Here is a 72,089-nt window from a genome sequence, read left to right on the forward strand (position 1 = left end):
ACTCGCTGATCTGCTGTTGTACATCAACTTGTTCTACTTCATCTTCAGACCCACTGTCCTGGTTACCTCCCATCCCTTGTCCATACTCAACTGCAATGTCTTCACCTTGGGTTGACATTTTCCACCCCTATTTTCCGCAATGCAGTCTTTCAAGTTCAGTCTTTATTACACAGGCAAAGGATAAGTTTGTTGCAGGAATTCAACCGACGTTCCGGGGTGATGTCTGCTCCAGCCTGGAGTCCCTCTCCGTCTGGTAAGCTTGGTTGACGTCCTCTCCAGCCGCAAGCCCCGGTCCCTCCTCGTCTGGTCTGTCTCCGCAGGTCCAACACACCAGCACCCTCAGGAAATGTCCTTGGTCCTTTGCACCGTCAGACACGGCTATCTCTGTCCCCCGGGGTCTGCCGCTAGGCCACTCTTCACCACTGCCGTATATTTACTGTATTGTGCACACGTTGCCCTCCAAATTTAGAGTTGGCAGAAAAGAAAAATAAACCCCACTCCTGGTACCAAGATTTGAAGCCGGGATAAATTGAACACACAACTTCAAAATTTTGTGGGGACTTTATTTCCTTTTCTTCTTAGTAAAAATAACAAACAAAAATAACAAAAACACATGTAGTAAAATACGGCAGTGGCACCTCTATAAACGGAAAAACACAAAAACACATTCACCACACTGTCATTTCAGTTAACAAACAAAAATACATAACAGCAAACAACAGAAGCAACCAACAAATTGTTTCCTACCAAATTCACCCCCAGCAAACTGCCTGCACGTGTGCGGTTTTCAGTCCACAACCATCTGAACTCCGTTGAAACCAGTGGCCATCCCCAGCGAAAAGTAACGCATTATACTTCCTGTATTTTCCCAGCATTCCCTGACCACCCAGCAGGCATAGCGCTCCAGGAAATGGTGAACCCACGCCCCCTGCTGTCCAAAGTAAGCATCCCCAGCCGGATCGCAGCAACGGAGAACTTCATTCACATGGATTTTATTTCCCATAGATATTATTATTTTACCACCTGGTTACAAGTCAATCATGCAAAAGTTATATGGGACACTAACGTTAAGCCCAAAGGGATTTTTGGAGGTCATCTAAACGTTAGAAACTTACTCCCAAAACATGATGAAATTAAAACATTACTGATGGACTCAAATTTGCACTTTCTATGCCTCAGTGAAAGTTGGCTTCATAGTAAAATTCAAGCTAGTCTAATTGATGTGCCTGGGTTCAGATGTTTTAGGAAAGATAGAAATACTAGCAAGGGAGGAGGAGTAGTAATTTATATTAGGAACTCATTTAAGTGTACAGAAATTGAGCTGGAATATGATATACCGATTGAATATCTCTGCTTGAATGTTTGTCTATCCTCACGTATGCACTTTCGTATATTGGTTATCGATAACCCCCGTTCCTGTGACAATGCATTTTATGAAAATCTAGAGAAACTGCTTAAAACTATTTCTTACAAATCAGAAGTAATGATATTTGGTGATTTTAATATCGACTGGTCAGACAAGAGCAGGAGAAAGAAACTCAAAATGGTAATGTAAAAATTAGATTTTAGCCAGAGCGTTACAGGTGCCACCCGGATTACGAGATCCACTCAGTCACAGATTGATCTAATCTTTTCTAATAGGGAGGAAAGGATAATTAAGGTGTATAATCTCATAACAGGTTTGTCAGATACCAATATGACCTTGGCTGTGAGGAAACTAACAAAAAAATGCTTCTCTGATTGTAGTAATCTTAAATCAAATTTTCTGGCAATCTCAAAGTGTGATCTGGAAAACCTGAAGAGTAAACTAAGCAGGGTGCAATGGGACAATGTTTTGAATGACAACGATTCCAGTGCATGTTGTAATGAGCTTATGAATACGGTTGGTGCAATTGTTGGCAAGTTTATCAAAACACGCAAGTGTTCAAATAGAAAACTATCCTTACCGTGGGTAAATGTGCCAATTCGAAAACTTATGAAACAAAGAGACCTTGCACTTAGAACTGGTTTAAAAAGTCGCTTGAATACTGACATGGCTCTGTATAAGGGGCTAAGGAATCGTGTTACTAAAGAATTAAGAAATGCAAAAGCTGACTATTACATCTCAGTAATTACAGATGCGAGAGGAAACAGTTCATCAATCTGGAAGCAAATAAACAATCTGATTAAGCCACACAGAAGAGAGATAAGTGAATTAAAGGTCGAAAATCAATCAATCTCAGAAAGCGGACAAAGGAATTTAATAATTTCTTTATCAGATCTGTTGAGGAACTTGCCAAGAATTTCAAACAACCCAGTAGGCCTATCATGACCAGTCTGGAAAAGTTACAACAAACTAATCGAATAGAAGTTCTTCAAATAATAGAAGTAAGTTTACCAACAGTCACTCAAAAGATCTTTTTAATTTGGATACTGCTTTTCTAAAGAAGTATATATGTTGGTAGATCCTCTCACTCATCTGATTAATGTATCTATTGCAACTGGGAAGTTTCCTGATGGGTGGAAACAATCATGAGTTATACCAATTTTTAAATCTGGAGCAGCTGATCAGGCATGCAATTATAAGCCAATTAGCATTCTCCCTGTTTTCGCCAAAGTTTTGGAGAAAACTGTGGCCTCACAACTTGTGAAGTACCTGGAAATGCATAACTACTTGCACCCATTGCAGTTTGGTTTCCGTTCTAATTATTCTACCGAGAGTGCTAATTGCTTTTTTATAGAACTTAAACTCTCAATTGATAAAGGTAAGTTGGTGAGGGCAGGTTTCATGGACTTTAAAAAAGCATTCGACACCGTTAATCATGATATTCTTATCTCTAAACTCTCCAAATATAACTTTTCTGATAAAACTTTACAATGGTTTAAATCTTATCTTTGTAATCGTGAGCAATGTGTAGTTATTAATAATAAACAATCATCTTTACTAGGCTGCAAAACGGGAATCCCATGGGGTCCATTCTCGGACCACTTCTTTTCAGTTTATATATAAACGATCTTCCAGAATCATGTCCAGGAGCAGGTCTCCAGATGTATGCAGATGACAGTCATATATGTGTCTGGCCGGACGACCGCCTCAGTTTCCACACAACTGACAGAACATCTAGAATCGGTAGCAGTATGGCTCAAAAATTCTTGTCTAACACTGAACATTAAGAGAACTGTGCCAATATGCTTCTCGTCCAGGAGACGCTCCTCACCAGATGAAGTAAATAAATTAAATCTAAAAATCAATGGACAATCGATTGAACAGGCTTATGAGGTTAAATATCTTGGCTTGATGTTAGACTCCCATCTAAAATTGGAGAAACATATACAAATGGTGAGCAGAGTAGCAAAAGCAAATACATTTAGACTGATTAGGAACTGTTTACCATTTCATGCTGCAAATATCTATATGCACTCAATGATTTTCTCATACTTGAGTTATTGTGTAACTTCATGGTCTCAAGCAAGTCCTACTGTAATCAGACCTCTTAAGATGATATACAATCGTGCAATAAAAATTCTTGACAGGAAGCCAATTAGGTTTCACCATTGTCGTGTCATACAGAAATTAAACATTTTAAGTTTTGATAATTTTATGAAATTTGCTAATATAAAGCTTATTCATAAATGTATTCATAATCAGGCTCCTCATGTTCTCTGTGCTATGGTGAAATCTCTTTGGGCCTCTGGCACAACCACTATGGGTGCTGCTGTGGGGAATTCAGTACCACGATCAATTAGAGAGTCCCCATCCTATTATTCATTCAAGTGTAACGTTAAGAAAGGCTTATTGAGAACCAACAATGTTAACACTGATGCTGGTTTTATCCACCTTCAACATGACTGTACTCATACTGTACCTGTATCATCTACCATTGGATTTTGTCTGCTCATGTTGTTTAACTGTATTGTATATGCTTTTTATCACAATGATGTTTTTTACTATTGTATGTTTTATTTTATTATTCTAGGATGCCTAACAACATCAGGCAAAGGGACTGCCGATGAAAACTAGCCTTTTGGCTAACTCGGGTATATGAATGTTGATTCATGTACATTGTCCCTTTTCAAATAAAATAAATTGAATTGAAATTGAAATTGTAAAGTGCCTTATTGCAAAACCTCCCTTGGGCAAACTGCTTTCTCTGTACAGGGGGTTAAAATATGGAATTCATTACCCACACATCTCAAACACGATCATAATTGGTGTCGGAGCACCATAACAGATGAAAACATAATCGGTGACAGCGCACCTTGACACAGATGAAAACATAATCGGTGACACTTACTTGCTGTCTTAAGTCTTCTAACTTCTAACTCTTCTAACGCAGTAGTACGCATGTGTCCATAATCACCATAACCCAGAATTCCGCGGGGGCAGGGGCACATTTTGCACATTTTTGAACATCAAATCGCCCATTAATTCTTATTTAAACTTAATTTAGAAATGTAACATAGAGGAGTCAATAAACTATATGTAAAACTGTTTTATGTTATTGTATTGTTATTTATTTGGTGAATGAATGACATCAAGTATGTGACACCATGGAGCACATGACGTGGCTCATTGTGTACTATAAATATGTACCACTTACCATTAAAGTTTAGTGGCTTTGTGTATACTGTAGACTCTGTGCATGAGATCTTATGATACGATAGTGGCGAGATAAAGAAGTGCCTGTGCGGGCCCCAATGCAGCTGCATTACCTGCATGTATGGTAGTTTCGCTGCTGCTTGAAGTTCTTCATGACATGTGAGGTCAGAGCGACTGGCCTTAAGTCACTGAGAGAGCTTGGATGTCCTTTCTTGGGCACTGGGACAATGCAGGAGGTCTTCCACAGCTGGGGCACTTTCTTCAGCCTCAGAGACAGATTGAAGAGGTGCTGAAACACTCCTACAAGCTTCCTAGCACACACCTTGAGCACCCTGGGGTTGATGTTGTCTGGACCCTTTGCTTTGTTTATTCGCAGTTTAGAGAGCTGCCGTCTCACCTGACAGGATGTGATGATGGGCTGGGGGACGGGAGAGGAAGGAGATGAAGGAGATCCAATTTTTCTTATACATTTAATGCCATTCTGGTCCCCTACACTATGGGACCAGAATGGCAAGAAAGATAAAGTGAGTCAAAACATGTTATTCAAGTTCAACTTTATTTATTTATATAGTGTTTTATCACAAGCATGTCTCAAAGGACTTTGAGATGAATTGCTTATTGCTAATAAAAGTTAATCTGTAGCTGTTACAGAGATCGAAAGTACATAATTACCAGTAACCCTATTACAATGCTCTGTGCCAGGGTTCAACCAACATGAGTCTTTGAAGGCCGATACCAATGTGTTGGATTGAAGCTGCTGATGGCCACTATTTTGTGCTGATATTCAATATCTTTAAATTTGACCATTTTCATGCCAAAAAATTACTAGCATTCAGTGTTTCCACCTGAATTTTATCCTTGTCAGGCTGTTTCTTCTGAAACAGCCTTTAGACCATCAAGGGGTACTAAAACTCTCCACTGAAACCCAGACTATTGAAATTGTCTTGCGTAGGTTAGCAGCTGTTAAGGTGATCCACATCACCTAATGGAAGGGAAACTCTGGGATACATTAAGACTTTAAATTAATTTACAGAAAATATTCTTGAAAAATGAAATCATTAAATAAAATGTGCTAAGAAAACAAAATATCATTGCAGGTTTTGAAGAATGTTTTTATGTAACTGATACATTGGCAGCCCAATATACCAGTCTAACCCTACTTTGTACTATATTAGAAGAATTTTAGAGTAATGCCACTTTTCTGGGAGTATTTTTTAAAGTAGATATTTCTACTTTTACTTGGGTAGGCCTTTGTTTGATTTTGAGACATAAGAGTGATGAGCACAATGCGATCTGACATTTACAGTAAAATAGTCATTCTTGACTTCATCTCCTGTACTGTAGGCTAAGTGTTGTTATTGCATTGTTGTTCATATAAGAGGTAAAAAAGGACCCATCCCCAAACACTGGGCTGATAACGACCCATCAAATTATCTGCAAGGAATGCCAAAATGGGTACTTGGGTTAATTTTGGGAGTATGGTTATAACCCAACATGGAAAAACACGCACATTATTTTTTGCTTGTCATAGATTACTGATCTTTGCTTCAGAGTTTTAACATAGCTTTTTCATAATAGCGTCATAAAATTATTTTGTTTGAATTGTTAACTGTTTAATCCAAAAAGCAGTGTTGAGACCATTTGTATTTTTTATATACCACTTGTACTTTTATAGACTATATACAGTATATACTATATACTATATTATAGGCTATATAGGCTATACGTATATAATGACTTAATGGCAAGTGAAACTCAAATGCAAATTTCTGTCTAGGTGCAGCACATAGAAACAATCTATTTTCAGTAATTTGTTTGATAGGAACACGAAAGTGCAATGCATATTCTCTACTCCCACATCATGCAGCAGAGGTAGTAATAATAATACTACATGAAAATCTGAAAACTCTCCTCAACTCTAAACTGAAGGAGATCCAATTGTTCTTATACATTTAATGCCATTCTGGTCCCCTACACTATGACACTAGGACAGGAATGGCAAGAAAGATAAAGTGAGTCAAAACATGTTATTCAAGTTCAAGTTTATTTATTTATATAGCGCTTTATCACAAGCATGTCTCAAAGGACTTTGAGATTAATTGCTTATTGCTAATAAAAGTTAATCTGTAGCTGTTACAGAGATTGAAAGTACATAATTACCAGTAGCTCTATTACAATACTCTATACTAGGGTTCAACCGACATGGTAAAACAATTTTGAGAGAAAGGAGTAAAGGTAGCTTATCTTGCGTTAACTCAGTTAAATCAGCCCTACCCAATCTGAGGTCAGTTGATCTTGAGTGAAGCAGCCTCAGCAGGGAATACCTCATTTGGTATTAAAGAGACAACTCTTTAGCCCCAGTTGGCAGCCTCAATCCCCAATGGGATGCTCCACTCAGTGAGTAGGCTGGGAGGATGTTGTCCTGACGTTCAATGACAGTCTCTTCGGGTGGAGTGGCTACACAAAGTCTTGCTGATGTTGATTCTTGATGAAGTTGAATCTTAAAAGATTATTTTTATGTTGGTTCAGCTTACAAGAGCATGTCTTTTCTTTTGTAGTGTTGCAAAGTCCGGCTCTTTTACGAGATTCGGTTTGTTATGAGTCACTCAGTGAGAAGTTGTTCAATTGATTCTTTTGTTCATTTGATTCAGTTGGCCATTATGCGCAGGTGATAGAGGGAAGACTACTGGTGAACGATGAACAAGAGTCAAAAGAGCGGGTTGGCTCCACGTAATTCTTGTTTACTTATGTATAAACTTAGGAGAGTTGTGAACGATGTAAAGTCTACCCAATACCACTATAAAATTCACCTAAGTGGACAACAGAATGTCTTTCAATCAATGAGAACCGTGTAGACTCAACCAAGGTGAACCGTACACGCATTTTTTTCTCGTTCATCACTTGTCAACCTATATAACATTACAAAAGTGGGAAATGCTACAAGTAACTAAACAAAACAAATAGGCTAGGTCAAATAAAAAGCAAGTAAACACAACAAAAGTGAAATAGGAAATATTAGAGACTTCCAGGTCATGTGGATCCCATGCTGTATGTATGCCAGAGAGTTTTAATTTTTTGAATCTGCATGCGCTCCAGCTCTTCACTTATATGTTCCTGCTTTCTGCCCGACCAGACGCTCTCTGCTTTACTATCTATTTTTGGAAATATTTTCCTGTTTTTCCTGCTGCACTGCTCAAAACTATGAGAGTTTACTGCAGTGTGGTGTGTGGATAACACATGGCCCCCCTCGGATTAGAGTCTACAAGATGCACGGACTGCTTTCAACTGTTACAGAAGATTGCTGTACTTGAAACCAGGATTCTCGCATTGGAAAAAGCTGGATAACTTCATGACACACTAAAAATGTCTCCTATCGGTGAGCTGATACAACCTAGCACAGCTAAGCAGGCTCAAAATGAAGAATTGTGTATAAATGATACTATAACGTTTCCAAAACTTGGTAAAACTGAGCCAGTACAAGGAAAGCCCTCTGAGCCTAAAGAGAATACTAACAGCTGGCACAAGTTTGGCACAAAGCCCAAGAATAAAGGCAGAACCGTAGTCCAGCATGGAACACAGCTAAGGAAGCCAGCTCATTCAACACCGGGCACCTGCACCAGAAGATGGCCTACTAAAGATGCAAAAAATCAGAGACTGTCTGTTCTCCAGCCGTAAGGTTGATGGTGACTGCGCAGTCACCATCAACCTTACGATTGTTTGACAGACTTGGCCAACTAAAGATTATCAGTGGTCCCCTACCAACAGTGGAGAGAGGAATCAGCAAGTTCAGCTGACTCCTAGCACTGAACTCATGGCTTTCCACATTGTGCAGTTCAAAAGGACTGAACTTTATTGATAATTTCAAACAACCGTTTCAAACCTGATGGCCTACATCCAAACAGATTAGGGGTGAAACTACTAATGGGGAATCTTCAGTACTCCCTTCATCTCCCATCTGCCCCCTGCCCTAATGCGCTGCAGTCCCGATATCAGCAGCCCAAGGTCAACCACTCTGCATTGATCCTGTCCTCTCCTATTGGTGCCTGTGTCATATTCTAACCTCTCTCCTCTCTCCCACTCAGCTGCTCCTGGTTGTTCCCTCAGATGTTCCTGGTTGGCCTGACGACCACATTATAAAGAGGCCAGGCACATTCAGCTTGGTCTCCCTCCTCTAATCACAGCCATGTGGTGACTCTCCATGGTGTTGATTTGTGTTACTTTTCCTAAGTTGTCATCTTGTGTTCTTTTAATTTGGTTTAGGAAGATGGGCCGGTAGTTTAGTTTTCGTGGCTTTCTTTCTGGGTAGTTTAGTTTGACTTTTTTGGTAGCTTAGGGGTGAGCGCTCCAGGTCCTATGGCCCACTGTGTGGTTGGCCTGAGGAGCTCCCCGTCCTTTTGTTGAGTTTGGCTGGCCTGTCTGACCTTTTTGTTTCCTTGGATTTGATCTTTTTTGTACATTCATAATGTTTATATTGCTTGAAATAAATTTTGGGTTTCTTGCTAAAGCTTGTCTCAGCTTATGTTATTGACCTCCTGGTGAAACGAGCTATTCTTTAGAGGTTGTAACATAATTTGGGGGCTCATCCAAACGTTGAGGGCATGTTTTTTCCTGATGTTTGGGGTTTATTTTTTGTAGTTCGGCTTAGTGGTAGGCTCCTAGTGGCAGTAGTAGTCTAGTACTTAGGCATGGTTAGCCATGTGGACTGCTAAACTAAAAAGAAAAAAGAAATGGTCCGATATGAAGGTTGACGCCAAGAAGCGCATTGCTTTCAACCTTTCACATTAATTTGATTTGAGTAAAAAACGCATAACAGTCTTAAGAAAAGACTAGACAAGCTTTTTGTTCCCATTTTCTGACTCGGGGTATCAGACTGAGGGTGCGACCGGCGGCGAACAGCTGGCTGAAGAGGATGGCTGCGCGCTGGGCACCGGCGTCTCCAATGCACCCGTGCGTCATACCATAACGCATCATCATTTTATTACCTTGTGACATCCAGTCCAATTGCTTAACACCTTGAATTTGTCACATTTAAATGAGGCCATTGGTTGTGTGTGCATTTATGTTGGCTGAAAAACGGCAGAAGAGGACAAAACATAGAATATGGTGGAGGGAATGGTTGGAGACGTGGGCAGCAAGGACTGTCTGTTCTGCAGCCTCGCCTTGCCCCCTGCCTGGTTTCCTGTCACGCTTTCATTGGCTGTTGCTCATCGCCGTCCTCAGTACTTGTCATACACTGCTCAAACTACGAGACCAGTTCAGATTTTGTGCTGAGAATTTCAACCATGTTTGAAAATGTCGATGGCTCCAAGACTGGGTCAGAACGCGTCTCTGAATTGGTCATACTTAAAGAGCGTCAGTGACAGTCGCAAGCACCGATTTGGCTCTGACCTGGAGTTTTTGTCCCCAATCTCAAAAACTTGTCTGGGATGGGAAAATCAGGGCTACAATCATGTAGTCTGCAGGCGGCATTAGTTGCTTTTCCTTGAATATGGAATTCAAGGTTGATGAGTTTGTTGAGGCTCCTAGCCTAGAAAGGTTTCACCGCTGTACCAAGGATGGTCTAGTGTTGATTGCTGATCATTATGAAATATTGATTCCAAAGCAAGCAAAAAAACAGACGATCAAGGCGCAGTTGTGGGCGGCCTTGGTTGATAAAGGGATTTTACCGCATACTCCTGGCACGCCTACAACTCCTACAAAGTCTGATCAAAGCATCAAGGAAATTATTCAACTTAAAGGTCCCATATTGTGTAAAACAGGATTTCCCTTGCCTCTTTGATTTGAAGGAGTTGGGTGTGCTATATAATGTAATTTTATGGTGTCACAAAGCTTCGCTCATTATCATTTTTGTAAGAAATAATAGTTTAACAAAGTGTTTTTTTCAAAGCGGTTGAGTGGTTGTCATTGTTTATTACTGGAGAGTTTTCCCTGCCTCTCGCTGTCTGCAGCTGGTGTCTCGCGTTTCACTCTTGAAATGGTTAGCCAATCAGAACAGAGGGTCGTTAATATTAATGAGCCTTAAAGACACAGCAACAGAAACGACCTGTTCTTGGCAAGGCTGAGAGAGCTGCTGGAAAATGAGCATGTAAAAATGGATTGAGTGTTTTTGGTCCATGACACCACACAAACAGCTTTGATGGACCTCAAGACATAAAGTAAAACACTAGAAAGTGTAGAATATGGGACCTTTAAAGAGCTTGAGGTTGAGTTACAGCAAATAGCCTTAAAAGAGCAAGAGGGTTAGGGTTAGTTTAAGTTTCTAAATGATCACGAAATTAAAAGGCTTGAGGAGGAAACCAAGAGAGCGGAAATCCATTTACATGAACTGGAACTTTTTTTTGTTGTGAGCAAAGACATTTGTTTGATTCCTCCGTTTAGCGAGAGAGATGTTGACAAATATTTCACATTGTTTGAGCGTGTGACTACGTCATTGAAGTGGCCTAAGAACGTGTGGACATTGTTGTTACAATGTGCTCTAGTCGGCAAGGCTCGGGAGGTGTATTCCTCATTGTCGGTGGACAACAGTCTTAACTATGATTTTGTGAAAACTGCTGTGCTGAAGGCATATGAGTTGGTGCCTGAAGTGTACCGTCATAAGTTCTGACGTTTCAGGAAGCAGGAAAACCAAACATATGTCGAATTTGCTTGTGAAAAGGAGCTGGTATGTGTCTCAAAATGCGAAGCCAGTAGCTTTGGTAAATAAACAGAAGGCACCTGAAATTCCTGTTTTGAATGAATGTGATGATCTTGCGGATTTTGTTCCTTTCATCATGAAAGGTTTTGTGTCTATGGGGGGATGAGACTAAGAAGGTGCCTGTGACAATCTTGTGTGATACTGCAGCTTCTCAGTCATTTTTGGAGGATGTGTTGCCGTTTTCGGATAAGTCCTCTGTTGGTTCCAGCGTTCCAGTCCTGGGTTTCGGTATGGAGGATATAGGAGTGCCCTTGCATACTGTCACCCTTGAATCAGACCTTGTTTCGGGTCAGGTAGCTGTGGGCATACATCCTAGTTTCCCAATAAAAGGGGTGTCACTGATTTTGGGTAACGATTTGGCTGGGGGAAAAGTGTTGGTCACTCCTGAAGTGACGCCGGTTCTGATGATTATGCAGTATCCTGACGAACTCACTTGGCAGCATCCCAAAGTTTTTGCATCCTGTGCTGTCACTCGTGCTATGACTAAGAATCGAAAACAATCGGATGATGAAACTGACTTGAGTGAGAGTTTCCTTGCAGAACCCGATGGGACTGATTCTGATTCACAGTTTAGTGAAATTGAGTTGTTGAGGCTGGGCAATTGTCTACGTCTCGAGACCATTTGATTGCTGAACACAGAAATTATATAACTTTGTCGGCTTTGTTTGATGGCGCAGTCTCAGAGGGAGAAGTGGAGTCTTTGTCAAGGGGGTATTTTTTGAGGGATAACTTGCTTATGCGGAAATGGTCACCATTGAACGCATCTAGCTAAGATGTCTGGAACATTGTTAATCAAATTGTAGTTCCACGTCGGTACCAGAATGAAATTCTCAGCCTTGCTCATGACAACCCTCTTGCTGGGCATTTAGGGGTTAATAAAACATATGATCGTATTTTATGGCATTTCTTCTGGCCGGGGCTGAAGAGGGATGTAGTGCAGCATTGCAAGTTTTGTCACACATGTCAAGTAGCGGGCAAACCGAACCAGACTATTGCTCCTGCTCCTCTGTATCCAATGCCAGTAGTTGGTGAGCCTTTTGAGCATGTCATAGTTGACTCTGTGGGTCCACTTCCCCGAACTAAAGTTTTTGTTGACAGTAATGTGTGCCTCTACCCGGTTTCCAGAGGTGATTCCATTGCGCAAAATAACAGCTCCAGCTATAGTGAAGGCTCTGACAAGTTTCAAGTTTCAAGATTTATTGTCACATGACAATTACAGTGAGTATAAAAGCTCACTTCTCGAGCAAAAATACTCACGATTAACACTAAAATAAACAAGAAACTGCAGAGTTCAGAAGCTTGCGACACGGCAGCCATCACGTACGACGCCGGAAGCAGTTTTTCTCATTGTTCTACCTAAAGTCATACAAACAGATCAAGGTTCAAACTATGTCTCCCGTCTTTGCTCAAGTAATGAAGCAGCTAGACATAAAGCATTGCCATTCAAGCGCGTATCATCCCGAAAGTCAGGGTGCACTTGAGCGCTTCACCAGACATTAAAGTCTATATTACGTACTTAATGTCTGGAATTTGAAAAGGACTGGGATGACGGCGTTCATTTGATGCCGTTTGCTGTACGGGAGGTTGTGCAGGAGTCATTAGGGTTTAATCCTTCTGACCTGGTATTTGTTCATACAGTACGTGGTCCTTTAAAACTCCTGAAGGAAAAGTGGCTGCATGAAGATAAAAAAAAAAAAAGAATAAATGATTTGGCAATTTCCAGTTTTGATATAGTTTCTGCATTTCAATTTTTCATAATGCTGCACCATTCAAAATTGGGCAGGTTCTCAAAAGATGCAGCGTTTTAAGATTTTAATAACCCAATATCCTCTAAAAGGCTTTAGTTGATATATAGAGACTAAACCGTTTTAGCTGCAGTTTTATTTGGTTTCAAACATGAGAGTAAAACTAAATAACTAATAAATCTCATAAAACAAAAACAAAAAAGGTTTATACAAGTAATACATTTCATGTACCAGGTATGGTTCAGGTAAGGTCATGTGTTTTTTGATGTTGTGAAATTGTTCTCATGCAATTTAACTGGAACTGACAGCAATCACCTATCAGTAAAAAATGTAGTAAAATGATTACCAACATATAATACAACAGGTAGTTTCTGCCAAGCAGTCTGACCGGTCCAAGATGTTAATTTCCATGAAACATGCCTACCTGTGGCTTATTTTGCTGTACCTGTTGTAACCAGGCAGCTGGTTAGGGATTGTTCTTGTTTTCTCCTGTTTTCAATTCTTATAAATAGGCTATACACTATGTCTGTCAGTTGCATTGGCAACTTTTGTATAAAAGCCATAATACTGTTGAGGATATTTTTTAGTGGGATCTTGGGTACTTTGGTGATGCCAACAGTACTTGGCTGCATGTTTTGTACATAGCTACAACACCATCACATCCATAATTACAGTAAAGACCACCATTGCAATAATGAATCCTATTCAACTTAACAAAACAGTACAGCCCGGAGCACCTCCAAATAGACGGGTGTGAACTCCAAGTGGGAGGTGCTTAGCTCCAAATTTGAGGGCTGATGACAACAGCAACAAAGACCGACATTTCATGTGACTTGGAATGCTACAAGTTTATTTAGCATACTTTGCTAGCAAAGACAGTAACTTAGATGTTACGATGGAAGTAAGCATGGCTTAACACATTGAAGTATTTGCTTTATTCAACAAATTTTGGGACAGTCTGGATTTTACAACACCCTTTGTCCCGATAATTATACTTAGAGTGAGTTTTGATGGCTGTAAAATAAACATTTTAAACTTATACCATTGTGAATCGTCCATTTTTTGTCTATCATAAGCGGAAGCATGATTTGTAACATTAGGTAGATGGGCTATGCAGTTCTTTTTTTTTTTTACAACTCTTTTTATTGGGGTTTTCAAAGTTAGACCTACAGTCGAAAATAGGAAAAATAATTTTCAATGCAGATATAGAGAAAACATGAAAAATAAATAAATAAAGAAAAAACAGATATACTGTACATGAGAACACAAATAAAACAAAACAAATCAATTTTCACAGGTGAGTTATCGTACATATATGAGGAAAAAAGGAGTATTGAAAAATAGTTTGCAATTTGCACTTTAATTTGTTGCAAATTCAGTTCAAATATAGACAACACGAAAATGTATTAAGACAAGATTAATTAGAAAAAATAAAAAGGAAATAATGGAAGTAAAAGAGGAAAAGTAAATTTTAAAAAAAAGGTGGTGAAAAATTTAATTGGAATAGGTCAATTGTGCTTTTGTGACTCGTGTTTAAACTAGGCTAGTTTGTGGGAAGGGTAAGCGCATTGTTATTGAAATGGTCTATAAAGGGTTGCCAGATCTGGTAGAATTTGTCTTCACACCCTCTCAATGAGAATTTAATTTTTCCAAGTGCAGGTGCTGCATAACATCTTTCATAAAGGCAGAGTGGGTTGGAGCCTGTCTTTGCTTCCAGTTTAATAATATCAGCCTGCGTGCTAGAAGGGTTACAAATGTTATCATGTTATATTGAGAGCTGGTTAGCACGAGATCAGATCCTTTGACTCCAAAGACTGCCGTCAGTGGATCAGGATCAACAGGTCTTTCCATGATGTCTGATAGTGATTGAAAAATGTCTTGCCAATATTTTGTTATTCTTGGGCAGTGCCAGAACATATGGGCTAGTGAAGATGGTGACTGCCCGCATCGGTCGCATGCTGGATTTATATTCGGATACATTTTGCAAAGTTTTTTCTTTGATAAGTGCATTCGGTGTAATACTTTAAACTGCAAGAGCCCATGTCTAGCACAGACTGATGAGGAATGTACCAGTGCCTGGGCTTCTGTCCATAGTTCTTCTGTGATAGCTACTCCTAGATTGTTTACCCAGGCTGTTTTTAGATAATCTAAGGAGGTGGTACAATCTAAACATGAAAGTGTGTTATAAATAATGGAAATGCCTCCTTTAATCAAAGGATTCAACAAAAATATGGATTCAATTGGTGAACTATGTGGAATGTTGGGGAAGGATGTAGTGTTTTGTTTGACAAAGTTGCATAACTGTAAGTACCTGAAGAAATGTGTATGTGGCAGATCAAATTTAGTTTGTAACTGTTGAAATGATGAAAATATATGTATATATATATATATATATGCCATCAATAAAAAGATCTTTGAATGAATGGATGCCTTTTCTGTGCCACACTTGAAACATTGCATCAGAGAGAGATGGAGTAAATAAGTGATTTGCAACCAAAGGAGCCAGAAGAGAGCCAGAATGCCACCCAAAAATGTTTTCTTATTAAAGACCAAATTTTAAGTGAGTGTGAAACTAATGGATTGTTTGCAGAATACGAGCATGTGGTGGGCAATGACGAAAAGAGCAAAGCTGATAAAGAAGATGGGGAGCAACACTTTCTTTCAATGCAGAGCCAGGCAGGCATCTGATCGGAGCCAAAAGGAGAGTGCGCGTAGATTGCATGCCCAATAGTAGAGTTTGAAATAAGGTAGTCCCATTCCGCCCTCTGACTTGGGTCTCTGTAAAAAATCTTTCCTTATTCGGGGGGGCTTCTTATTCCAGATAAAATTAGAGATTATTTTATCTAGGTTCTTAAAGAAAGTGTTATTGATAAAAATTGGGATACATTGAAATAAGAATAAAAACTTAGGAAGGGTGTTCATTTCAATTATATTAATTTGGCCAGCGAGTGAAATGGGGAAATTTGACCACCTTACAAAATCTTGTTCTGTACGTTTAAAAAGTTCTAAAAAGTTCTGTTTGAACAAATCAGAGAATGTTTTGGTGATAGTGACCCCCAAGTACCGAAACTGACTTAAAACTTTAAACGGGAGAGAGCTAAATGTTTGTTTTTGGGCTCGAGTACTGATGGGAAATAAAACACTTTTGGAGATGTTGATTTTATACCCTGATACCTTGCCAAAACTCTGTAAAATGGACATAATATTGGGAATGGACGTTGAACGGTTGGAAATGTACAGTAATAAATCATCGGCGTATAATGAAACTTTGTGCTCCCTCCCTTCCCTAACGATTCCGGTGTAAGTATCTGAGGCACGCAAAGAAATCGCAAGCAGCTCAATAACTAGTGCAAAAAGAAGCGGAGAGAGAGGCCACCTTGTCTGGTGGAGCGACTTAAAGGGAAATAATCAGACCTGAACCCATTTGTGTGAACAGAAGCTAAGGGCGAGACATAGAGTAATTTAATCCAAGAAATGAAAGTTGGGCTGAATCCAAATTTCGACAGGGTCGAGAAGAGAAAGTCACACTCGACCCTGTCGAAAGCCTTCTCGGCATCAAGAGATATAAGTACTTCGGAATTGTGGGGATTTGTGTGGGAATTTGTGCAGGGAGAATAAATAATATTGAATAATCGCAGAAGATTGAAAAATAAATGTCTATTTTTAATAAAACCTGTTTGATCCCAAGATATCACTGTTGGGAGTACTCTCTCAAGACGTGTGGCTAAGATCTTGGCTAGCAATTTAGCATCTACATCGAGACTCAAGGGTCTATATGAGCTTGGGTTGAGCGGATCTTTGTCCTTTTGAAGGAGCAGAGAAATACATGCCTGGTGGAATGTTAGTGGGAGGTGACCAGTATTGAGGGATTCATTAAATACCTCCAGTAACAAAGGGGATATATGTTCTATGAATGTTTTGTAAAATTCTGGCGTATACCCATCTGGGCCCGGGGCTTTCGAGCATTGCATGTTGCGTATGGCTTGATGTATTTCCTCCACGGTAATAGCTTCCTCAAGCTGGACCTTATCTTCCTGATTTATGGAAGGTATATTTAATTTGTTGAAAAAACTATCAATCAGTTTGGGATCTCCAGCTGATTCTGTAGAATACAAATTGGAATAAAAATGCTTAAATTCGTCATTCATTTCTTGTTGATTTATTATTACTTGTCCAGAACTAGTTCAGATCTCTGTGATTAATCTAGAGGCGGCTGATTCCCTAATCTGGTGTGCAAGGATTTTGCCTGCTTTTTCGCCATGTTCATAGAATCTACGACGGGCTTGTGTCATCAAATTAGTCGTCTCTGAAGTAGTAAGGAGATTAAATTCAGTTTGAAGGGAGAGCCTTTCCTTGTACAATTCGAGTGAAGGAGAAATTGCATATTGCCGATCGAAGATGAGAAGTTGATCTGTCAGAGTTTTACAGTGCTCACTTCGGCTATGTAGCTATTTTGTCTGTTAATAGAACGTTAGCCTAAATATTACATAAAAAACTACACATGTTGCTTAGTGTCGGACCAAACACTTTGAGAGGGAAAATCAAAGGAGTGCAAGTTTGATTTTTGGTGTTTTTTGCTCATGGAGCTCCCCAGGGGTCACATGGTAGAAAAAAATTCTTCATGTAGAAAAACCCATGTGCAAGTATTAAACAATCTGTACTGTCGAATTAGTAGTCAGTGTCCTACCGTGTTCTAGTAGTGCCTATTGGCTTTGCCAAAGGATACAATGGCTGTCAAAGCTAATCACTGTGGTTAAAGTTTCAGTATTAATTGATTTTTAACTCTAATTACCAGAATACCAGAATTTCTATTTAAATCAGACCAAAATTACCAAGATTTCACTAACCTACTAAATTTTGGTTTGTGAAGGTAGGTGCAGAATCCAATGCAGGTATAGAAATCAAATGTATTTATAAAGTAAGTGCATAATGGTTAGCAATACGTAAACCTAATAATTTTGAGCCATAATGAAAATGATAATTCCAGAAACATTACCATGGTAACAACATAACTTGTCATGTACAGTTGGATGTAGTTACTTGTCTGCCAGGGAGCCTTACATTTTCAATATAGGAACTGGTTTACTTACTAGCAGTTTGGTTTACTGTGGAATGACCATGTACCAATGGACACAAGATTTGGATGAGACTGAGATTTCAGTGATGTCAACGGACCGTATCACTGTAATGGCAATAATGGCAGTGAAGGACACTCTTGTGTAATATTTCTTAATTATGAACTGCTAGGCCTATACATGCATGGTGAGCTATAGCAGGCCGCCCCACCAGGCATATTGTGAGCCGAAATGGATTATTCTTATCTCACATTACTGTATGTGGTACAGTAGGACTTAAACTATTAACAGCTACTGTAAGTTAAACTTGGTTTATGCTTAGTTCTGAGAGGGTTTCAGGCGTGTTCTGAAGTTCGGAGGAGGGGGCTGGGAATAGGCCCTTTTCGCGTTGTCATGGTAACAGCTAAACCGGTGCATTACAACTTCCTGTGGCAAGTTGCTTTTTGCGACTTATTGACAAACCAATCCAACAAAAACAACAAAATTGTAATGGTTACTAGCACTAGATACATAATATAACCAATTTAAAATTTTGGGAAGGTTGTGGAGAGATTTAGTGAAGGCCATAGCTGGCAACAGGAAGTTGTAATGCATCGGTTTCTCAATGCAGAAGCATTGAGAAACAGAATGTGACAAGGGCAAATTTCTGCCTGTAGCTTCTCCTCAACTTCCGGTAAGCTGCTGTGTAGACCAGGTGAAGCTTTCAACTCCTGGAGGGAGACAGCAGAGGCTATGGGCTGCAGTTTATCCAGAGTTTCCCCGAGAATTTTATTTTACAGCGGCAGCACGGTCTGGGGGAGAAACACTATAGGAGTTACTATAGAAATGACTGAATGATTATAGAAACACTATAGGTATGTCTGTGTACTTCTCTCAATCTGTCCACGACCACACGCTGCTATTAGTGACTTTAACCATGGTTCTCTCTGCAAAAATAGGTTACATTCGATAAAAAAAAAAATCTGAAATCTAAACACATGTATACAACTTAGAGGCCGATATGTTACAAGACGAGTGGTGTTAGCCAGAGTACCATTTAATACCAGGGATACCCCCCCCCCCCCCCCCCCACTGCAGTCAGCCTGCAGCCCTCCATTGTCTCAATTGAATTGTTTGGTAACTGTGAAAGTTATTTTAAATAATCATAACTGTTTTAAGAGAACTAGGATATTAACTTGTGTATTGCTACTTTTAGTTGTGGTTGATATAGACTGAAAATAAATTCTATGTTTTATTGTGAAACTCACGTCTCTGTCCTCAATTCTGCAGTTAATCTGTATGTGGAAACCCTCTTTTGTTGGTTACAAGTGAGTTCAACCAGCTAGTTCTTTGGGTGAAAGTCCCAAGGTCGTGTAGTCAACCTATTTGGCCTATAGCTAAGATCTAGTTGAGCCGTCCCCATGGCCCGGTCACATATATAACTTTATGTTCAAATTAAATTGTGAATTTTTTTCATTCACAAGAATTTAAAAGATGCAGATGCAGTTTTCATTCTATATTTTCATTGTTACATCCATAAAAAGTCACCAGAAGATGCTCTTTGGTTTGGGGTTTTTTCTTTCAATGAAAAGAGAGTTCGAAGGCAGTCTTAATGCAAAAAATGAGAAATCCTTTATTGAATGACTAGTTCAAAACAACATATTAAAATTAACAAAAGTTAATAATAAAAAATGATCAAAGTATTTTGGCTATACTGTGGCCTTCATCAGGGAGTAGCACACCAAACTGTATGATGGACATGAAGAACAAAAACACTTCACATATTCAACACTTATATATAGATGCTTATGTTAATGCTGCACTACTGTGCTCATAATTATTAGTTAGGTTAATCTCATTGCTATAACTGGAAGTTAAAGAACCGCTATACAACACAGATAAAAATAAAAACACAGATAAAGATGCATCAGGGCATGATTTTGACAGTATAGTATATAATTTTGTCATTTGTTGAGACAATATTTTACCCTCTGTTTTGTTGTGAAGCAAAAGATTACAATGACCCCCTTTGCACCTGGTATTAACATGCGTCCTGTTGAATTTTAATCAGATAGAGCAAAAACCAAATGCTTTGGTAGTCAACACATTAAAGGATAAGGCTGGTGTTTTCTAATGCATTTCTTACCGTCAACAAATCCTGTGAAAATAACAAAATCAGCAATGAATTTGTTTTGCTAACAAGTCTCGTCCATGTAGCCGATGCCCAATAAAGCCATGTCCCAGCAGCCATAGAGCTCCATTGTATTAAAAAAAACTATTAAAAACACGTCAAAGAGCCATGCTGTTGCTCTGGCAGCATATTTCATCATCACGATGCACCGGGCCAACCGACTTTTTCCTCAAACAACTTAATAAGCCGACCGTAAACACGTTTTCCATCTCAGGAAAGTAGTTCCGTGGCACCGAAAATAGTCCCCGGCGTAATAAAGAATTTGTTCCCATTTGATTTGGTAAAAACTACAATAGCCTGACCTTTCATGGTAACAGTTAGCGATTTTTAAAATTGAAACTATGTCTTTGTGAGCTGTATTTCAAGGTTTTTAGCTTACAATTAGCCAATGACTTCCGGGTTGAAGGCTAAAAAGGGAACGTGGGAAGTCGGAAAGTGATGGGAGTAGGGCAAACGCATTGTTGATTTTGTTATTTTCATAGGATTTGTTGACGGTAAGAAATGCATTAAAAAACACCAGTGTTATCCTTTAACACTGTTCCCCATGGTCTGAAAACGTGGGTAGATTTGTCAATAGTTGCTTTTAAGAAATTATATCTCCAGGGAGGTCTGAGTCGTCGTTAAATCTCATGATAAGGTTACCAAGTTGGCAACAGTGAGATCAAGTGATGTACACAGCAATCTACATTTTGGCATGAGACAGAGAAATCCAGCTCTAATTAGAAACAATTCAGATATGAGACACATGTTAATGCCAAGTGTAAAGGGGGCCAATGTACGCAAAATATGTAGTGTTGTTCTGTAACATCAAAGTGTAAAACACTTTGATGTTTGTGAATGTTTCACTGTAGCATGTGTCAGCCGTTTTGAGAAAAAATAAAAAAAAACCTATTGACAGACATGAAAAACAAACACAACCTTTTAAAATATAAATATATTATAATATGAAAGAAAGTGGAAATCATATATCTTCCACTTTAGCCAATGCCAAACCATCCAACATTTTTGTAAGATTAGGCTTTTGCCTGTCATCTGCATCTGCCTACTATAGAATAACCTAGGCATAACTTAAGCCCCCAAGCTCTGATAGAGGAAACAGCTGCATTTTGGAGTGCATGAAGTCAATCTTGATAGATCCTGTTGAGTTGGAATCTATGTCAGTGGCTGTGGCTTGTATTTCTGTGGAGCCAAACTTGATTTCTAATTTGATCTTGCGATCCATGCCACGTTTAGTGTCAGGCATGCTAACTGCAAATGAACCAACTGGGTCAATTCCCCATTCATCCACATACTTAGGATCTTTTCTCTCTGTGCGATAAAAAGGAAACGTTCCCGCTGTCTGACCTGCTTCTATTGGAGTGAAGATGTGCTCTTTGGTTTCATTCCAACCCACATTTTGATCAATTTCCACCAGTTTCATGAAAACATCATCACACCAGTCACCCTCTTTGTTTGAGAACTTGTTTTCTGCCTTATGCCTGGACTCGTCAAACCTCTCACACGTACCAACTCCATAAGTAAAGGCACTTTTTCGTGATGCCACAACCTCTGGATGTCTTCCAAACATGACAGCTCCCTTCACGATTGCTTCTTGGGCCTTAAAAGGGCACAACACTTTACACTGACTGCCAAACTGCTTGTTAATGTGTTTGCGCAGAGTCACACTTGAGGCATAGCCCCCCACTAATACAATGTATTCAATTCTTAAATCTTTCTTCAAGATTTCTCTGAGATTCTTAGTGATCCCGCTAAGACTCTCATCAAAGAAAGACCTCATTTTCTCTTTTGAGATTTTGATTGCCCCGTCATCCCAGGATGCACCTTGCACTGTCTGGAAGAACATTTCTATGTTTTGCCTTTTCTGAGCTAATGCTGCTAAGTTAAACGGGCAGGAAATCTCCACATCCTCTTCCACACATTTAAGAACCGAGAAGCTGTACATCATCTTCTGAAACTCGCTGGGATAACTTCTTTCATACTCATCCCAGAGGTCATCAGAGAATACTTCTTTGAGGAAACTTTTGAACTTTTTGTCAACATTTTGCCCTCCCAGGTCATTACCAGAGGCCTTGTACAGCTCCTTCAGGGCTCCTCCATCCAGCACTTCATGTACAGTTATGTCAATAGTTCCACCTATAAGACAAAAAGGCTGCAATTAAAACTGCTGAGCAACTACAGCATTTGAGCTAATGATAAGTTCTTACAAATCTGGACACTACTACCTGAGGCAATAAGTAAAAGCTATGCTTAACAATAAATATTTTGCAGTCAAGTCAAATTTGAAATGGAAAATGGCAAATGTGCATTGTTGTGTATGCTGTTACCTGTGGAAATGCCACCCGATTTTAAATCTTATGTCTGGATAAGAAAATGTTTTCGTATATTTACTAACAGCACCACATACCTCCACAATCGACAACAATGTATTGTGTTCCAGGAGCTTGCTCTAGTGTGTTTTGGCCAACGGTCTCTGCTATGAAACCATCAGATGGGAGCTTCTTACACCAGACTGAGGCTGCCTCGGGTTCCAGAGCTATTACCAACCTGTCTGCTTTGTGTTCAGTCACAATACCAGCCTAGAAATAAAATAAGTCACACATTCTTGTTAATATGAAAAAGAAAATACGTATTGTATATTTTGCCAATCATTTCAGAATTTAACAAATGCACTTACCTCAGTTGCAGCTTGTCTCATGAACTGCTTTGCAGAAGGATCCCAGATAGCAGGCACAGTCAGCACCCAGGTGAAATCAGAGGCGGTGAACTTCGTCCCAGCTGTGTTGTTACTGATGGTTTTCAGTGCATGTTCCTTCAGGTAGCGCAGGGTTTCTGTGATTACCTTCAAGGCACTCATCGACTTGCCATTTATGGCTGCAATCATTACATCCCTGTTGAGTTGCTGGTGATGATTGACAAGATGTTAGTTCAAATATTATTAGAACCCTTTTTTATTATTATTAAGATCATCATACAAAACATAACCATTTGAGTCAGACTGAATCAGGAGTTAACATGGAAGATGCTTCTCTATTCTCATGTTGTTGCGTGCATTTCCCCTCTACCACTGTGCCATGGTTTGCCACCAAATTACTGTGTGGTGATGGAAAGGAGTCAAACTTGGAAGGTCTGAAGACAAAATAGTCTATAACCCATCTTTAGCACTGAATTACACTGCAATATATGGCAATAGTACACTAAGTGAGACACTGAGATTCAATCAATGTTATAAACATGATGTGAGGGTAGAACAACCGAAGTGAAAGAGCTACTTTCCAGCTTCAACCAACACTCAACTCTGATTCAATTCTCTTCTTCCTTTTGACTTGGTACTAAAGGTAAGACTTATCTTTTTTCTCTCCTGAAACTGTACAATACAGCTTTACAATAACATCTTGGAATGAAAATCATTTGTAGGTAGCTCTTATGTGTGGGTAACAACAAGACATATTTTGTAATCTAATCTACATTATAGGAAAACTGATATCCTGCCTTTATTCATGAGGCATTCAAAACTACTGTACATTTAGATTTACAGACCACTCTTTACTCACTTTTCCATAGAGTGACATCTTGAAGTTTTCAAAGAGGTAGTTTTTCTTTGCTTCCTCACTACGCATCGCTTTAGTGTATGCCATTTTGGCATCATAACCAAACTTGAGGAATTCTTCATTTTCATTAAAAAGAATGCAGGTAGGAGTCTTCAAGGTTTCAAATCCATGCTCTTTTCCCCAGGATGGCACAGTGGGTTCCGTTTGTGCCTGTCTGGGTGACACACTGAAGGCATATCCACTGTATGCAGTACCAAAGTCTATCGCTATGATAAACGAATCACCCATTTTAGAAACAGATCCAGCTAGTCTAGGTCAACAATGATGAAATAAAAAAATCAAAATGGCAATGACCAGCAGCAGCAGCAATGCTTCAAACAACGTGAAGAACCCTGTTTCACTTTGTGTATTTATAGCCTGCAAGCTTATCTTTTCTTTTGCTGAGGCCCAACCCCCTTGGAGTTTGTTGGAACCTACATTAGTACCGCTGACAGACAGAGTTGTAGCTTCAGTACACATCTGCCTTGGACAAGATAAGAGACAAGACAAACAGCAAAATGAGTACAAAAAAAAAGCCTAAGTGAGTAGTAAATGAAGTCAAGGAAACAAGTTCCGACAACTTTCCCATTGAAAAGTCTATACTGTAGAATACAGCAGCTGTTGAGTGGAGTGACATATTGTTTGCAGATGTAATTCCATTTATTCCTTTACAACAGTATAAGATAGAGATACATGCTGCTTGACAACATTTTTGTTATGCTTCTTTTGCAGCTGTTCTCCCCCAAGATATGACGAACACCCAAGACAACAGACTGAGAGGATGCAGCAACAGCGTGTCCAAAGGTTTGATTATCAACATTTTGATTCACACATCACAGTTTGAACTTGTGTCTTCACACACAGACTGCAGTCTTCATTCACTGAGACTTGCTGATTGTGATTAAATTAAGATGCAAATTTATAATTTGTTACTAGAAGCCTACAACACCTTACTTTTAGGAAAATGTTCAAAGAGCTTCTGTAAAATATGGAAAAATGATGAACTTGATTGACATAGACTTATCATTTAATTGCTGAATCCTAATTCAATGTGAGAAAGACATTCTGTATTAGTGTACTGCAGGTAATTTATCTTCTTTGTAAATTTAAAATGCAGGAACCCTGATAATGTGATGCCATCATCGGCTCTTTCTCCTAACCCCAAACTCTTTGTATGCAGTGGGCAAGTTCTTGATGCAGGATATCTACCAGAGCAGAGGTAGAGGTTGTTATTTGCTACAATTTGCTTCATTTCTCAGTGACTTCACATCCTATACATCTAAAAAGCATGAATTATGTTGATGAGATAACAAGTGAAAAATTAAAAATGACTAAACCGTTGATTTCTTCCACATATTCAGGGTCATTAACTATCAGACAGATCCTGGAAGGTATGCTATGCAACTGATCGTTTTTACTTACACTCATGGCATATAGCTGATATAAAATTGCACAAGAAGTTTCTACAATTTCCCCTTAATCTTATCATCTGCCTTTAAATACAGTTGTCAAATGGCATGTAGCTTGTTGTCATGTAGGTGAAAGATGCAGCACTGTTTGGTTGGCTTGGGCTAATATTAATTGTCACACAAACTAGGACATGTTCTTGCTATATTTGTATAATTTGTTGAATGGATCTATGTTGCTGACTTTTGAATAGAAGAGTGTTATACAAAATAGATGGAAATTGGTGGGGAAGATGAACTTTTTTGTCAGAACTTTACAGTAAACAGCTACCATATATGTTGTGGGTTTCTTTCATGGACACTGATGGAGCCTAGTTGATGACAAAATCTTTTGTCAGTGGAACTCCACTGGGAAATCCTGAAACTTTGCCTCTGAATTTGTCCCAGTATGTTTCATTACTGGATAATCAATCAACCACAAACAGTAAAGCCTGGCTCAAAAAAAAAAAGAAAATCATACACAAACAGACATCTGATATTGAATATTGTTTTCATTTCCTTTACACAGCCCAAGCTCTGAGAGAGATGCTTGTGTCGAATCAAGTTGCCATCGGTGTCAACAAAATGCACTAGACCATAAAAACAGGTGGGTTTCTGATAATATTGTATTCATTTTATGGCACGGACAGATAATCCAGAAAACATCATATGAACATGTATACATTTATGGCATTAAAGTTATGAATTACAGTGAATCTGTTTTAACCAAAATAACCATTTAAGATTATTTTAACACAGTATGGCTGAAATGGAAGAACATTACAAACAGAAACTTATGGAGGCGAGGTAAATATTTTTCTGAACATTCTTTTAATGGCAATTTAAAATATTGCACATGATATAGGCAATGAATTCAAGTTAGTTTCACATAGTTTCCTTGGTAACACTATTTGTAAAGGGTTTACATAATGTATTCTTAACAGGCATGTAACATGTTAAGGATTACATGTTTCGACTTATGTCACATGTTTCTTTAATGTACTGGATTTGAGAAAAGATCCTACAAAGCAATGCGTTATTGTTTTTTTTAAACTTATTTATTTAACCTTTACAAACTCAGGTTTGGTTTGCTGAACACAGACGCTCTTTTCCAGCAACGCCCTGCTCCACATTCACAATTACAAACACTCACATAGTTTCAAAGGCATTAACAATACACATGTTTATAGACACAAACACCAAAGTCATCAAAAATAGCAAGAAAAAAATATATAAACAGCAGTATTAAACAGCAAGAGAATAAAATAAAACTAATATAGTGGGTTTCTTTCATGGACACTGATGGAGCCTAGTTGATGACAAAATCTTTTGTCAGTGGAACTCCACTGGGAAATCCTGAAACTTTGCCTCTGAATTTGTCCCAGTATGTTTCATTACTGGATAATCAATCAACCACAAACAGTAAAGCCTGGCCCAAAAAAAAAAAGAAAATCATACAGAAACAGACATCTTATACTGACTACAATTTCCATTTCCTTTACACAGCCAAAGCTCCAAGAGAGATGCATGTGTCAAATCAAGTTGCCATCGGTGTCAACAAAATGCACTAGAACATAAAAACAGGTGGGTTTCTGATAATATTGTATTCATTTTATGGAACTGACAGAGATAATCCAAAAAACATCCCATGAACTACATACATTTATGGCATTAAAGTTATGAATTACAGTGAACCTGGTTTAACCAAAATAACCATTTAAGATTCTTTTAACACAGTATGGCTGAAATGGAAGAACATTACAAACAGAAACTTAAGGAGGCGAGGTAAATATTTTTCTGAACATTCTTTTAATGGCAATTTAAAATATTGCACATGATATAGGCAATGAATTCAAGTTAGCTTGACATAGTTGCCTTGGTAACACTATTTGTAAAGGGTTTACATAATGTATTCATAACAGGCATGTAACATGTTAAGGATTACACGTTTAGACTTCTGACACGTTTCTTTAATGTACTGGATTTGAGAAAAGGCCCTACAAAGCAATGCGTTATTGTATTTTTTAAACTTATTTATTTAACCTTTACAAACTCAGGTTTGGTTTGCTGAACACGGACGCTCTTCTCCACATTCACAATTACAAACACTCACATAGTTTCAAAGGCATTAACAATACACATGTTTATAGACACAAACACCAAAGTCATCAAAAATTGCAAGAAAAAAAATAGTATTACACTGCAAGAGAACTAACTAACTTTTAAAACATTTTCAATTTTAAATAGATGCTGATTCCATTGACTTTAAAATAGAGTGACTAGTTTCTGAAGCTTGAGCTCCCTCTACAGGTTGTTCCAAGTAGAGGTGCAGAGAATTCAAGAGATAAATTCATTATAAACCCTCAATAAATAAATAGCAATTAAAGGATAAAAGGACAGTTTGAGGCCAGACAACGTTCATAGAACAGTTTCAGCTACCATTAAGATGTGATCTATGGATTGGATACATAAAAAATATTGTTAGTAAATTGAAAAAATATAATCCTGTTACATGAATGTGTTACATGTTACAAACTTTAATTCAGCTGTTGATTTATGAACTTGTTGAATAAAAGCATGAGTCATTTTCACACACTACATTTTATCCCTACAGATCCGCCCTGAAAGAATCTGAAGAAGAATTTAAATCATTCAAAGACAGGTACATGCAGCATATTGAAAAAAGAAATTGCAATTTGCTGTATATAGTGTTGCCTTGGGAAACTCAAGCATGTAAATAAAGTAGGAGAAATCTTATTGTGTTTATCTCTCCTTGCATAGAATGGCAAGTGGAATCTCTCTTTCAATAAAGACAGGAGACTCTGAGAACATGAACAACCCAGTTAGTAAAACTCGACTGAAAGAGATGTACGACCAGCTCAGAATCATACAGTGGCCTAAAATCAAAGGCCACCTGAAATCAAATGATGACAACAAAAAGTCGGCCAAAAGGTTGATTCAGGTACGGTGCAGTCTGGTGACTCTAATATACTGATGCTGTTTGGGAAACTATTTTGTTTCCCACACGTTTGTTTATTTGGTTCTTTTGTTTGTTTTGAAATGTTTTTATTGCCTCCTTGTTTTATTTTGTTTTGTTTTGTATCTCACCTGCAAAAAATATTAATTTTATCTCTTCTTTCTGTTTTTATCCTCACATTTTATTACTGTGTCCTCATTAATGCATTTCTTTATCACTGTGAAATAAAACTAAACTATTGATATTCATAGTACATGTTTGATGATGCAAGAGAGCAAATGGGGAAAAAGAAGCAGCACATAGAGGAAATGTTTGACCTGAACAAGCACAGCAGAGGATCAACACCTCAGAAGGTACTGTAGGGCCACTGATGAAAACTGACACATTTAAGCTTGTGTTACTATACTTTTGTCAGCGTTCTTCCTTTCTTACAGGTTACAGAGTACAAACTGTCAACAGTTCAAAATCTTCAAATGGCTCTGTATTACAGCAGAAAAGAAGATATTGTTAAGGTATGTCTGATGTATGTCAGTGTTTTGTGCACCGAAAAAGTTCAGAAATTTGTGGACCAAATGGACAAATGGGAATGGGAAATTTAGCTTTAATTTGCTAGATTCAACATGTAAAACTTTCTCACCTTCTAATTTTGCAGACTCCTTTCCTGGAACACAAAGCACATCTCGCTGCTGAATGCTACTGGTTGGGTTGTTTGATGGCTTTGAACAATCCTCCTCTTCAGCCCGACTGGGAGAAGCACGTTCCTGGGCCGGACGCTTGGGATATTTTCCCCTCTGACATCAAATGTGTTTCAATGGAGCAAAGAAGTAAAGAATCTGTCTGGTTGTGATGAGGAGAACCAAGCTGATCACATGTGTTGCTCAGTGTTGATGCTCAGGTGTCATGAATCATGAATTATACTATTTAGCAAAACCTGCAAAGGTTTTGATCAAGCTTGCATTTGTACAGTGCTACATTATATTCAACTTTTTAACCACTTATCAGCTTCATTAATTTGAAATCAGACATTCTGTATAGTTCTAATTTGATGTATTTTAAATCTTGTATTAATAAGTTTCAGATTATTTAGTATGAAAGGATACTTAAGGTTTCATCAATTATTGTTGACAATATTTGCAAACAATCAAAGTTTCTGTTTTCTATCTTATTAAATAAAGTTGAGTGAATTAAATTAGTTACTGTTTGACTGTTTTTCACAATTACTCTTTACACATCTTACACTATAGACAGCAGGGTTAATGTGATAAATTACTCAGTGCAGCCTATTGCCTTTTACTCCATGCTATGGGCAGAGTTCTAAGCAACAATTGCATGGGATAAGAGGTATAGCTTACTCTTGGCTGAAAAGCTACTTGGAAAACAGACAGCAATGTGTGCAAATTAATGACACTGTGTCAGGATTTAGGAAGGTCACCTGTGGAGTACCCCAGGGATCGGTGATTGGTCCAAAACTTTTTATACTTTATATTAATGATATTTGCAATGTTACTGAATTGTTAAAATTTGTCATTTTTGCAGACGATACCAATTTATTTTGCTCTGGGAAAAATTTAAAGGAACTTTTGTATGCTACTGAAAGGGAGCTGGAAATCCTCAAAACTTGGTTTGATGTTAATAAATTGTCTCTCAATATTAAGAAAACTAAATTTATGGTTTTTGGAAATCGAAAAGAAATTGATGGGGATATTGAATTAAAAATCTGTGATGTTGAAATTGAAAGAGTTTTTGAGACAAAATTCCTAGGGGTTGTGATTGATCATAAATTAACATGGAAACAACATATTGACTATATTAAAGGAAACATTTCAAAGTCAATAGCAATCCTGTATAAATCTAGAGATATATTAAATCATAAGGCTTTGTATATAATTTACTGCTCACTTATACTTCCTTACATATCTTACTGTGTGGAATTGTGGGGGTCGACTTTTAAAACGACTATAAATTCAGTCTTACTACAAAAACGAGCCATATGTATTATTAATAAGGCTGGTTACTATGATCACACTAATCCATTGTTTATAAAATCCCATGCTATGAAATTTAATGATTTGGTATATTATAAAATAATGCAAATAATGTTCAGAGCTAAAACAAAGTCACTCCCAGATAAATTTAAGAATGTGTAACTCGCTTTTGGTTTTCAAAAGAATGGTTTATAAAGCTATTTTTGAGGGTTACAAGTGTGAATGATTTTTATTTTATTATCATTTTTTATTTCTGGGGGGTAGCTTAAATTGATAATGTAGGATAGGCATATATAAGCATTATGCTTCTGCCTGTGCCTTTTCAGTCACTACTTTTTTTTTTTGTTTATACTGTCTAGACTGCTTATACTTATTGTATATTAGATTATATATTGTATATACTGTTTATACTTATTGTATTGTGTGTGATGACTGAATAAAATACTACTACTATGTTAAAGCATGGTTGTAGGCTTTGTCTATTATAGATGGATGGTAATTTCTTTCATAGAATCTTGATTTCATCTCATCTGCCTTGCATTTGAATTCATCCAGTTCTGAGCAATTTCTCCTTAGTCGTAAGAACTGTCCCTTAGGTATATTTCAAGTGGTTTGGGTGGTTGCTGTTATGGTGGAGGAGGGTATTGCGTTCCATGGGCTTCCTGTAGATTGAGGTATGAATGCTTCCGTCCTGGTGTTTAGAGGTGGTAAGGTCCAGAAAGTTAATAGTGTTGGGGTTATATTCCATTGTGAATTTGAGAAAAGAGCTACTTGAATTCACATATGTCTGAAACATTTTGAGTTCTTCCATTGTGCCATTCCAAAATATCAAGATATCATCTAAAAACCTTTTCCACAGCTTTATCTTTGTTCTGAATGGATTTGCGATTTTTGCATATAATTTGAGACTTGCAGTTGTATATCACCATTTGTGAACATGTGAAAACATTTTGCATGGATGTATTTGAATGTGTAAAAAAGATTTAAGCAAACAAAAATAATGTGTAAATGTGTAGAAAAGATTTGTAGTTGTAAACAACATTTTGTGAATGTGTAAATAACATTTGTGGACAAATGATTTCAAATGTGAGGTTGCAAAAAAAATCAGAGCAAACAGATAAGGTTTTGTGAATGTGTAATGGAAGATTCAGAGCAGCCAACGTCAAACGTCAAAATTTTTGTGGGATAAAATCAAATTGGTATCATCAGCAAAGATGATTGGAAGTAAGGTCGAAGACACAGCAGCAAGGTCATCTGTCTACTAATTCCAGGAATCTCTGTCTGTGTGTGTGTATGTGTGTGTGTCCTTCGCATATCTCGAGAACCGTCCGTCCGATCTACTTCACACTTGGCGGGTGCATTGCTGGGGACCCAAGGACGTGCAGTGTCGGATTTGGTGCAATTTGGACACGCGACACATATAATAAACTTTGACTAAACAAGCGAACAGCGAGCCGCTCAGCTCTGTGTCTGAGTGCAGCGGGGGCTGTTTGATATAAACACCATCACATCACAGCGGGGCGGGGCTTCAGGGCTCTGACTGGCTGAGCGGGACAAAGGCACGCACCCCGCTCAGTTAAACTGCCCGAGAGAGAACAACGAGCGCACACAGGAGAAAAAAGCAGAGGCGGAGGCAGTAAAACTAGCCAATAGGAGCGCAGACACGTTTGATTGGCAACAGAATCAACCAATGGAAGGCTGTAAACTGCTTCTACGGTTCAAGCGCAGTTTAGTCTCACTGGTGAAGTCTGACCCAAGGACATGCAATGTCGAATTTGGTGCAATTTGGACACGCGACACGTTCAATATTACTAAACTTTGAATAAACAAGCGGACAGCGCTCTGTGCAGCAGCGGGGCTCAAGCGGTACGGGCACGCGCGGTTCTTGAGAAAGCTGCACTACGGGCACGAGCGGTACGGGCACGTGCGGTTCTCGAGAAAGCTGCACTACGGGCACGAGCGGTTCTCGAGAAAGCTGCAAGCAGCAGTCGGCTCTGTTGAGCTGGAGGTTGTCGTCGCACCATCCAACAAAATTCTCCATCAGCTCTCTGTATTCCTCCTCATTGTGACGCAGCTGACAATGGAGGAGTCATCGGAGAACTTCTTTAGATGGCATGTTCCAGAGTTGAAGCAGAAGTCTGAGGTGTAGAGGGAATAGAATAGAAATGGTGACAGTACGGTTCCTTGGGGTGCGCGGTGTTGCCCAGCATCATGTCTGACAGGCAGCCCTGCAGACAGACGTATTGTGGCCTGCCGGTGAAGTAGTCCATGATCCAGGCCACGAGGTTGTGGTCTACCTGCGTCTCCGAGAGCTTCTCTGCCAGCAGGAGTGTCTGGATACCTGTTGTTGAAGGCACTGGAGAAGTCAAAGAACATGACTCTCACAGCTCCCCCTGGTGTCTCCAGGTGTGAGTAAGCCCTGTGTAGCAGGTAGATGATGGCGTCCTCCACGCTGATGTGGGCCTGGTATGTGAACAGCAGGGGATCCAGGGGCCAGTCCAGCCGCCATTCTCTCAAAGTTCTTCATGACGTGAGGTCAGAGCGACTGGCCTTAAGTCACTGAGAGAGCTGGGATGTCCTTTCTTGTGCACTGGGACAATGCAGGAGGTCTTCCACAGCTGGGGCACTTTCTTCAGCCTCAGAGACAGATTGAAGAGGTGCTGAAACACTCCTACAAGCTTCCCAGCACACACCTTGAGCACCCTGGGGTTGATGTTGTCTGGACCCTTTGCTTTGTTTATTCGCAGTTTAGAGAGCTGCCGTCTCACCTGACAGGATGTGATGATGGGCTGGGGGACAGGAGAGGAGGTGTTGAGCTGTCCTCTGATGTGGAAGACAGACTGGGGCTGGAAGAAGAGGTGGAAGGGGGGACCTGCATACAGCAGGTCCAAGATCTTGTTCTCCCTTGTTTTACAGGTCACTGTGTGAAGTTTGTCAGGGTTCTGGAGAGTGGGACATGGTTGAAATCTCCAATGATGAAGGCCCTGGGGTGTTTTGTCTGTAATCCCGCGACGGTAGAGTGGATGAGATCACTAGTGCTTGCCATCACTTCCAACGGTGGAATGTAAACAACAACCACAATGGTGTGCGAAAACTCCCAAGGCAGATAGTATGGCCTCAGACCAACAGCCAACAGCTCGATATCTGGAGTACAGATGCGTGCCTTCACAGTAATATGTCCTGGGTTACACCATCTGGAGTTAACTAAGACGGCTAGACCTTCTCCTCCTGCACTAGCGTAAAGCCGGCTAGTTCAACTGAACAGTCTGGTATATTGCCATTCAGCCATGTCTCCGTGAAACACAACACACTGCACTCCCGGTACTCACGCTGGCTGCTCGTCAGGGCTGAGAGTTCACCAGTTTTTTTTGGCCAGCGATCTCACATTCCCCATGACCACCGATGGAAGACAAAGTTTAAATCTCCTATTCCTCTCCGTCTTATTCCTCACCCTCACACCGACTCTCATTCCCAGTCGATGTCTCCTCAGCTCCGCAGGTATTTTTGCATAGAGCTAGAATGTTAAAGTAGTGCAAAAGTAGTGCAAAGGTAGTGCAACAAAAACAAATAAATGTAGAATCATTTCTCCCTCATGTGACAAGCATCTGCTTAAGAAAACCAGTCAATTCAAATTTCCAAATGTCACAGTATCCTTAACATATTCTTAATGGCAAGTGAAACTCTCCTTTTGCAAAGTTCTGTCTAGGTGCAGCACATAGAAACAATCTATTTTCAGTAAAAATGCAATGCCTATATTCTACTCCTACACCATGCAGCAGAGGTAGTATTAATAATACTACATGAAAATATGAAAACATCTCCTCAACTCTAAACTGAAGGAGATCCAATTGTTCTTATACATTTAATGCCATTCTGGTCCCCTACACTATGGGACCAGAATGGCAAGAAAGATAAAGTGAGTCAAAACATGTTATTCAAGTTCAACTTTATTTATTTATATAGTGCTTTATCACAAGCATGTCTCAAAGGACTTTGAGATTAATTGCTTATTGCTAATAAAAGTTAATCTGTAGCTGTTACAGAGATCGAAAGTACATAATTACCAGTAACCCTATTACAATGCTCTGTGCCAGGGTTCAACCGACATGAGTCTTTGAAGGCCGATACCAATGTGTTGGATTGAAGCTGTTGATGGCCACTATTTTGTGCTGATATTCAATATCTTTAAATTTAAATTTTTTTCATGCCAAAAAATTACTAGCATTCAGTGTTTCCACCTGAATTTTATTCTTGTCAGGGTGGAAAATCTTCTGAAACAGCCTTTAGACCATCAAGGGGTACTAAAACTCTCCACTGAAACCCAGACTATTGAAATTGTCTTGCGTAGGTTAGCAGCTGTTAAGGTGATCCACATCACCTAATGGAAGGGAAACTCTGGGATACATTAGGACTTTAAATTAATTTACAGAAGATATTCTTGAAAAATGAAATCATTAAATAAAATAAAGAAAACAAAATATCATTGCAGGTTTTGAAGAATGTTTTTATGTAACTGATACATTGGCAGCCCAATATACCAGTCTAACCCTACTTTGTACTATATTAGAAGAATTTTAGAGTAATGCCACTTTTCTGGGAGTATTTTTTAAAGTAGATATTTCTACTTTTACTTGGGTAGGCCTTTGTTTGATTTTGAGACATAAGAGTGATGAGCACAATGCGATCTGACATTTACAGTAAAATAGTCATTCTTGACTTCATCTCCTGTACTGTAGGCTAAGTGTTGTTATTGCATTGTTGTTCATATAAGAGGTAAAAAAGGACCCATCCCCAAACACTGGGCAGATAACGACCCATCAAATTATCTGCAAGGAATGCCAAAATGGGTACTTGGGTTAATTTTGGGAGTATGGTTGTAACCCAACATGGAAAAACACACATTATTTTTTGCTTGTCATAGATTACTGATCTTTGCTTCAGAGTTTTAACATAGCTTTTTCATAATAGCATCATAAAATTATTTTGTTTGAATTGTTAACTGTTTAATCCAAAAAGCAGTGTTGAGACCATTTGTATTTTTTATATACCACTTGTACTTTTATAGACTATATACAGTATATACTATATACTATATTATAGGCTATATAGGCTATACGTATATAATGACTTAATGGCAAGTGAAACTCAAATGCAAATTTCTGTCTAGGTGCAGCACATAGAAACAATCTATTTTCAGTAATTTGTTTAATAGGAACACAAAAGTGCAATGCATATTCTCTACTCCCACATCATGCAGCAGAGGTAGTAATAATAATACTACATGAAAATCTGAAAACTCTCCTCAACTCTAAACTGAAGGAGATCCAATTGTTCTTATACATTTAATGCCATTCTGGTCCCCTACACTATGACACTAGGACAGGAATGGCAAGAAAGATAAAGTGAGTCAAAACATGTTATTCAAGTTCAAGTTTATTTATTTATATAGCGCTTTATCACAAGCATGTCTCAAAGGACTTTGAGATTAATTTCTTATTGCTAATAAAAGTTAATCTGTAGCTGTTACAGAGATCGAAAGTACATAATTACCAGTAGCTCTATTACAATACTCTAATATACTAGGGTTCAACCGACATGGTAAAACAATTTTGAGAGAAAGGAGTAAAGGTAGCTTATCTTGCGTTAACTCAGTTAAATCAGCCCTACCCAATCTGAGGTCAGTTGATCTTGAGTGAAGCAGCCTCAGCAGGGAATACCTCATTTGGTATTAAAGAGACAACTCTTTAGCCCCAGTTGGCAGCCTCAATCCCCAATGGGATGCTCCACTCAGTGAGTAGGCTGGGAGGATGTTGTCCTGACGTTCAATGACAGTCTCTTCGGGTGGAGTGGCTACACAAAGTCTTGCTGATGTTGATTCTTGATGAAGTTGAATCTTAAAAGATTATTTTTGTGTTGGTTCAGCTTACAAGAGCATGTCTTTTCTTTTGTAGTGTTGCAAAGTCCGGCTCTTTTACGAGATTCGGTTCGTTATGAGTCACTCAGTGAGAAGTTGTTCAATTGATTCTTTTGTTCATTTGATTCAGTTGGCCATTATGCGCAGGAGTCAAAAGAGCGGGTTGGCTCCACGTAATTCTTGTTTACTTATGTATAAACTTAGGAGAGTTGTGAACGATGTAAAGTCTACCCAATACCACTATAAAATTCATGAAAGTCTTTCAATCAATGAGAACCGTGTAGACTCAATCAAGGTGAACCATACATGTCGATTAGAAAAACCAAGCGCATTTTTTTCTCGTTCATCACTTGTCAACTTATATAACATTACAAAAGTGGGAAATGCTACAAGTAACTAAACAAAACAAATAGGCTAGGTCAAATAAAAAGCAAGTAAACAAAACAAAAGTGAAATAGGAAATATTAGAGACTTCCAGGTCATGTGGATCCCATGCTGTATGTATGCCAGAGAGTTTTAATTTTTTGAATCTGCATGCGCTCCAGCTCTTCACTTATATGTTCCTGCTTTCTGCCCGACCAGACGCTCTCTGCTTTACTATCTATTTTTGGAAATATTTTCCTGTTTTTCCTGCTGCACTGCTCAAAACTATGAGAGTTTACTGCAGTGTGGTGTGTGGATAACACATGGCCCCCCTCGGATTAGAGTCTACAAGATGCACGGACTGCTTTCAACTGTTACAGAAGATTGCTGTACTTGAAACCAGGATTCTCGCATTGGAAAAAGCTGGATAACTTCATGACACACTAAAAATGTCTCCTATCGGTGAGCTGATACAACCTAGCACAGCTAAGCAGGCTCAAAATGAAGAATTGTGTATAAATGATACTATAACGTTTCTAAAACTTGGTAAAACTGAGCCAGTACAAGGAAAGCCCTCTGAGCCTAAAGAGAATACTAACAGCTGGCACAAGTTTGGCACAAAGCCCAAGAATAAAGGCAGAACCGTAGTCCAGAATGGAACACAGCTAAGGAAGCCAGCTCATTCGACACCGGGCACCTGCACCAGAAGATGGCCAACTAAAGATGCAAAAAATCAGAGACTGTCTGTTCTCCAGCCGTAAGGTTGATGGTGACTGCGCAGTCACCATCAACCTTACGACTGGAGAATAGGTTTGAACCGTTACAATATCTGCATGAATTAGAAAATGAGGGCACTGCTGACCAGTTGCACAAGAGAGAACAAGGACGGATTATTGTACGCATTATGGTGAGGGAGAAAGACCAAAGAAAGCTCACTCAAGGACTAAACCGTGACCCCCCATCGGATCAAGCGAGCGAGCCGCCCACTCTTATTGTGGGAGACTCCGCTATCAAAGACATTAGCGGTACGATGTTGAAAACATGTTGTTTCCCAGGTGCAATGGTCAGTGACATCAATGATAAAATCCCCCAGATATTGTCTGATCATCCAAGAATAAATCAAATCATTGTTCATGTGGGGACAAATGATACTCGCAGAGAGCAGTCAGAAACGCTAAAGCAGGACTTTATGAAATTGTTTGACAGACTTGGCCAACTAAAGATTCAGTCATTTATCAGTGGTCCCCTACCAACAGTGGACAGAGGAATCAACAAGTTCAGCAGACTCCTAGCACTGAACTCATGGCTTTCCACATTGTGCAGTTCAAAAGGACTGAACTTTATTGATAATTTCAATCTGGGGACGCAACAACCGTTTCAAACCTGATGGCCTACATCCAAACAGATTAGGGGTGAAACTACTAATGGGGAATCTTCAGTACTCCCTTCATCTCCCATCTGCCCCCTGCCCTAATGCGCTGCAGTCCCGATATCAGCAGCCCAAGGTCAACCACTCTGCGTTGATCCTGTCCTCTCCTATTGGTGCCTGTGTCATATTCTAACCTCTCTCCTCTCTCCCACTCAGCTGCTCCTGGTTGTTCCCTCAGATGTTCCTGGTTGGCCTGACGACCACATTATAAAGAGGCCAGGCACATTCAGCTTGGTCTCCCTCCTCTAATCACAGCCATGTGGTGACCCTCCATGGTGTCGATTTGTGTTTTTGTGTCAGCTTATGTTATTGACCTCCTGGTGAAACGAGCTATTCTTTGGAGGTCGTAACATAATTTGGGGGCTCATCCAAACTTTGAGGGCATGTTTTTTCCTGATGTTTGGGGTTTAGACGTGTTTTTTGTGGTTCGGCTTAGTGGTAGGCTCCTAGTGGCAGTAGTAGTCTAGTGCTTAGGCATGGTTAGCCATGTGGACTGCTGTGTTACTCTGGTATTGTTTGTAGCACTTTTTTTTATGCAGTAAACTGGCTTGGATAGTGGCACTACATGACGCATGGATTGCTTGGTACCTTTTTGGGGTGCAGTGTTCACTCTGATTGTGTTTTGGATAGGTTTTGGGAATAGTAATTGTGTGGTCTAAGGTGGCTTGTTTGTTGCACTTTTGTGCTGTTCTGTCATTCTTATGCTAAATGCAGATTACATGATTTTGAGAATCCCCAAATCGCTGTACCGCGCACATTACACAACATTATTTCTTGTAATCTGTTGTCTTGTCGACGTAGCGGTGCGCACACTACACAATCGAGCGCAGACGAGGTGCACAAATTACAAGATCTTTCACCTAGAGGGATCCCTGACAAAGAACGATACACCATTTTCTCACGAAAACACACACGAGAAGTGGCCCTGAATGAATACTGATGTGTATGTAAATGTGCTTGTTATTCCATTCTCTGTGAGAAAATGTCAAAGTCTGAGTCAGACAGAAAGCCGGACCCTTTATAAAACTAAAAAGAAAAAAGAAATGGTCCGATATGAAGGTTGACGCCAAGAAGCGCATTGCTTTCAACCTTTCACATTAATTTGATTTGAATAAAAAACGCATAACAGTCTTAAGAAAAGACTAGACAAGCTTTTTGTTCCCATTTTCTGACTCGGGGTATCAGACTGAGGGTGCGACCGGCGGCGAACAGCTGGCTGAAGAGGATGGCTGCGCGCTGGGCACCGGCGTCTCCAATGCACCCGTGCGTCATACCATAACATCATCATCGTTTTATTACCTTGTGACATCCAGTCCAATTGCTTAACACCTTGAATTTGTCACATTTAAATGAGGCCATTGGTTGTGTGTGCATTTATGTTGGCTGAAAAACGGCAGAAGAGGACAAAATATAGAATATGGTGGAGGGAATGGTTGGAGACGTGGGAAGCAAGGACTGTCTGTTCTGCAGCCTCGCCTTGCCCCCTGCCTGGTTTCCTGTCACGCTTTCATTGGCTGTTGCTCATCGCCGTCCTCAGTACTTGTCATACACTGCTCAAACTATGAGACCAGTTCAGATTTTGTGCTGAGAATTTCAAACATGTTTGAAAATGTCGATGGCTCCAAGACTGGGTCAGAACGCGTCTCTGAATTGGTCATACTTAAAGAGCGTCAGTGACGGGCGCAAGCACCGATTTGGCTCTGACCTGGAGTTTTTGTCCCCAATCTCAAAAACTTGTCTGGGATGGGAAAATCAGGGCTACAATCGTGTAGTCTGCAGGCGGCATTAGTTGCTTTTCAATTCAAGGTTGATGAGTTTGTTGAGGCTCCTAGCCTAGAAAGGTTTCACCGCTGTACCATGGATGGTCTAGTGTTGATTGCTGATCATTATGAAATATCGATTCCAAAGCAAGCAAAAAAAACAGACGATCAAGGCGCAGTTGTGGGCGGCCTTGGTTGATAAAGGGGTTTTACCGCATACTCCTGGCACGCCTACAACTCCTGCGAAGTCTGATCAAAGCATCAAGGAAATGATTCAACTTAAAGGTCCCATATTGTGTAAAACAGGATTTCCCTTGCCTCTTTGATTATAAAGGAGTTGGGTGTGCTATATAATGTAATTTTATGGTGTCACAAAGCTTCGCTCATTATCATTTTTGTAAGAAATAATAGTTTAACAAAGTGTTTTTTTCAAAGCGGTTGAGTGGTTGTCATTGTTTATTACTGGAGAGTTTTCCCTGCCTCTCGCTGTCTGCAGCTGGTGTCTCGCGTTTCACTCTTGAAATGGTTAGCCAATCAGAACAGAGGGTCATTAATATTAATGAGCCTTAAAGACACAGCAACAGAAACGACCTGTTCTTGGCAAGGCTGAGAGAGCTGCTGGAAAATGAGCATGTAAAAATGGATTGAGTGTTTTTGGTCCATGACACCACACAAACAGCTTTGATGGACCTCAAGACATAAAATAAAACACTAGAAAGTGTAGAATATGGGACCTTTAAAGAGCTTGAGGTTGAGTTACAGCAAATAGCCTTAAAAGAGCAAGAGGGTTAGGGTTAGTTTAAGTTTCTAAATGATCACGAAATTAAAAGGCTTGAGGAGGAAACCAAGAGACCGGAAATCCATTTACGTGAACTGGAACTTTTTTTTTGTTGTGAGCAAAGACATTCGTTTGGTTCCTCCGTTTAGCGAGAGAGATGTTGACAAATATTTCACATTGTTTGAGCGTGTGACTACGTCATTGAAGTGGCCTAAGAACCTGTGGACAATGTTACAATGTGCCCTAGTCGGCAAGGCTCGGGAGGTGTATTCCTCATTGTCGGTGGACAACAGTCTTAACTATGATTTTGTGAAAACTGCCGTGCTTAAGGCATATGAGTTGGTGCCTGAAGTGTACCGTCATAAGTTCTGACGTTTCAGGAAGCAGGAAAACCAAACATATGTCGAATTTGCTCGTGAAAAGGAGGCTCTGTTTGAGCGCTGATATGTGTCTCAAGGCGTGAAAGATTTTGCTCAGTTCACAGCGTTGATGGTAATTTTTTTTTAGAAATATTTATTTATTTTAGAAACTTCCGGTCTTCTGGAAAGAGTGACAACATACCTGAATGAACAGAAGGTCTCGGATGTTTCTCAGGCCGCTGTACTTGCGGATGAGTATGCTCTCACTCATAAGGCTGTTTTTGTTGATTGGTCCTCTGGTTTCAATGGAAAAACTGCAGATTGCAGTAATAATTCCAGGGATAGTGTCAAAGGTTCTTCTGTGCCAGTTGATGGTAGCAGTATTCCAAGGCTGGGTGAAGTTAAAGCTGATAAGGATTTGGGAGCCAAAGAAAATCCAATGCGCTTTTATTGCAAAAAGAGGGGTCATATTGTTGCAAACTGTGCTGTGCTAAAGAAGAAAAATGCGAAGCCAGTAGCTTTGGTAAATAAACAGAAGGCACCTGAAATTCCTGTTTTGAATGAATGTGATGATCTTGCGGATTTTGCTCCTTTCATCATGAAAGGCTTTGTGTCTATGGTGGGATGAGACTAAGAAAGTGCCTGTGACAATCTTGTGTGATACTGCAGCTTCTCAGTCATTTTTGGAGGATGTGTTGCCGTTTTCGGATAAGTCCTCTGTTGGTTCCAGCGTTCCAGTCCTGGGTTTCGGTATGGAGGATATAGGAGTGCCCTTGCATACTGTCACAATTGAATCAGACCTTGTTTCGGGTCAGGTAGCTGTGGGCATACAGCCTAGTTTCCCAAAAAAAGGGGTGTCATTGATTTTGGGTAACGATTTGGCTGGGGGAAAAGTGTTGGTCACTCCTGAAGTGACGCCGGTTCTGATGATTATGCAGTATCCTGACGAACTCACTCGGCAGCATCCCAAAGTTTTTGCATCCTGTGCTGTCACTCGTGCTATGACTAAGAATCGAAAACAATCGGATGATGAAACTGACTTGAGTGAGAGTTTCCTTGCAGAACCCGATGGGACTGATTCTGATTCACAGTTTAGTGAAATTGAGTTGTTGAGGCTGGGCAATTGTCTACGTCTCGAGACCATTTGATTGCTGAACACAGAAATTATATAACTTTGTCGGCTTTGTTTGATGGCGCAGTCTCAGAGGGAGAAGTGGAGTCTTTGTCAAGGGGGTATTTCTTGAGGGATAACTTGCTTATGCGGAAATGGTCACCATTGAACGCATCTAGCTAAGATGTCTGGAACATTGTTAATCAAATTGTAGTTCCACGTCGGTACCAGAATGAAATTCTCAGCCTTGCTCATGACAACCCTCTTGCTGGGCATTTAGGGGTTAATAAAACATATGATCGTATTTTATGGCATTTCTTCTGGCCGGGGCTGAAGAGGGATGTAGTGCAGCATTGCAAGTTTTGCAAGTTTATGTCAAGTAGCGGGCAAACCGAACCAGACTATTGCTCCTGCTCCTCTGTATCCAATACCAGTAGTTGGTGAGCCTTTTGAGCATGTCATAGTTGACTCTGTGGGTCCACTTCCCCGAACTAAAGTTTTTGTTGACAGTAATGTGTGCCTCTACCCGGTTTCCAGAGGTGATTCCATTGCGCAAAATAACAGCTCCAGCTATAGTGAAGGCTCTGACAAGTTTCAAGTTTCAAGATTTATTGTCACATGACAATTACAGCGAGTATAAAAGCGAGTGAAATTCTTGTGTGCAGACTCCTGTACATTGCAGTTTAGGTAATAGAATATAAAATAGAATATATACTGTATATAAATAGAAATAAAATAGAATAGAAAATATGAAATAGTAAAATAAGTAGAAACTATGAAATAATAAAATAGAAAAAAGGTACTAGGTATATACATGTGTACAAGGATAATAAATATAAATATGTGCAAAGAAAGTGAGAATATGAGGTAGTACAAATGGCAGTACAAGAACTGGGTGAGTATACAAATGGAGTGGGTGGCGAAAGTCCTAGCATGGGTTCCGCAGTTGTTCAACAGCCTGATGGTCTGGCAGTGGAAACTGTCCATGAGTCTGTTGATTTGAATTTCAAATCAAATTTGAACAGCTTTTGATGCTGCGGTACCATCTGCCTGATGGTAGCAGGTGGAACAGCCTGTGACTGGGGTGGTTGGGGTCCTTTAAAATCCGTTTAACTTTGGTTAGGCACTGCCTGGCGTATATGTCCTGGAGGGAGGGAAGCTCACCTCCGATGATGTGCTGGGCCGTCCGCACCACCCTATGTAGCGCTCTGCGATCCAGGGCAGTGCAGTTCCCATACCAGGCGGTGATACAGCCTGTCAGGACACTCTCGATGGTGCTGCTATAGAACGTCCTTAGTATGCGGGGGCTAACCCTGAATTTCTTCAGACGCCTGAGGCTGTATAGGCGTTGCTGAGCCTTTTTCACCACACGCATGATGTGTGTGGACCATGTGAAGTCCTCTGCGATGTGCACTCCGAGGAACTTGAAGTCGCTGACCCTCTCCACTGCGACGCCGTTGATGGTGATGGGGGCGTGCTCCTCTCTCTGCTTCCTTGAGGGCAAGGTTGTTCTCATGACACCACCGTGTCAGTGATCTGACCTCGTCCCTGTAGGCCGTCTCGTTGTCACCGTCGATCAGGCCCATCACCGTTGTGTCATCGGCGAACTTGATGATGACGTTGGAGCTGTGCGTGGCCACGCAGTCGTGGGTGTACAGGGAGTAGAGGAGAGGGCTCAGTACACAGATCGCCTGTCGCTGGAAGTATAAACAACATGTCATTGCGACCGACGATACAATATGATCATCGCCGGTGGTGACGATCATAAATCGCTGTACTATAAACTGCCCTTTATACTCCCGCTTGGCTGTTCTAATGGCTTTCCAGAGGTCATAACTGGTTTTCTTATATTCAACCATACTCCTGGAGTTAAAAGCGACGTTTCGTGCATATAGTGCAGCCCGGACGTCGCCGTTAATCCACAGTTTCTGGTTGGGATATATCCAAACTGAGTTTGTTGGAACAATGTCATCTATGCACTTTTTAATGAACGCGTCAGTCTGAGGGTCTGAGTCAGTGTACTCGCTGATGTTATTGTCCGAGGCGACCCTGAACATCTCCCAGTCCACGTGATCAAAACAATTCTGTAGCATAGAATTTGATTGGTTAGACCAGCGTTGAACCTCCTTCACAGCGAATGGTTGTTGTTGTTTTAGTCTCTGCTTATAAGCGGGGAGAAGCTGGATAGAGCGGTGATCTGATTTGCCAAACGGTGGGTGGAGGAGGGCCTTGTAGCCATCCTGGAAGTGGGTGTAGCAGTGATCAAGGATCCGTTCACCCCGTGTGCCGCTTGTGACATGCTGGTAAAACTTGGGAAGCCCTGCGCGGTCTCCTGTTCGCTGATAGCCCCGTACAGTTCTTTCAGTGCTAAGTCCATGTTGGCTTGTGGAGGGATATATACAGCGGTGAAGCTTTGAGGGTATGCACATTCCCTTGGTTACACCAGGAATTGTTAATCATGAGGCATACACCCCCTCCTCAAGCTTTTCCAGAGAGAGCCTTTTTTCTGTCGGTGCAGTGCACGGAGAACCCTGTTGGCTCGATGACTAAGTCTGTTACCCCCTCCGTCATCCATGTGTCTGTGAGGCATATTATGCAGTTGTCCCTGGTTTCGCGGTGGAATGAGATCCGCACCCGTAGCTCACATAGCTTGTTGTCCAGTGATTGTACGTTCGCCAGAAGAATCGTGGGCCATGGGGGCTAGTTGGCCCGGCGTCTCAGTCCGACCAGTACGCCGGCTCTTCTCCCTCTCCTCCTCCGGCGACGCTTGGCTGGGATGGCGACTGTGATGAATGGAGATTCTGCTACGTCTCTGAACAGAGTTGAAAAACTTCTTCGTTCTAATGTCCAGCAGTATTTGTCTACTGTACACGAAGGTGCAACTCACTTCTCGAGCAAAAATACTCACGATTAACACTAAAATAAACAAGAAACTGCAGAGTTCAGAAGCTTGCGACACGGCAGCCATCACGTACGACGCCGGAAGCAGTTTTTCTCATTGTTCTACCTAAAGTCATACAAACAGATCAAGGTTCAAACTATGTCTCCCGTCTTTGCTCAAGTAATGAAGCAGCTAGAGTTAAAGCATTGCCATTCAAGCGCGTATCATCCCGAAAGTCAGGGTGCACTTGAACGCTTCACCAGACATTAAAGTCTATATTACGTACTTACTGTCTGGAATTTGAAACGTTCATGACGGCGTTCATTTGATGCCGTTTGCTGTACGGGAGGTTGTGCAGGAGTCATTAGGGTTTAATCCTTCTGACCTGGTATTTGTTCATACAGTACGTTGTCCTTTAAAACTCCTGAAGGAAAAGTGGCTGCATGAATATAAAAAAAAAAAAAAGAATAAATGATTTGGCAATTTCCAGTTTTGATATAGTTTCTGCGTTTCAATTTTTCATAATGCTGCACCATTCAAAATTGGGCAGGTTCTCAAAAGATGCAGCGTTTTAAGATTTTAATAACCCAATATCCTCTAAAAGGCTTTAGTTGATTTATAGAGACTAAACCGTTTTAGCTGCAGTTTTATTTGGTTTCAAACATGAGAGTAAAACTAAATAACTAATAAATCTCATAAAACAAAAACAAAAAAGGTTTATACAAGTAATACATTTCATGTACCAGGTATGGTTCAGGTAAGGTCATGTAATCCGGATATTGTTTTTGGATGTTGTGAAATTGTTCTCATGCAATTTAACTGGAACTGACAGCAATCACCTGTCAGTAAAAAATGTAGTAAAATGATTATCAACAGAAAATACAACAGGTAGTTTCCGCCAAGCAGTCTGACCGGTCCAAGATGTTAATTTCCATGAAACATGCCTACCTGTGGCTTATCTTGCTGTACCTGTTGTAACCAGGCAGCTGGTTAGGAATTGTTCTTGTTTTCTCCTGTTTTCTATTCTTATAAATAGGCTATACACTATGTCTGTCAGTTGCATTGGCAACTTTTGTATAAAAGCCATAATACTGTTGAGGATATTTTTTAGTGGGATCTTGGGTACTTTGGTGATGCCAACAGTACTTGGCTGCATGTTTTGTACATAGCTACAACACCATCACATCCATAATTACAGTAAAGACCACCATTGCAATAATGAATCCTATTCAACTTAACAAAACAGTACAGCCCGGAGCACCTCCAAATAGACGGGTGTGAACTCCAAGTGGGAGGTGCTTAGCTCCAAATTTGAGGGCTGATGACAACAGCAACAAAGACCGACATTTCATGTGACGTGGAATGCTACAAGTTTATTTAGCATACTTTGCTAGCAAAGACAGTAACTTAGATGTTACGATGGAAGTAAGCATGGCTTAACACATTGAAGTATTTGCTTTATTCAACAAATTTAGAGTGAGTTTTGATGGCTGTAAAATAAACATTTTAAACTGGTACCATTGTGAATTGTCCATTTTTTGTCTATCATAAACAGAAGCATGATTTGTAACATTAGGTAGATGGGCTATGTAGTTCTTTTTTTTTTTTACAACTCTTTTTATTGGGGTTTTCAAAGTTAGACATACAGTCGAAAATAGGAAAAATAATTTTCAATGCAGATATAGAGAAAACATGAAAATTTAAAAAAAAAGAAAGAAAGAAAAAACATATACTGTACATGAGAACACAAATAAAACAAAACAAATCAATTTTCACAGGTGAGTTATCGTACACATATGAGGAAAAAAGGAGTATTGAAAAATAGTTTGCAATTTGCACTTTAATTTGTTGCAAATTCAGTTCAAATATAGACAACACGAAAATGTATTAAGACAAGATTAGAAAAAATAAAAAGGAAGTAATGGAAGTAAAAGAGGAAAAGAAAATTTAAAAAAAAAAGGTGGCGAAAAATTTAATTGGATGTCGAATAGGTCAATTGTGCTTTTGTGACTCGTGTTTAAACTAGGCTAGTTTGTGGGATGGGTAAGCGCATTGTTATTGAAATGGTCTATAAAGGGTTGCCAGATCTAGTAGAATTTGTCTTCACACCCTCTCAATGAGAATTAAATTTTTCCAAGTGCAGGTGCTGCATAACATCTTTCATAAAGGCAGAGGTTGGAGCCTGTCTTTGCTTCCAGTTTAATAATATCAGCCTGCGTGCTAGAAGGGTTACAAATGTTATCATGTTATATTGAGAGCTGGTTAGCACGAGATCAGATCCTTTGACTCCAAAGACTGCCGTCAGTGGATCAGGATCAACAGGTCTGATAGTGAAAAATGTCTTTTGTTATTCTTGGGCAGTGCCAGAACATATGGGCTAGTGAAGATGGTGACTGCCCGCATCAGTCGCATGCTGGATTTATATTTGGATACATTTTGCAAAGTTTTTTCTTTGATAAGTGCATTTGGTGTAATACTTTAAACTGCAAGAGCCCATGTCTAGCACAGACCGATGAGGAATGTACCAGTGCCTGGGCTTCTGTCCATAGTTCTTCTGTGATAGCTACTCCTAGATCGTTTACCCAGGCTGTTTTTAGATAATCTGAGGAGGTGGTACAATCTAAACATGAAAGTGTGTTATAAATAATGGAAATTGAAAGAGAGGTCTGTGGGGGCCTCTACAGATGCGCGGAATAGAGCTAGTGAATACTATGGGGGCGTGACTCCGGTCAGAGAATCACAGATGAGGAGCTTCAGTTTAGGGTCTTTATTCAAGGGAAGAATGTGGTTCTACAAGGAAACACGATACAACAGATATATTAATAAACAGTAATAACACACATTAAACATAACACTCAGCTAGGCTAACTAGCGAACATAGCTGACAGAATCTGACTAGCAGAGAAACAACAACAGAAACAGATAGACATAAACATAGTCTCCAGGGTAAATTACAGTAGTGAACAAGGCACAAACGTAAGCATAAATACTCTACTTACATCTGTCATTTACACACAACTTCCCCGAAACGGAGGAAAGTAAAATGCAGCTCCCTAGCAAACAGACCGGGATGGACTGATCAGAGCTGGAAAACTCCGTTCCTCTTAAAGGGCCAGTGACCTAATACCGATTGGTCGAGTACATGTACAATACTAGTAATACTAGCTGGAGCATGTTATAGTATCCAAACACTGGGTGGATGTTGCCAATAACATTAACGATTGCATCAACAAAGATCCTATATTTTGCCACAGAATAATAAATATTGTGGGCTATGAACAACTAAACACAAGGAGCCAAAGAAACTAAACCCTCTTAACAAGGGCTTTCCTACACAGCCGCCCCCAAAAGTCTACTTAGACATTTTGAACAGAAACAGGAAAGTCTCTCAGGGTCCTCTGTATCAGGGAGACTCGGGAGCTGCACCAGCCGGGACACAGGGCGCAGGTATGTTCTGTCCTTCACCTGTACAGCCGCAGTGCGGACGCACCCGACGGCTCCAGGGTATGTCTGAGTGACCTTCCCAACAGGCCAGAGTGCCCGAGGAAGCTGCGGGTTAACGATAAGGGCCACCTGGCCGACTGACAGTTCTTTGCCATCCTTCCTCCACTTCTGCCTCTCTTGCAGACCCGGCAAGTAGTGGCGGATGAAGGTGGACCAGAAATGGTCAGCCAGCACTTGACTGTGTCTCCAGCGACGTTTCCCAAGGAGGTCATTAGAGTCGTAGACCGCTTGTGGTAGGGACGAGTCGTGGCGTCCCATGATGAGGATGTTCGGAGTGATGGGATCTGGATCGTGCATCATGCAACGTGATCTTCTGCTCGGCCAACTGTTCCTTCAGTCTGGGTGCCATCTCGGCGAAGGCTTCCTGCAGCTCTCTGTCTCCTCCAACAAAGTTTGTGCCGTTATCGGAGAGAAGCTCGAAAGGTGTGCCACGGCGTGAGACGAAGCGTCTCAGGGACATCAGGAAGGCATCGGAGTCCAAGCTTTCTAGGAGGTCAAGATGTACACAGCGCGTAGTCATGCACTTGTACACGATTCTCCACGATTCTTCTCGTTCCGGTGCCCTATCTTGATGTGGAATGGCCCGAAGCAGTCCACTCCTGTAGAATAGAACGGGGGCTTGTAAAAACACAGGCGAGAGGGCGGAAGGTCGGCCATCTTGGGCACATCAGGCTTTGCTCGCCACAGCTGACATTTTTGGCATTAGTGCTGATGCTTGCGGATAGCTTCTCTTCCACGCAGAACCCAGAATCTACGTCGGAGATCGGCGAGTACTCTCTCTGGCCCGGGGTGGAGAAGAGTCTGGTCATAGTCTTGGATGAGCAGCTTTGTCAAGGGATGGTGCAGATCCAAGACGACTAGGTGGATGGTGTCCATCTCCAAGTTCTCGGCTCTGCGTAACCTACCGCCAACTCTGAGGAGACCTGTAGCATTGTCATACTCCGGAGATAGAGAGCCCAGGCGACTGTCAGATGGAAGAGGCCGGTCGGACTTGAGAGCCTTGATCTCGTCTGGGAATGAGTCCAGCTGGGCTCGTACGAGGAGGGCTTTCTCAGCGTTGAGGTAGTCAGCTGCTTCACAAGGCTGATCTGTGGTCTGGGAGTCAGCCGCCCTGTGAAGGGACCTGGCTGTTGCCTGGACGAGCTCTTTCCATGAAGAGAAGTCTTCGACTGCAGGGAGCTGGGGATCGGGAGAGATGGTCACGTTACCGATGATGGCGCACTTCCTCAGCTCACTGTCGTCGGACTCAGGATCAGCAGAGGGCATAGTAGGCCACGATCTTCAGGTAAGTAGAGGAACTCTGGACCTTGGTGCCATCGATGTGGTTGTGCCAACTCCTCCAGGGTCATACCCCGAGTGATGTCATCTGCCAGGTTTCTGGCAGAGTTCACGTATCTCCAGCTATCGGGCTGAGTCAGGTTCTGGATCTCCGCAACTCGGGTTCCCACGAACACCTTGTATCTACAGGACTCTGACTTGATCCAGTGGAGAACCGTGGTGGAGTCGGACCACAAGACAACCCGCTGTATGGGCACAGTGAGCTCAGCTTAGAGTACGTCGACGAGCTGAGCACCTGTGAAGGCAGCACTCAACTCAAGGCGGGGCATCGACAGCTGCTTCTTGGGAGCCACCCGAGACCTAGCGAGCACAAAGGAAACGTGGACTTGCTGCTGGTCATCCACGGTCCGCATGTAGGCAACAGAGCCTTATGCTCGCTCAGATGCATCGCAAAAGATGTGGAGGTCCCTGGTTGCCCTAGAGGCGTCCGCGTGCGGCGGAGCATAGGCTCGGGGGAACTACAGGCGGATGAGGTGAGGAATCTCTTGTTCCCAGGTGCGCCATCTGTCGAGAAGACTTTGAGGTCGGATCGGAACGTCCCAGTCGACCTCCTCCTTCCACAGGTCTTGGATGAGAACCTTAGCCCTCGTGGTGAATGGTACGATGTAGCCAAGGGGGTCGTACTGACAGGCAAGTACTCGGTAGAGCTTCCTCATGGTAGGTGCTGAGGTCTCCACAGGGCGATGCTTGTACCCCAAGGAGTCGCTGAGACAGTTCCAGCGTAGGCCCAGGGTAGGCCCCTGAAGGTCGCTACTGCTCTTGGAGAGCCACAGTTTGCTGCTTTCAGAGCGGGCCTCAGGCGGGAGGTGCTCGATGACAGTGGGCATGTTGCTTGCCCACTGTCGGACTTCGAAACCTCCGGTCTGTAGGTGCCGGTGGAGGTCGTCGACGAGATGCTTGGCCTCTTCAGCTGAGTATGTGCTGTGCAGACAGTTGTCAACATAGAAGGACTGCTCGACTGTCTCTGTCAAGGCAGGATTGCCCTCTACATTGTCTTGGATGTGTCGCTGGAGGGCATAGATGGCGCAGCAGGGACTACATGTCGTCCCAAAGGGAAGTACCTGCCACTCATAAATGCTCGGCTCCTGCTCTCCATGTTCCTCCAGACGAAGCGTAGCACTGGCTTGTCAGTGGGCAGCAGGTGGATCTGGTGAAACATGCCCTTAATATCACCATTCACTGCCACGGAGTGTTGGCGGAACCTGATGAGGACACCGAGCAGGGTAGGCCCGAGTGCAGGTCCAGGGAGCAGAAGGTCGTTTAAGGACTGACCTTGGTGCTGAAACGAACAGTTAAATACAATCCTGTCCTTTCCATTGTGGCTCACCATATGGTGTGGAATGTACCAGGATTCTGCAGACTGCTCGGCTTCTTCAGGAGGTATCTTTGCCACGTAGCCGGCCTTCTCCAGTTCCCGTATCTCGTTGCAGTAGACCTCTGCTCGCCTAGGATCCTTGGCAAGTCTTCTCTCTGTGCTGCGGAGGCACGGCAGCACGGCTTCCCTCGGGGCGTGAAGTGGGGTAGCATTCACTCGCCGAAGCAGGGGGGTAGCGTAGCGCTGGACTCCATCGACCTCGACCCTGGTGGTGGATACTTGGAGCATGGCCATGGCTTGCTGGTCCTGCTTGGAGCGGGTGGCTGCCTTCTTGCTTGCGTAGGGAAGAGTGTCGACTTGCCAGAGACGCTCAACGTTCCTGAAGAGCTCGGTGGCAGGGGAGACAGTGGAGATGCGGAGGCACTGCGGAAAAGACGTAGTCTGGGCAAGGCTGGTAGGACCCCGGAGTGACCAACCTAGTCGGGTGCAGACGCCGATAGGACCACCTGGCGGGCCTGCACGTACTGGCCGTACAGGGATCAGGAGGTGTGGCATATCTGAACCAATCAGAAGCAACGGCCGGGCGTGGTCGACTGGCAGTAAGGGCAGGCCGCGGAGGTGCTCGTAGCGTTTCTGTAGTTCAGCCACTGGATAGGAGTGTTCGGCAAGACTCAGGCTGTCGGCGGTGAAGGCCTGGTGGATCCGGTACTTCTGGGAGGGCATACACAGTGGAGAAACGTCAAAGGAGACAGAGCTGCCCTGGAGCTGTTCGACGTTTTGCTTGACTGTCTGTAGATGGAGAGTCTCTGGCTGTCTGGGGAGGTTCAGGTGCTGCACGGCATGAGGGAGAACGATACTTCGTTCGGAGCCGTCGTCTAGCATGGTGTAGGTCTCCAAGGCTTGGTCCCCGTTTCTCAAGATGACCTTGACGACCTTTAACATCACCGGTTGCGGCCGATTGGGCCGGTCCAGGTAGACCCTGATGGGTGGTGTAGTCACCATGTTGACACTGGTTTGGGTCTGCTGGACGGAGTCGTGCAAGATGGTGAGGTGCTGCTCTTTGCATGTCCTGCAGGGGCGCTTCAGAGTACAGGCTTCAGCGTTGTGGTTGCGACCACACTTCCAGCACCGTTTCCCATCTCAGATCCACTTCACAACTTGGCTGGTAGACAACTTCTTGAAGTCGTCACAGTGCTAGCGACTTCCCCTGCATTGAGAAAGATGGTCGTGGTCTTCTCCTTATAATGAGTGACACGTTGGTCCTTCTTAGCTGGCTTGGGTGCATCACACTGATAGATTGCTGCAGCTCGGCTTGAGAGGCGCTTAGCTTGCAACTTCATCTGAAGCCAGGCTGCCAGGTCAGGCAGGGTGTAGGTCATGTCTGACCCTGTCCGGAGAACGCCACGGCTCAGACAGTATTCGATGAATCCATCCCTGAATGACGGAGGCATCTTGCTTAGGAGTCGGTCGACGTGGGATCCACATCTCAGCTCGTACCCATTTGGTCCTTCTAGCGTCCAGAGCATGCCCACCAGAGACTGGATGGACAGGGCGAAGGAGTCAAAGGCTTCGGAGTCACCAAACTTGATGGCAGGCGAGTTGAGGATGGCACCTAGCTCTGACTGGACGAGCTGCCGGGGTTGACCGTACTTGTCCTGCAGGGCTTGCAATGCAGCGGTATACAGCCGAAGGTCATACATGTAGGCTTTAGCCAGGTGGAGAGCACTGGGAAGCTTCAAGTGGCTGAGGAGCACTTGGTACTTATACTGTTCGCTCAGGTGCCCGTGACTGCCCATCAGGTTATCCAAGGCCATCTTGAGGAGAGTAAAGTCGCTTTCACGGTCACGCTGGAAGACTGGCAGCATCGGCTGGGGGAGGCTGTAAGACGAGGCAATCAGCGTTTCTGAGCCTGGATGCTGGGGATGCCCTAGTGCAATCGTTGGCGAAATAGGAGCCATGTAGCGTGTAGCGGAACTCATATGGTGGTATGGTTGAGCTGCAGTAGAGGTGGTCACTCTGTAGGTAGGAGTCTGTACTGCAGTGGGTCCTGCGGCGTGATACTGCTTGGTCTGGATACCGGGTGTAGCCACAGAGGCTTGGTATGACCTCACAGGAAGCTCGGTGTGAGCAGGCACGATAGGAGCAGGGTACGATGATGCAGGGGCTGCAGCGGAGAGAGACATCGCCTGTGCTGGCGGGTGCATCGCTGAAGTGATGACGGCAGGGTGAGCCAGCGGGGGGTGCATGTTCTGCAGTGCGGTAGGACTCTCTATGGTAGGCAACTGGAGTAATCTTCCCTCGTGAGAAGACCCGGGCACAGGAGCCACTGCAAGGTGCTGAAACCCAGGTGGAGGATAGGGCAGCTCAGATAATGCTGGATGCACGGGAGGGTGTGCAGCGTGTAGATGAGGGATGGAGGGATGACGGCAGGGTGAGCAGGCAGGGGCGTTGGCAGGTGGAGCACTCATCGCCGGTAGGGGGCAGAAGCTCCTTGGAGATGATGCACCGCTACGTGGTCCCTCCATCTCCGGAGGAGTGAGGTGACCAGCTTGGCTACCTGAAGTTCTTTCTCCTTCTTCTTCAGTCGCCTCTGCCTGTCAAGACGTTTGGCGATAGCTTCCCATGCTCCTTGTGCCTCCTGCTGTAGGCGTTGTGCTTCCCGGGCCTGGATGTCGAGGCGCTGACACTCCAGATCAGCGCTGCAGTCTTCTAGGACCTGGCGCTGTAACTCCTCGAGCTCCAGGCGGTGGATGCTCTCCTGACGGATAGCTTCCTGGACCAGTGACAGAGCATGTCGGGGGTGTGCACCCGCAGATGAACGAAGGGAGCCAACTCCAGACCTGGAGGCGGACCTGGGAATCGACTGGCGTGAGGACCCACTTCCCTCAGATGGAGCCTTTACCTCGCTAGCCTGGCGTCCGGATGACAGCGACTGATGTGGGTGCTCGCTCCTCACAGATGTGGCCCTCGTCTCACTAGCCCGTCGTCCTGGTGTGTGGGATATAGTCTTTGGAGGTTCATCTTGTGCTTGAGGTTCATAGCCCACCTCGAAGTCGCTTAGGTGGTGTGGAAGGTGTCGCTCTCTGCGGGAACGAACGGATGTCTCTGTGACGTCCTGGTCTGTTGGATCCATAGCGTCTTGGAGGAGCTCTATCCGGCTCGAAGGACCAATGAAAGAGAGGTCTGTGGGGGGCCTCTACAGATGCGTGGAATAGAGCTAGTGAACACTATGGGGGCGTGACTCCGGTCAGAGAATCGCAGATGAGGAGCTTCAGTTTAGGGTCTTTATTCAAGGGAAGAATGTGGTTCTACAAGGAAACACGATACAACAGATATATTGATAAACAGTAATAACACACATTAAACATAACACTCAGCTAGGCTAACTAGCGAACATAGCTGACAGAATCTGACTAGCAGAGAAACAACAACAGAAACAGATAGACATAAACATAGTCTCCAGGGTAAATTACAGTAGTGAACAAGGCACAAACGTAAGCATAAATACTCTACTTACATCTGTCATTTACACACAACTTCCCCGAAACGGAGGAAAGTAAAATGCAGCTCCCTAGCAAACAGACCAGGATGGACTGATCAGAGCTGGAAAACTCTGTTCCTATTAAAGGGCCAGTGACCTAATACCGACTGGTCGATTACATGTACAATACTAGCAATACTAGCTGGAGCATGTTATAGTATCCAAACACTGGGTGGATGTTGCCAATAACATTAACGATTGCATCAACAAAGATCCTATATCTTGCCACAGAATAATAAATAATGTGGGCTATGAACAACTAAACACAAGGAGCCAAAGAAACTAAACCCTCTTAACAAGGGCTTTCCTACAGAAATACCTCCTTTAATCAAAGGATTCAACAAAAATATGGATTCCATTGGTGAACTATGTGGAATGTTGGGGAAGGATGTAGTGTTTTGTTTGACAAAGTTGCGTAACTGTAAGTACCTGAAGAAATGTGTATGTGGCAGATCAAATTTAGTTTGTAACTGTTGAAATGATGAAAATATACCATCAATAAAAAGATCTTTGAATGAATGGATGCCTTTTCTGTGCCACACGTGAAACATTGCATCAGAGAGAGATGGAGTAAATAAGTGATTTGCGACCAAAAGGAGCCAGAAGAGAGCCAGAATGCCACCCAAAATGTTTTCTTATTAACGACCAAATTTTAAGTGAGTGTGAAACTAATGGATTGTTTGCAGAATACGAGCATGTGGTGGGCAATGATGAAAAGAGCGAAGCTGATAAAGAAGATGGGGAGCAACACTTTCTTTCAATGCAGAGCCAGGCAGGCATCTGATCTTGGAGCCAAAAGGAGAGTGCGCGTAGATTGCATGCCCAATAGTAGAGTTTGAAATAAGGTAGTCCCATTCCGCCCTCTGACTTGGGTCTCTGTAAAAAATCTTTCCTTATTCGGGGGGGCTTCTTATTCCAGATAAAATTAGAGATTATTTTATCTAGGTTCTTAAAGAAAGTGTTATTGATAAAAATTGGGATACATTGAAATAAGAATAAAAACTTAGGAAGGGTGTTCATTTTAATTATATTAATTTGGCCAGTGAGTGAAATGGGGAAATTTGACCACCTTACAAAATCTTGTTCGGTACATTTAAAAAGTTCTAAAAAGTTCTGTTTGAACAAATCAGAGAATGTTTTGGTGATAGTGACCCCCAAGTACCGAAACTGACTTAAAACTTTAAACGGGAGAGAGCTAAATGTTTGTTTTTGGGCTCGAGTACTGATGGGAAATAAAACACCTTTGGAGATGTTGATTTTATACCCTGATACCTTGCCAAAACTCTGTAAAATGGACATAATATTGGGAATGGACGTTGAACGGTTGGAAATGTACAGTAATAAATCATCGGCGTATAATGAAACTTTGTGCTCCCTCCCTTCCCTAACGATTCCGGTGTAAGTATCTGAGGCACGCAAAGAAATCGCAAGCAGCTCAATAACTAGTGCAAAAAGAAGCGGAGAGAGAGGCCACCTTGTCTGGTGGAGCGACTTAAAGGGAAATAATCAGACCTGAACCCATTTGTGTGAACAGAAGCTAAGGGCGAGACATAGAGTAATTTAATCCAAGAAATGAAAGTTGGGCTGAATCCAAATTTCGACAGGGTCGAGAAGAGAAAGTCACACTCGACCCTGTCGAAAGCCTTCTCGGCATCAAGAGATATAAGTACTTCGGAATTGTGGGGATTTGTGTGGGAATTTGTGCAGGGAGAATAAATAATATTGAATAATCGCAGAAGATTGAAAAATAAATGTCTATTTTTAATAAAACCTGTTTGATCCCAAGATATCACTGTTGGGAGTACTCTCTCAAGACGTGTGGCTAAGATCTTGGCTAGCAATTTAGCATCTACATCGAGACTCAAGGGTCTATATGAGCTTGGGTTGAGCGGATCTTTGTCCTTTTGAAGGAGCAGAGAAATACATGCCTGGTGGAATGTTGGTGGGAGGTGACCAGTATTGAGGGATTCATTAAATACCTCCAGTAACAAAGGGGATATATGTTCTATGAATGTTTTGTAAAATTCTGGCGTATACCCATCTGGGCCCGGGGCTTTCGAGCATTGCATGTTGCGTATGGCTTGATGTATTTCCTCCACGGTAATAGCTTCCTCAAGCTGGACCTTATCTTCCTGATTTATGGAAGGTATATTTAATTTGTTGAAAAAACTATCAATCAGTTTGGGATCTCCAGCTGATTCTGTAGAATACAAATTGGAATAAAAATGCTTAAATTCGTCATTCATTTCTTGTTGATTTATTATTACTTGTCCAGAACTAGTTCGGATCTCTGTGATTAATCTAGAGGCGGCTGATTCCCTAATCTGGTGTGCAAGGATTTTGCCTGCTTTTTCACCATGTTCATAGAATCTACGACGGGCTTGTGTCATCAAATTAGTCGTCTCTCAAGTAGTAAGGAGATTAAATTCAGTTTGAAGGGAGAGCCTTTCCTTGTACAATTCGAGTGAAGGAGAAATTGCATATTGCCGATCGAAGATGAGAAGTTGATCTGTCAGAGTTTTACAGTGCTCACTTCGGCTATGTAGCTATTTTGTCTGTTAATAGAACGTTAGCCTAAATATTACATAAAAAACTACACATGTTGCTTAGTGTCGGACCAAACACTTTGAGAGGGAAAATCAAAGGAGTGCAAGTTTGATTTTTGGTGTTTTTTGCTCATGGAGCTCCCCAGGGGTCACATGGTAGAAAAAAATTCTTCATGTAGAAAAACCCATGTGCAAGTATTAAACAATCTGTACTGTCGAATTAGTAGTCAGTGTCCTACCGTGTTCTAGTAGTGCCTATTGGCTTTGCCAAAGGATACAATGGCTGTCAAAGCTAATCACTGTGGTTAAAGTTTCAGTATTAATTGATTTTTAACTCTAATTACCAGAATACCAGAATTTCTATTTAAATCAGACCAAAATTACCAAGATTTCACTAACCTACTAAATTTTGGTTTGTGAAGGTAGGTGCAGAATCCAATGCAGGTATAGAAATCAAATGTATTTATAAAGTAAGTGCATAATGGTTAGCAATACGTAAACCTAATAATTTTGAGCCATAATGAAAATGATAATTCCAGAAACATTACCATGGTAACAACATAACTTGTCATGTACAGTTGGATGTAGTTACTTGTCTGCCAGGGAGCCTTACATTTTCAATATAGGAACTGGTTTACTTACTAGCAGTTTGGTTTACTGTGGAATGACCATGTACCAATGGACACAAGATTTGGATGAGACTGAGATTTCAGTGATGTCAACGGACCGTATCACTGTAATGGCAATAATGGCAGTGAAGGACACTCTTGTGTAATATTTCTTAATTATGAACTGCTAGGCCTATACATGCATGGTGAGCTATAGCAGGCCGCCCCACCAGGCATATTGTGAGCCGAAATGGATTATTCTTATCTCACATTACTGTATGTGGTACAGTAGGACTTAAACTATTAACAGCTACTGTAAGTTAAACTTGGTTTATGCTTAGTTCTGAGAGGGTTTCAGGCGTGTTCTGAAGTTCGGAGGAGGGGGCTGGGAATAGGCCCTTTTCGCGTTGTCATGGTAACAGCTAAACCGGTGCATTACAACTTCCTGTGGCAAGTTGCTTTTTGCGACTTATTGACAAACCAATCCAACAAAAACAACAAAATTGTAATGGTTACTAGCACTAGATACATAATGTAACCAATTTAAAATTTTGGGAAGGTTGTGGAGAGATTTAGTGAAGGCCATAGCTGGCAACAGGAAGTTGTAATGCATCGGTTTCTCAATGCAGAAGCATTGAGAAACAGAATGTGACAAGGGCAAATTTCTGCCTGTAGCTTCTCCTCAACTTCCGGTAAGCTGCTGTGACCAGGTGAAGCTTTCAACTCCTGGAGGGAGACAGCAGAGGCTATGGGCTGCAGTTTATCCAGAGTTTCCCCGAGAATTTTATTTTACAGCGGCAGCACGGTCTGGGGGAGAAACACTATAGGAGTTACTATAGAAATGACTGAATGATTATAGAAACACTATAGGTATGTCTGTGTACTTCTCTCAATCTGTCCACGACCACACGCTGCTATTAGTGACTTTAACCATGGTTCTCTCTGCAAAAATAGGTTACATTCGATAAAAAAATCTGAAATCTAAACACATGTATACAATTTACAGGCCGATATGTATATGTGGTGTTTCCAAGATGAGTGGTGTTAGCCAGAGTACCATTTAATACCAGTGATACCCCCCCACTGCAGTCAGCCTGCAGCCCTCCATTGTCTCAATTGAATTGTTTGGTAACTGTGAAAGTTATTTTAAATAATCATAACTGTTTTAAGAGAACTAGGATATTAACTTGTGTATTGCTACTTTTAGTTGTGGTTGATATAGACTGAAAATAAATTCTATGTTTTATTGTGAAACTCACGTCTCTGTCCTCAATTCTGCAGTTAATCTGTATGTGGAAACCCTCTTTTGTTGGTTACAAGTGAGTTCAACCAGCTAGTTCTTTGGGTGAAAGTCCCAAGGTCGTGTAGTCAACCTATTTGGCCTATAGCTAAGATCTAGTTGAGCCGTCCCCATGGCCCGGTCACATATATAACTTTATGTTCAAATTAAATTGTGAATTTTTTTCATTCACAAGAATTTAAAAGATGCAGATGCAGTTTTCATTCTATATTTTCATTGTTACATCCATAAAAAGTCACCAGAAGATGCTCTTTGGTTTGGGGTTTTTTCTTTCAATGAAAAGAGAGTTCGAAGGCAGTCTTAAAGCATAAAATGAGAAATCCTTTATTGAATGACTAGTTCAAAACAACATATTAAAATTAACAAAAGTTAATAATAAAAAATGATCAAAGTATTTTGGCTATACTGTGGCCTTCATCAGGGAGTAGCACACCAAACTGTATGATGGACATGAAGAACAAAAACACTTCACATATTCAACACTTATATATAGATGCTTATGTTAATGCTGCACTACTGTGCTCATAATTATTAGTTAGGTTAATCTTATTGCTATAACTGGAAGTTAAAGAACTGCTATACAACACAGATAAAAATAAAAACACAGATAAAGATGCATCAGGGCATGATTTTGACAGTATAGTATATAATTTTGTCATTTGTTGAGACAATATTTTGCCCTCTGTTTTGTTGTGAAGCAAAAGATTACAATGACCCCCTTTGCACCTGGTATTAACATGCGTCCTGTTGAATTTTAATCGGATAGAGCAAAAACCAAATGCTTTGGTAGTCAACACATTAAAGGATAAGGCTGGTGTTTTCTAATGCATTTCTTACCGTCAACAAATCCTGTGAAAATAACAAAATCAGCAATGAATTTGTTTTGCTAACAAGTCTCGTCCATGTAGCTGATGCCCAATAAAGCCATGTCCCAGCAGCCATAGAGCTCCATTGTATTAAAAAAAACTATTAAAAACACGTCAAAGAGCCATGCTGTTGCTCTGGCAGCATATTTACTTTATAACTTAATAAGCCAGCCGTAAAAACGTCTTCCATCTCAGGAAAGTAGTTCCGTGGCACCGAAAATAGTCCCCGGCGTAATAAAGAATTTGTTCCCATTTGATTTGGTAAAAATTACAATAGCCTGACCTTTCATGGTAACAGTTAGCGATTTTTAAAATTGAAACTATGTCTTTGTGAGCTGTATTTCAAGGTTTTTAGCTTACAATTAGCCAATGACTTCCGGGTTGAAGGCTAAAAAGGGAACGTGGGAAGTCGGAAAGTGATGGGAGTAGGGCAAACGCATTGTTGATTTTGTTATTTTCATAGGATTTGTTGACAGTAAGAAATGCATTAAAAAACACCAGTGTTATCCTTTAACACTGTTCCCCATGGTCTGAAAACGTGGGTAGATTTGTCAATAGTTGCTTTTAAGAAATTATATCTCCAGGGAGGTCTGAGTCGTCGTTAAATCTCATGATAAGGTTACCAAGTTGGCAACAGTGACATCAAGTGATGTACACAGCAATCTACATTTTGGCATGAGACAGAGAAATCCAATTTTTATGTGTACGAGACACATTGTAGTGTCAAGTGTAATCCAGCTCTAATTAGAAACAATTCAGATATGAGACACATGTTAATGCCAAGTGTAAAGGGGGCCAATGTGTGCAAAATATGTAGTGTTGTTCTGTAACATCAAAGTGTAAAACACTTTGATGTTTGTGAATGTTTCACTGTAGCATGTGTCAGCCGTTTTGAGAAAAAATAAAAAACCTATTGACAGACATGAAAAACAAACAACCTTTTAAAATATAAAATTATAATATGAAAGAAAGTGGAAATCATACATCTTCCACTTTAGCCAATGCCAAACCATCCAACATTTTTGTAAGATTAGGCTTTTGCCTGTCATCTGCATCTGCCTCCTATAGAATAACCTAGGCATAACTTAAGCCCCCAAGCTCTGATAGAGGAAACAGCTGCATTTTGGAGTGCATGAAGTCAATCTTGATAGATCCTGTTGAGTTGGAATCTATGTCAGTGGCTGTGGCTTGTATTTCTGTGGAGCCAAACTTGATTTCTAATTTGATCTCGCGATCCATGCCACGTTTAGTGTCAGGCATGCTAACTGAAAATGAACCAACTGGGTCAATTCCCCATTCATCCACATACTTAGGATCTTTTCTCTCTGTGCGATAGAAACTAAACCTTACCGCTGTCTGATCTGCTTCTACTGGAGTGAAGATGTGCTCTTTGGTTTCATTCCAACCCACATTTTGATCAATTTCCACCAGTTTCATGAAAACACCACGACACCAGTCACCCTCTTCGTTTGAGTACTTGTTTTCTGCCTTATGCCTGGACTCATCAAACCTCTCAGCCACATTGATCCCATAAGTAAAGGCACTTTTTCGTGATGCCACAACCTCTGGATGTCTTCCAAACATGACAGCTCCCTTCATGATTGCTTCTTGGGCATTTAAAGGGCACAACACTTTACACTGACTGCCAAACTGCTTGTTAATGTGTTTGCGCAGAATCACACTTGAGGCATAGCCCCCCACTAATACAATGTATTCAATTCTTAAATCTTTCTTCAAGATTTCTCTGAGATTCTTAGTGATCCCACTAAGACTCTCATCAAAGAAAGACTTCATTTTCTCTTTTGAGATTATGATTGCCCCGTCATCCCAGGATGCACCTTGCACTGTCTGGAAGAACATTTCTATGTTTTGCCTTTTCTGAGCTAATGCTGCTAAGTTAAACGGGCAGGAAATCTCCACATCCTCTTCCACACATTTAAGAACCGAGAAGCTGTACATCATCTTCTGAAACTCGCTGGGATAACTTCTTTCATACTCATCCCAGAGGTCATCAGAGAATATTTCTTTGAGGAAACTTCTGAACTTTTTGTCAACATTTTGCCCTCCCAGGTCATTACCAGAGGCCTTGTACAGCTCCTTCAGGGCTCCTCCACCCAGCACTTCATGTACAGTTATGTCAATAGTTCCACCTATAAGACAAAAAGGCTGCAATTAAAACGGCTGAGCAACTACAGCATTTGAGCTAATGATAAGTTCTTACAAATCTGGACACTATTGCCTGAGGCAACAAATAAACGTTATGCTTAACAATAAATATTTTGCAGTCAAGTCAAATTTGAAATGGAAAATGGCAAATGTGCATGGTTGTGTATGCTGTTTCCTGTGGAAATGCCACCCGATTTTAAAGCTTATGTCTGGATAAGAAAATGTTTTCGTATATTTACTAACAGCACCACATACCTCCACAATCGACAACAATGTATTGTGTTCCAGGAGCTTGCTCTAGTGTGTTTTGGTCAACGGTCTCTGCTATGAAACCATCAGATGGGAGCTTCTTACACCAGACTGAGGCTGCCTCGGGTTCCAGAGCTATTACCAACCTGTCTGCTTTGTGTTCAGTCACAATACCAGCCTAGAAATAAAATAAGTCACACATTCTTGTTAATATGAAAAAGAAAATACGTATTGTATATTTTGCCAATCATTTCAGAATTTAACAAATGCACTTACCTCAGTTGCAGCTTCTCTCATGAACTGCTTTGCAGAAGGATCCCAGATAGCAGGCACAGTCAGCACCCAGGTGAAATCAGAGGCGGTGAACTTCGTCCCTGTGTTGCCACTGATGGTTTTCAGTGCATGTTCCTTCAGGTAGCGCAGGGTTTCTGTGATTACCTTCAAGGCACTCATCGACTTGCCATTTGTGGCTGCAATCATTACATCCCTGTTGAGTTGCTGGTGATGATTGACAAGATGTTAGTTCAAATATTCTTAGAACCCTTTTTTATTATTATTAAGATCATCATACAAAACATAGCCATTTGAGTCAGACTGAATCAGGAGTTAACATGGAAGATGCTTCTCTGTTCTCATGTTGTTGCGTGCATTTCCCCTCTACCACTGTGCCATGGTTTGCCACCAAATTACTGTGTGGTGATGGAAAGGAGTCAAACTTGGAAGGTCTGAAGACAAAATAGTCTATAACCCATCTTTAGCACTGAATTACACTGCAATATATGGCACTAGTACACTAAGTGAGACACTGAGATTCAATCAATGTTATAAACATGATGTGAGGGTAGAACAACCGAAGTGAAAGAGCTACTTTCCAGCTTCAACCAACACTCAACTCTGATTCAATTCTCTTCTTCCTTTTGACTCGGCACTAAAGGTAAGACTTATCTTTTTTCTCTCCTGAAACTGTACAATACAGCTTTACAATAACATCTTGGAATGAAAATCATTTGTAGGTAGCTCTTATGTGTGGGTAACAACAAGACATATTTTGTAATCTAATCTACATTATAGGAAAACTGATATCCTGCCTTTATTCATGAGGCATTCAAAACTACTGTACATTTAGATTTACAGACCACTCTTTACTCACTTTTCCATAGAGTGACATCTTGAAGTTTTCAAAGAGGTAGTTTTTCTTTGCTTCTTCGCTACGCATTTTAGTGTATGCCATTTTGGCATCATAACCAAACTTGAGGAATTCTTCATCTTCATTAAAAAGAATGCAGGTAGGAGTCTTCGCGGTTTCAAGTCCATGCTCTTTTCCCCAGGATGGCACAGTGGGTTGGATTTGTGCCTGTCTGGATGACACACTGAAGGCATATCCACTGTATGCAGTACCAAAGTCTATCGCTATGATAAACGAATCACCCATTTTAGAAACAGATCCAGCTAGTCTAGGTCAACAATGAAATAAAAAAATCAAAATGGCAATGAGCAGCAGCAGCAGCAGCAGCAGTGCTTCAAACAACGTGAAGAACCCTGTTTCACTTTGTGTATTTATAGCCTGCAAGCTTATCTTTTCTTTTGCTGAGGCCCAACCCCCTTGGAGTTTGTTGGAACCTAAATTAGTACCGCTGAGTTGTAGCTTCAGTACACATCTGCCTTAGACAAGATAAGAGACAAGACAAACAGCAAAATGAGTACAAAAGAAAGCCTAAGTGAGTAGTAAATGAAGTCAAGGAAACAAGTTCCGACAACTTTCCCATTGAAAAGTCTATACTGTAGAATACAGCAGCTGTTGAGTGGAGTGACATATTGTTTGTAGATGTAATTCCATTTATTCCTTTACAACAGTATAAGATAGAGATACATGCTGCTTGACAACATTTTTGTTATGCTTCTTTTGCAGCCGTTCTCCTCCAAGATATGACGAACACCCAAGACAACAGACTGAGAGGATGCAGCATTCTTTGCGAATTTAAAATGCAGGAACCCTGATAATGTGATGCCATCATCGGCTCTTTCTCCTAACCCCAAACTCTTTGGATGCAGTGGGCAAGTTCTTGATGCAGGATATCTATCAGAGCAGAGGTAGAAGTTGTTATTTGCTACAATTTGCTGCATTTCTCAGTGACTTCACATCCTATACATCTAAAATCCATGAATTATGTTGATCAGATAACAAGTGAAAAATTAAAAATGACTAAACCGTTGATTTCTTCCACATATTCAGGGTCATTAACTATCAGACAGATCCTGGAAGGTATGCTATGCAACTGATCGTATTGACTTACACTCACGGCATATAGCTGATATAAAATTGCACAAGAAGTTTCTACAATTTAAGCCTTTAAATACAGTTGTCAAATGGCATGTAGCTTGTTGTCATGTAGGTGAAAGATGCAGCGTTGTTTGGTTGGCTTGGGCTAATATTAATTGTCACACAAACTAGGACATGTTCTTGCTATATTTGTATAATTTGTTGAATGGATCTATGCTGCTGACTTTTGAATAGAAGAGTGTTATACAAAATAGATGGAAATTGGTGGGGAAGATGAACTTTTTTGTCAGAACTTTACAGTAAACAGCTACCATATATGTTGTGTGTTTCTTTCATGGACACTGATGGAGCCTAGTTGATGACAAAATCTTTTGTCAGTGGAACTCCACTGGGAAATCCTGAAACTTTGCCTCTGAATTTGTCCCAGTATGTTTCATTACTGGATAATCAATCAACCACAAACAGTAAAGCCTGGCACAAAAAAAAAAAAAAAGAAAATCATACACAAACAGACATCTTATATTGAATATTGTTTTCATTTCCTTTACACAGCCAAAGCTCTATGAGAGATGCTTGTGTCGAATCAAGTTGCCATCAGTGTCAACAAAATGCACTACAATATGAAAACAGGTGGGTTTCTGATAATATTGTATTCATTTTATGGAACTGACAGATAATCCAAAAAACATCACATGAACATGTATACATTCATGGCATTAAAGTTATGAATTACAGTGAACCTGGTTTAACCAAAATAACCATTTAAGATTATTTTAACACAGTATGGCTGAAATGGAAGAACATTACAAACAGAAACTTATGGAGGCGAGGTAAATATTTTTCTGAACATTCTTTTAATGGCAATTTTAAATATTGCACATGATATACGTTTGACACACAAACGTCTTGTCACAATTTGTGTATATACTGTATATTTTTATATAGTATTGGTATGTGGTATTGTTTGATTGCACTGAGCAATCCATCTTTCATTCATTCCTGTATGGCATTTATAGTGGCTAATATAGCAGTGTTCGTCACTAGGGGGAGACGTTGGCATATTATCAGCGTCGGTCGCGTTCTCAGGCAGAGGAAGAACACCTGAGATACAACAACAACGTCTCCTTTCTCATCTCACTACTTATCCTGTTTCTACCAAGCCCCCAGGAAGAGCTCTGGGCTGTGCGGCGATTTTGGCGTAGTGGCCAAGCTCGGTATTGCAAGTCACGTGACGCCATGGGGCCCAAAAAGACTTTTTCCCATAGACATACATGGGGAAAGAAACAGCTGTAAAACTCCGGGAAAATTTTTCTGGGTATCACTCAAAGTCAAAAACGACTGTTTGAATTATCAAGTTTTAAATCATTGGGTCCATTTTTCTTTGGAAGCCACCAAGAGCCGTATAAAGCTGTATTTTCTGAAGCTCCGTGAACGCGCCTCTAGGCCACGGGAACGCTCCGTGCGCATTCACCGCTTCTACTTCCACTGTTGACAAGCTATACAGCTAGCTGATTGTTAGCGGAGGCGTTTAGCTGTATGTGATCAACCTAGATCACATTAAACTCAACCTACACGTCCGCCGACACTTAGGTTTAACAGGCAAGACTTAAGAACAATAACGGATGGTTTCTATTTTGTTTTTGTTTCTCTCTTGATTAAATAGGTCGCTTGCAAGCTAGCTAGCTAACGTTATAACATTGCTGTAGTTAACCAGCTACATGTAGCATAAGCAGTTCTATGCACCTACTTACTATTATATATTTATTTACATCTCGAAATTCTCAGTTTACAGACTATGCCTATGTACTTTTCTTTATCCTATTAAAGTTATGAATATATTTGGGCTTTGATGGTTGTTCTAATTTCTTTTACTGTCTGTAAATTTATAGTTAGAAAACCTTGGTGTGACACCAAACGAACCTAGAATATTCCCAATGATAATAATTTAAGATTTTTTTTTTCACTAGCAAACCTTGCATCTAAGTTGCAGAATGCAAACCTATCTTCATACACTGTTTATATAGGACTGTGTTTGATCAGAGTACTAATATTTCTCGTGACTAAATGTTGTGAGGTGACCCACCTTTGATCCAGTGTAGTTCAGTCCCATGGATTAAATCAATACATGCAGCAGAATAATAATGGCTACAAGTAATACTATCTCTACACTGAGGCAACAGCATGTTGGTTAACTTGGACTATGTGGTCTAGATGTGTGGCTTTAGTCAATATTGTCAGAAATTACTCACAAGGAAGAGACATTCAAAAAATGTATGTGTATATTCTGTAAGACTTGTATAAATAAAAACACTATTAGTAACATAATATTGATATTTGTGACTAGAAAAACATAATGCTGGTAAAATGTAATAACCAAGGTAAGATGGAGAAAAGTAATTTGAGGGCAATGGACTACAGAGTGATGACAAATAAGACTTATTTAAGAGATGATCCAAGACAAACTGTTATATGTAAAGTAAACATTTATTTCAAAATACGTTCCATTCTACATGTTCCATTTTATATGGGTGAAACTTTCTCAGGAGTATCAAGCATTACAAGACAAAAAAAACAAAACAAAACACAATCATCTTTGAACTGGAACACTAGTTTATAACAGGTGGATATTTAGAGAGCCCTGGTCCACAGAGAGCAGCTGTAATATGTCAGTACAAGGTAAGATTCAGTAAAAGCAAAGGGTTAAGAAATCTAGTAAAGAAAGAAACTAGTGAAAAGGCCAGAACACATCATAAATAAGTTAATTTCTTTGGGAGCATTTTCCAGAGAAGTGTCAGTGGTTCTTGAAGAGCAGGAGTTTCTGTAACAGAAGAAATTGCAGTTAGTATCTGCGGCTCAGTGTCTTACAGAAAACAGTTAGCATACATCATGATGATGATTACAGCACAGGGTGAAACGTACTTAATTTGTGAAGCACTGGCTCCAGTAGAGGTGAAAAAGTCGCTACCAAGTCATTACTATCTGTGACCGATGTGAACCATCTCTCGTCGAAAATGCTCTAAATTAAGTTCAAAATGAATCTCCTCACCTGGTTAAGCAAGTAAACCCTTGACATGGACCTGGCTAGCGATGTGTGGCATGAACTTGACTCCCTGTGAGAAACACAAGACAACGTTCAACACAACAAGTGGAGCAACACGAGTGGAGCGTAAATCACAAATGCAAAGTTTAGTCTATGATCTAACGTTAGCGAACATTTCTATCTTTACGTTAACTTGTTTGATGTTAACCCATGGATGTGTTAGCTGACTCTAGCCTCTAGATTCTTAGCCGTCTCGTTATGCTAACCGTTATTACCAACGTTAGCTTAGCTCAACTTTATCCAGACTGAATCACTTCACATCGGATGTAAGATTTATACAAATAAAGCAAATGTTCTGTGATTGAATAAATGATAGAGTCATACCTGGACGGTGGTTTCCCCGAAGAGCCGAGTCTGCAGCAGCAACTGTCAATCAGAACCTAGAACCTAGAAAGCTGCACATGAACGCGCTGTCGTCACGGTCGCAACGAGAACGCCACTAGACTCGTTCATGTGGGATAGGCGGGGCCAAGAAAAACACTACTGCGCAGGTGCTGTGGACACGGAAGTAGGATTCGTAAAAACTTTTTCGGCGTATGCGCTGGGTGAGCAACTTTCATTGGAATGAATGGGCCGCCATCTTTGAATGCCTCATCCATAGTTTAATACATCCATGGTTTCTACAGGTTTGTACATTTTGTGAACACAATGCCCCCTCATACACATTTAGATAAGACCCTTAGCTAAGCCTGGGTGTGTTCTGTTGTAACTGCGATCTCTGTAAATGTGTTTTTAAGATAGCTAAAAGTCCGCTAGCATTTATGCTAACTAGCTAACATCATTCGCTTATATTGTGGGGAAATTAACGGTCGTAGAACTTTGGTAACGGTCAAGAAAAATAGGGTAATTTGTGACCAAAGATCGCCCCTTAATGTTGTCTTTTTGCAGTAAGAGTATTCTTATTATTATTGTTTTATTGTAAATGGATGGCTACCTGACTGGTGTGATGCTAAATATAATCATTATGCTAGGTTAAGCTAGCCGGCTGGTTGCCTGGTTGCCATGGTTACAGGCACACACTAATGTCCACTCCGGTGCCTTATAGATGGACAGTGATGCAGCTTTTTGTTAGTTTCATTTTGTAAATTTATGTTACATGTTTTATTTGGTGAAACCCCCAGGCATCCTCATGATTTTGTATGGTTGTAAATATAAATTATTTGCAAATCTTCATAGCTATTAGGCTCATATTTGTAACTTACTGATATTGTTGTATGACAGAAAAGGTCATTAACTAGTGAAGCAGTCCAGGTACTAAGAATGTATGATTTTTACCTTTCATTGACTTGTAGTAACTAAACAGTGACTAATGCTACGGTAAATTATTATCATATTATTATCATCAAAAATGTATGTGTACATGTGATGTGTTTTTATTGACATGGCAGACATTTATTGTGTAATTCAATATATCACATTTTGAAAGAGAAGAAAGTATCTTTTAATAAAGAGAGGAAGAACACCTGAGATACAACGACAACGTCTCCTTTCTCAGCTCACTACTTATCCTGTTTCTACAGGTATTATCTGTTTATGGCCCTCCCTCCTGGGACCCGTTACATACGCAATGAATTCAAGTTAGTTTCACATAGTTTCCTTGGTAACACTATTTGTAAAGGGTTTACATAATGTATTTGTAACAGGCATGTCACATGTTAAGGCCCTGACACACCAAACCGACGTCAAAGAACCAGCGGCGACAAAGGCCGACTGTTGCGTCGCCTCGAAAAATAAGGAGAAACCGCACTAAATGGGTGAAATCATGGATACTCCTGCGACAGGCTCAAGGGGCTTTCCCAAACCTGTGTCGAGAGCTGGAGATAAATGAAACCTCCGATTTTAAAAATTTTGCTCGGCTCTTTCCTGTTCAGTTCCACATGTTGAAGGAATTTATCAGTCCAATCATCCAGAGGCAAAACACGAACTACCAATCAGAGTGATCTCTCTCACCGACGGGCTCCGCCGCCGATTCAACATGCTCAATCGGCCGAAAAGCCGCCAACAGGGGTCCGACTAGTGCCAACGGTGCGGGACACACCGCAAAAACTAGGGACACAGGCGCTTACCGACGGCCCGACATTGGCCGACGGCCGACCGTCGGCCTGGTGTGTCAGGGCCTTTAAGGATTACACATTTCGACTTCTGTCACATGTTTCTTTAATGTACTGGATTTGAGAAAAGGTCCTACAAAGCAATGCGTTATTGTATTTTTTAAACTTATTTATTTAACCTTTACAAACTCAGGTTTGGTTTGCTGAACACGGACGCTCTTCTCCACATTCACAATTTCAAACACTCACATAGTTTCAAAGGCATTAACAATACACATGTATATAGACACAAACACCAAAGTCATCAAAAATTGCAAGAAAAAAATAGTATTACACTGCAAGAGAACTAACTAACTTTTAAAACATTTTCAATTTTAAATAGATGTGGTTTCCATTGACTTTAAAATAGAGTGACTAGTTTCTGAAGCTTGAGCTCCCTCTACAGGTTGTTCCAAGTAGAGGTGCAGAGAATTCAAGAGATAAATTCATTATAAACCCTCAATAAATAAATAGCAATTAAAGGATAAAAGGACAGTTTGAGGCCAGACAACGTTCATAGAACAGTTTCGGCTACCATTAAGATGTGATCTATGGATTGGATACATAAAAAATATTGTTAGTAAATTGAAAAAATATAATCCTGTTACATGAATGTGTTACATGTTACAAACTTTAATTCAGTTGTTGATTTATGAACTTGTTGAATAAAAGCATGAGACATTTTCACACACTACATTTTATCCCTACAGATCCGCCCTGAAAGAATCTGAGGAAGAATTTAAATCATTCAAAGACAGGTACATGCAGCATATTGAAAAAAGAAATTGCAATTTGCTGTATATAGTGTTGCCTTGGGAAACTCAAGCATGTAAATAAAGTAGGAGAAATCTTATTGTGTTCATCTCTCCTTGCATAGAATGGCAAGTGAAATGTCTCTTTCAATAAAGACAGGAGACTCTGAGAACATGAACAACCCAGTTAGTAAAACTCGACTGAAAGAGATGTACGACCAGCTCAGAATCATACAGTGGCCTAAAATCAAAGGCCACCTGAAATCAAATGATGACAACAAAAAGTCGGCCAAAAGTTTGATTCAGGTACGGTGCAGTCTGGTGACTCTAATATACTGATGCTGTTTGGGAAACTATTTTGTTTCCCAAACGTTTGTTTATTTGGTTGTTTTGTTTGTTTTGAAATGTTTTTTTGCCTCCTTGTTTTCTTTTGTTTTGTATCTCACCTGCAAAAAATATTAATTTTATCTCTTCTTTCTGTTTTTATCCTCACATTTTATTACTGTGTCCTCATTAATGCATTTCTTTATCACTGTGAAATAAAACTAAACTATTGATATTCAAATTAAGTAATATTCAATGGAATGATTGTTTTTCACAATTACTCTTTACACATCTTACAATATAGACAGCAGGGTTAATGTGATAAATTACTCAGTGCATCCTATTGCCTTTTACTCCATGCTATGGGCAGAGTTCTAAGCAACAATTGGTTCAAGCTTATCCAGATGAAACTGATCTAGTGTGATCACTGTTTAGAACACTGTAATATAAAGTTGAGAAGAAAAATTTAATCAACACAAGTTGAATTCGCTGATGATTCATGAAAACATCACAGAGAGCCAGCAAAAAGAGGATAAAACAACACGTAGTGTATCTGAATGATGAATGATGGTATTATAGCCCCTTTCACACATGTAACCTGTAAAAATTGACAGATTATTTTTTCTGTTAAAGGTATCAGTTTCTGTTGTTCACACAAGACATGCCTTTATGCATTTTAACGTAAGCCTACCATTCACACAACACTGGCAATACCGTTAAATTCCTCTGTTGTCATTTCCCGGAAATTACGTTTAGCCGTTTGAAAACATGGCAGGTGAATTATCTGTTGGCTAATCTCTTCATCCGCCCGGACGCTGAGGAGCTCTCTTATTTCCACGTCTGTCCAATTCGACATTTTTGCCAATCCTTCGTCAAAATGCTACTGCCCGTTGTGGTTTGTATTTCCCTCCTACATGTGGTCACAGCCAGTGCGGATGAACTCGTCACCTTATGAACCTTATGATTGGCTCACACAGTTCAACAACAGTGTCCTACGTCAGAGCAGCCACATTCCTGCTTGTGCCATTAATGTTATGGAATTGTTCGCACATATGATTGATACAGAACTTTGCCAGAAATGTTACAACGTACAACTTGAGCAGTTAAATTGCTGGAACTGATTTGCCGGCATTTTGACACCGGCTCCTATTCACACATGACCTCTGTGCTGTTAAATGTACGGAACAGGGTGCATGTGTGAAAGGGGCTTGTGTGTAATTGAGGCGTTGAGCAAAGGTTCCTTAAGGAACTGGTTTC

General features: G+C 40.9%; 3 protein-coding genes and 1 long non-coding RNA gene across 4 annotated transcripts; 2 read left to right on the forward strand and 2 right to left on the reverse strand.

The window, feature by feature from the left end:
- Positions 1-21,320: 21,320 nt before the first annotated feature.
- On the reverse strand, positions 21,321-24,099 carry LOC144539898 (heat shock 70 kDa protein 12A-like). The gene is made up of 4 exons (XM_078286189.1): positions 23,815-24,099; positions 22,938-23,162; positions 22,668-22,839; positions 21,321-22,396 (listed from the first exon to the last, which is right to left on the reverse strand). Exons 1-4 carry the CDS (start codon positions 24,097-24,099, stop codon positions 21,321-21,323), a joined length of 1,758 nt encoding a protein of 585 aa, XP_078142315.1.
- Positions 24,100-24,876: 777 nt separating this feature from the next.
- Positions 24,877-29,134, forward strand: LOC144539926 (uncharacterized). The gene is made up of 9 exons (XM_078286268.1): positions 24,877-25,069; positions 25,212-25,241; positions 26,802-26,879; positions 27,033-27,080; positions 27,910-27,957; positions 28,077-28,257; positions 28,524-28,625; positions 28,707-28,784; positions 28,925-29,134. Exons 1-9 carry the CDS (start codon positions 24,984-24,986, stop codon positions 29,117-29,119), a joined length of 846 nt encoding a protein of 281 aa, XP_078142394.1. The 5' UTR covers positions 24,877-24,983; the 3' UTR covers positions 29,120-29,134.
- Positions 29,135-60,944: 31,810 nt separating this feature from the next.
- On the reverse strand, positions 60,945-63,717 carry LOC144539899 (heat shock 70 kDa protein 12A-like). The gene is made up of 4 exons (XM_078286190.1): positions 63,436-63,717; positions 62,562-62,783; positions 62,292-62,463; positions 60,945-62,020 (listed from the first exon to the last, which is right to left on the reverse strand). Exons 1-4 carry the CDS (start codon positions 63,715-63,717, stop codon positions 60,945-60,947), a joined length of 1,752 nt encoding a protein of 583 aa, XP_078142316.1.
- A 247-nt stretch (positions 63,718-63,964) lies between these two features.
- LOC139920353 (uncharacterized) lies at positions 63,965-70,863 on the forward strand. The gene is made up of 7 exons (XR_013505157.1): positions 63,965-64,003; positions 64,195-64,376; positions 64,519-64,548; positions 65,119-65,196; positions 65,349-65,396; positions 70,467-70,514; positions 70,634-70,863. It is a non-coding gene; the product is annotated as an uncharacterized LOC139920353 (long non-coding RNA).
- The last annotated feature ends 1,226 nt before the right edge of the window (positions 70,864-72,089 follow it).

Source organism: Centroberyx gerrardi, chromosome 10 (assembly GCF_048128805.1).
Source record: "Centroberyx gerrardi isolate f3 chromosome 10, fCenGer3.hap1.cur.20231027, whole genome shotgun sequence".
Classification (NCBI taxonomy): Eukaryota; Metazoa; Chordata; class Actinopteri; order Beryciformes; family Berycidae; genus Centroberyx; species Centroberyx gerrardi.

Coding starts and splice junctions, on each gene's coding strand:
- LOC144539898 (XM_078286189.1), bottom strand. CDS start 24,099: ATGGGTGATTCGTTTATCATAGCGATAGACTTTGGTACTGCATACAGT. Junction 23,163..23,814: donor AGATGTCACTCTATGGAAAA/GTGAGTAAAGAG, acceptor AATCATCACCAG/CAACTCAACAGGGATGTAAT. Junction 22,397..22,667: donor CATTGTTGTCGATTGTGGAG/GTATGTGGTGCT, acceptor TTTGTCTTATAG/GTGGAACTATTGACATAACT.
- LOC144539899 (XM_078286190.1), bottom strand. CDS start 63,717: ATGGGTGATTCGTTTATCATAGCGATAGACTTTGGTACTGCATACAGT. Junction 62,784..63,435: donor AGATGTCACTCTATGGAAAA/GTGAGTAAAGAG, acceptor AATCATCACCAG/CAACTCAACAGGGATGTAAT. Junction 62,464..62,561: donor TGAGAGAAGCTGCAACTGAG/GTAAGTGCATTT, acceptor TTTTATTTCTAG/GCTGGTATTGTGACTGAACA.
- LOC144539926 (XM_078286268.1), top strand. CDS start 24,984: ATGCCATCATCGGCTCTTTCTCCTAACCCCAAACTCTTTGTATGCAGT. Junction 26,880..27,032: donor GCACTAGAACATAAAAACAG/GTGGGTTTCTGA, acceptor CTTTTAACACAG/TATGGCTGAAATGGAAGAAC. Junction 27,958..28,076: donor TTTAAATCATTCAAAGACAG/GTACATGCAGCA, acceptor CTCCTTGCATAG/AATGGCAAGTGGAATCTCTC.